This window comes from Peromyscus leucopus, chromosome 1, assembly GCF_004664715.2.
Source record: "Peromyscus leucopus breed LL Stock chromosome 1, UCI_PerLeu_2.1, whole genome shotgun sequence".
Taxonomy (NCBI): Eukaryota; Metazoa; Chordata; class Mammalia; order Rodentia; family Cricetidae; genus Peromyscus; species Peromyscus leucopus.
This window is the reverse complement of record NC_051063.1, coordinates 166,441,095-166,506,285: the sequence shown is the minus strand read 5'-3', so window position 1 is coordinate 166,506,285 and position 65,191 is coordinate 166,441,095. Positions and strand designations below refer to the sequence as shown.

General features: G+C 55.6%; 5 protein-coding genes across 17 annotated transcripts in view; 3 read left to right on the top strand and 2 right to left on the bottom strand.

Moving 5' to 3' along the window:
* Ap2a1 (adaptor related protein complex 2 subunit alpha 1) overlaps positions 1 to 18,911 on the top strand; it is a 25,260-nt gene extending 6,349 nt beyond the window's left edge. The window contains exons 2-24 of one of the 3 annotated variants that reach the window (XM_028858844.2): positions 3,570 to 3,638; positions 3,732 to 3,874; positions 4,073 to 4,266; positions 8,793 to 8,922; positions 9,422 to 9,523; positions 10,968 to 11,076; positions 12,118 to 12,268; positions 12,708 to 12,876; positions 12,976 to 13,113; positions 13,404 to 13,586; positions 14,429 to 14,526; positions 14,661 to 14,892; positions 14,969 to 15,136; positions 15,219 to 15,382; positions 15,695 to 15,760; positions 16,009 to 16,065; positions 16,165 to 16,247; positions 16,386 to 16,475; positions 17,577 to 17,700; positions 17,792 to 17,908; positions 17,991 to 18,060; positions 18,189 to 18,323; positions 18,482 to 18,911. In XM_028858844.2, the coding sequence (XP_028714677.1) occupies positions 3,570 to 3,638; positions 3,732 to 3,874; positions 4,073 to 4,266; positions 8,793 to 8,922; positions 9,422 to 9,523; positions 10,968 to 11,076; positions 12,118 to 12,268; positions 12,708 to 12,876; positions 12,976 to 13,113; positions 13,404 to 13,586; positions 14,429 to 14,526; positions 14,661 to 14,892; positions 14,969 to 15,136; positions 15,219 to 15,382; positions 15,695 to 15,760; positions 16,009 to 16,065; positions 16,165 to 16,247; positions 16,386 to 16,475; positions 17,577 to 17,700; positions 17,792 to 17,908; positions 17,991 to 18,060; positions 18,189 to 18,323; positions 18,482 to 18,559 (2,870 nt within the window). In that variant the 3' untranslated portion in view covers positions 18,560 to 18,911. Of the gene's footprint in view, positions 1 to 3,569; positions 3,639 to 3,731; positions 3,875 to 4,072; positions 4,267 to 4,490; positions 4,596 to 8,792; positions 8,923 to 9,421; positions 9,524 to 10,967; positions 11,077 to 12,117; positions 12,269 to 12,707; positions 12,877 to 12,975; positions 13,114 to 13,403; positions 13,587 to 14,428; positions 14,527 to 14,660; positions 14,893 to 14,968; positions 15,137 to 15,218; positions 15,383 to 15,694; positions 15,761 to 16,008; positions 16,066 to 16,164; positions 16,248 to 16,385; positions 16,476 to 17,576; positions 17,701 to 17,791; positions 17,909 to 17,990; positions 18,061 to 18,188; positions 18,324 to 18,481 lie in introns of those variants that run through there. The other 2 variants (XM_028858845.2, XM_037200540.1) reach the window with 2 other exon arrangements.
* On the bottom strand, positions 18,696 to 23,628 carry Fuz (fuzzy planar cell polarity protein). 2 transcript variants are annotated; one of them, XM_028858848.2, is made up of 11 exons: positions 23,104 to 23,628; positions 22,764 to 22,892; positions 22,459 to 22,543; positions 22,150 to 22,218; positions 21,866 to 21,970; positions 20,821 to 21,018; positions 20,642 to 20,737; positions 20,400 to 20,506; positions 20,253 to 20,317; positions 20,107 to 20,181; positions 18,696 to 19,153 (listed from the first exon to the last, which is right to left on the bottom strand). In XM_028858848.2, exons 1-11 carry the CDS (start codon positions 23,196 to 23,198, stop codon positions 18,945 to 18,947), a joined length of 1,233 nt encoding a protein of 410 aa, XP_028714681.1. In that variant the 5' UTR covers positions 23,199 to 23,628; the 3' UTR covers positions 18,696 to 18,944. The 2 variants fall into 2 exon arrangements, with proteins under 2 accessions (XP_028714681.1, XP_028714680.1); XM_028858847.2 differs by having other exon boundaries at positions 22,771 to 22,892; positions 23,104 to 23,625.
* A 5,657-nt stretch (positions 23,629 to 29,285) lies between these two features.
* On the top strand, positions 29,286 to 44,845 carry Med25 (mediator complex subunit 25). 6 transcript variants are annotated; one of them, XM_028858874.2, is made up of 18 exons: positions 29,286 to 29,483; positions 29,563 to 29,608; positions 29,731 to 29,855; positions 35,519 to 35,617; positions 35,940 to 36,060; positions 36,377 to 36,539; positions 36,643 to 36,773; positions 36,970 to 37,057; positions 37,152 to 37,345; positions 37,647 to 37,775; positions 38,444 to 38,529; positions 38,600 to 38,657; positions 38,760 to 38,867; positions 40,394 to 40,585; positions 40,905 to 40,976; positions 41,075 to 41,293; positions 41,425 to 41,602; positions 43,273 to 44,777. In XM_028858874.2, exons 1-18 carry the CDS (start codon positions 29,350 to 29,352, stop codon positions 43,536 to 43,538), a joined length of 2,409 nt encoding a protein of 802 aa, XP_028714707.1. In that variant the 5' UTR covers positions 29,286 to 29,349; the 3' UTR covers positions 43,539 to 44,777. The 6 variants fall into 6 exon arrangements, with proteins under 6 accessions (XP_028714707.1, XP_028714706.1, XP_028714710.1 ...); XM_028858873.2 differs by having other exon boundaries at positions 37,644 to 37,775; XM_028858877.2 differs by lacking the exon at positions 43,273 to 44,777 and adding an exon at positions 42,006 to 42,135.
* An 8,130-nt stretch (positions 44,846 to 52,975) lies between these two features.
* Ptov1 (PTOV1 extended AT-hook containing adaptor protein) lies at positions 52,976 to 59,703 on the top strand. 4 transcript variants are annotated; one of them, XR_005090286.1, is made up of 13 exons: positions 52,983 to 53,289; positions 55,244 to 55,381; positions 55,474 to 55,556; positions 55,630 to 55,687; positions 55,806 to 55,913; positions 57,195 to 57,350; positions 57,858 to 57,947; positions 58,024 to 58,097; positions 58,196 to 58,253; positions 58,373 to 58,477; positions 59,058 to 59,255; positions 59,339 to 59,403; positions 59,577 to 59,703. XR_005090286.1 is itself a non-coding variant. In XM_037200525.1 (12 exons), exons 1-12 carry the CDS (start codon positions 53,119 to 53,121, stop codon positions 59,348 to 59,350), a joined length of 1,251 nt encoding a protein of 416 aa, XP_037056420.1. In that variant the 5' UTR covers positions 52,976 to 53,118; the 3' UTR covers positions 59,351 to 59,703. The 4 variants fall into 4 exon arrangements, 1 of the variants encoding a protein (XP_037056420.1); XR_005090288.1 differs by lacking the exon at positions 52,983 to 53,289 and adding an exon at positions 53,518 to 53,759; XR_005090287.1 differs by lacking the exon at positions 52,983 to 53,289 and adding an exon at positions 53,817 to 54,736.
* A 335-nt stretch (positions 59,704 to 60,038) lies between these two features.
* LOC114684339 (polynucleotide kinase 3'-phosphatase) lies at positions 60,039 to 64,955 on the bottom strand. Of its 2 annotated transcripts, XM_028858870.2 has the most exons (16): positions 64,707 to 64,954; positions 64,114 to 64,160; positions 63,553 to 63,852; positions 62,584 to 62,663; positions 62,443 to 62,500; positions 62,187 to 62,294; positions 61,996 to 62,067; positions 61,427 to 61,475; positions 61,289 to 61,359; positions 61,096 to 61,188; positions 60,922 to 61,018; positions 60,777 to 60,838; positions 60,584 to 60,693; positions 60,410 to 60,497; positions 60,277 to 60,338; positions 60,039 to 60,197 (listed from the first exon to the last, which is right to left on the bottom strand). In XM_028858870.2, exons 1-16 carry the CDS (start codon positions 64,852 to 64,854, stop codon positions 60,074 to 60,076), a joined length of 1,569 nt encoding a protein of 522 aa, XP_028714703.1. In that variant the 5' UTR covers positions 64,855 to 64,954; the 3' UTR covers positions 60,039 to 60,073. The 2 variants fall into 2 exon arrangements, with proteins under 2 accessions (XP_028714703.1, XP_028714704.1); XM_028858871.2 differs by lacking the exon at positions 64,114 to 64,160 and having other exon boundaries at positions 63,553 to 63,848; positions 64,707 to 64,955.
* Between the last annotated feature and the right edge of the window lie 236 nt (positions 64,956 to 65,191).

Sequence of the window (65,191 nt, the reverse complement as noted above, 5' to 3'; positions counted from 1 at the left end):
GAGGTTCAGCAGTAAGGACACTTGCTGTGTAAACCTGGAGACCAGAGTTCAAGCCTGTTCCACATAAAGGTGATGGGGAGGAGAGAACTTTGTCCACACAATAGTCCACTGATACACACACACACACACACACACACACACACACACACACACACACACACGGCCATGCCTGCCCTGTTTCCAGTGCCTCACAGCCACATGGCACATGACCATGGAAGGATCAAAACCATGCGAGTTTTATGGCAATCCGGAGTCTGGAAGCATTGAATACCTGCTTGGCTTTGAGCAGGGTCCACAGGAGTCGGGGTCCAGGCTTTTGCATTTTCTCCGTGGAGGCACACAGGGTCCTCGGGGCAGGGCCAGGCTGGCCCAGATTCCTTTGAGGGTAATTACAGGTGCACTCTGTTGAGCTGTACCTCTGTTGAGCCATTTACAGAAGTCGTCACCCCACGCACCTCCAAGCTAGAAGCTCCAAGCTGGAGTAGACCTCCAGAAGGTCTATATGAAGGACAATAACCTCAGGCAGCGAGATGGCCCTGCTGCTCCGGACCCTCCTTTCTCCATACCCCAGCCCTCCGATGGCCTGAGCCCAGTTCCTGTCCTCCTAGCCGCCCGCCCGCCCGCCCGCCCGCCCCAAGCCTGCTGCTTCCGTCGCCTCATCTCCGACCCTGACCAGGAAGCCTTCCTCCGCTGTTGCCGTTCCAGCTCTCCGCAAGGCTTGTCCCTGCAAAACCACTCACCATCGTCCCTGGCTACAACGCCACCAAACCAAAACTCCAGGAGCAGGACAGGAGTGCTCATTCCCAAGCCCACTCAAGAGAGCCCTTCAGGCCAGGTGTGGTGGCCCCTGGGAGGGAGAGGCAGGCAGATCTTTGGGAGTGTGAGGCCAGCCTCCTTTACATAGTGAGCTGTTCCAGGACAGCCAAGACTACATAGCTGACTCCCTCCCATAGTCCATCTTAAAGAAAAACAAAGAAAGGAAGGAAGCTCTTTTTTTTTTTTCTTTTTGGTTTTTCGAGACAGAGTTTTCTCTGTGTAGCTCTGGAGCCTGTCCTAGAACTTACTTGGTAGCCCAGGCTGGGGGACTCACAGAGATCCGCCTGCCTCTGCCTCCCGAGTGCTGGGATTAAAGGCGTGCGCCACCACCGCCCGGCTCAGGAAGGAACCTCTTTATGGATGAGAGAATTGCTTTCCGACTCTGACATATCTGCATGCCAGCTATGATGGGCAGCTTACTGCCGTCTGCCCCGAGTGCTGCATAGTCCAGCTTGCCAGTGCGCAGTCTGTCTTGTGCCGCTGGCGCTGTTCCTCCTGTGGTTTGTCAGCAGTGGCAGAGCTGTCCTCAGCCCCCGAACTCTCTGTATGTTTGCCTTGGCCTCTTTTTGTTTTCCCTTAGTACTGGGAATGCAAACCAGGGCTTCCTCATGCAAGGGGTCTCTACTAAGCCAGGCCCCCAGTCCCACTCAGTTGCACGTGTTCTCTCTCTCTCTCTCTCTCTCTCTCTCTCAAGACAGGGTCTCATGTAGCCTAGACTTAGCCATGATGACCTTAAACTCCTGGCCCTCCTGTCTCCATTTGCAGTGTTAGGGATTTCAGGGATGCCGCACTGGTTTATGCAGTGCTAGGATGGAACCCGGGGTTTGTGTGTGCTAGGCAAGCATTCTACCAGTTGAGATACACTTCCAGCCTTCACTTTTTACTTTCTGAGATAGAGTTTCATTCTGTAGTTCTAGTTAGCCTAGAGCGTATACCTATCCTTCTGCCTCAGCCTCCAGAGTGCCTGGATTATAGGTTGGAGCTTTCACATTCAGCTTTAGCTCTTTTACTTCTCATTTTGAGATAGAGCATCACTAAGTAGCCCAGGCTAGCCTTGAACTCACTCTGGCCCAGGTTGGCCTTGATCTCCCAAGTAGCAAGGATGACATCTCCACCCATGCCTGACTTGTGCTTTCTCTTTTGGAGATGCCATACTTCGGTTTTTAAATTCAAAACAAAACATGTCTGGATGTTTTGCCTGCTTGTGTGTATGCAGCACTTATGTGCCTAGTGCCTTTGGTCTTCAGAAGAGGGCATCAGGACTAAAGTTACAGATGGTTGGGAGCCACCATGTGGGTGCTGGGCATTGAACCCAGGGCCTCTGGAAGAGCAGCCAGTGCTTGTAGAACAGCAAGAACTAGGAGTGTGGCATAGGCCTGTCGTACCAGCACTTGGGAGGCGAAGGCAGGAGGATCCCTAGTACAAAGCTAGCTTTAGCTACATAGCGAGACTCTCAGCATGTAATAATAGGACTGGAGAGATGGCTCAGGGGTTAAGAGCACTTGTTACTTTTCTAGAATATCTGGGTTTGATTCCCAGCACTCGTGTGGCTTATAGCCATATGTAACTCCAGTTCTAGGGGATTTGGTGCCCTCCTCTGGCCTCCATTCATCCGGATATGCCAGTGGTATATTATTGTACATGCAGGCAAAATACTCATAGACATGGAAAATATAGTAATTATAATAATGAGCTTCTTGTACAGAAGGGAATGGAAAGTGTCTCTCTGAGGAAGTTGCAGGAGCTGAGACCAAATGATAGACACAGGCGGTGGCTGGAGGCAGAGGCTAGTGTCCCACAGCCCAGAGTGTAGGGTAGATAGGAAGGAGGCGGAGAGAAGGCTGCCACAGGAGCCTGTGAGGTGCTGACGGTGTCGCAGTGCAGGGGCATGCTCTGGAGGTCCCTGTGTGGAACAGGGTCTGTTCAGAGGAGTTGAGTGTGCAGTGACATCTGGAGTGTGGCCCTGGGGGCTCTGTGGCAGTGAGGGTGGCCAGAAGACAGGCAGCACACAGAGCGGGGTGCATGGGACAGCAGACAGCCCTGGCCTGGTGTCACAAAGGGATCTTTGTGTCTTGGCAGAGGTTTAGGGACAGCATGGACCTAGGGGTTAAGAGGACACGAGGAAGGAGAGTCGTGTGGGAGACAGGTCATCATCAGGTGCTGCTGCTTAGGGAGGGGCAGGAGCCAGTCAGTGTAGCTTATCATGGAGCCGAGTGCTCAGGGACAGGACAGGGGAGATGGAGACCCCTCCAAACCCAACCCCAGCACCCTGTAGTTCATGGCCCACTAGGAAGAGGAGGAAGGAGGGCAGAAAACATACTGGTGGCTGCCTGCAGACAGACCAGCAAGCTCCCAGTGAGGACCCGTGTGCGGTGTGGGCAGTGGGCATTTGGAGCACTCCCAGTGGGGACCCGTGTGAGGTGTGGGCAGTGGGCATTTGGAGCACTCCCAGTGAGGACCCGTGTGAGGTGTGGGCAGTGGGCATTTGGAGCACTCCCAGTGAGGACCCATGTGCGGTGTGGGCAGTGGGCATTTGGAGCACTCCCAGTGAGGACCCGTGTGAGGTGTGGGCAGTGGGCATTTGGAGCACTCTCAGTGAGGACCCGTGTGCGGTGTGGGCAGTGGGCATTTGGAGCACTCCCAGTGGGGACCCGTGTGAGGTGTGGGCAGTGGGCATTTGAGCCCGGGCCCTGCAGGGGAAGTGAGGGCAGGTGGCTGAATATAGCCTCACATGCCTTGTCCTCTCTCCACAGGCAAGAGCAAAGAGGCTGAGATCAAGAGGATCAACAAGGAACTGGCCAACATCCGCTCCAAGTTCAAAGGCAGGCTGGTGGCCCAGAGCCTAGGGGAGGGTGCCGGGCTCAGAGTACTTGCAAGTCTTCCTCATGTGGCTCCTTTTCCCTCCTCTGCCTCAGGGGACAAGGCCTTGGATGGCTACAGTAAGAAGAAGTATGTGTGTAAGCTGCTTTTCATCTTCCTGCTTGGCCATGACATTGACTTTGGACACATGGAGGCTGTGAACCTTCTGAGCTCCAACAAGTACACAGAGAAGCAGATAGTGAGTGCTGGAAGAGACCAGGGTGGGTGGGTGCTGGGCCGAGGGAGGGGGACAGGGTGGGTGCTGGGCCGAGGGAGGGGGCTGGGGTCTGGATCCCTGGGTTTGAGGGAAGGAGGGTTAGGGCCTGCACTGCTGCATGTTAGATTAGTCCAGTGCCTTTAGCCACAGGCTCCCAGCTGTCCCCTCCCTACCCCCCAGGGGTACCTGTTCATCTCAGTCCTGGTGAACTCGAACTCAGAGCTGATCCGGCTCATCAACAACGCCATCAAGAATGACCTGGCCAGCCGCAACCCCACTTTCATGTGCCTGGCCTTGCACTGTATCGCCAACGTGGGCAGCCGTGAGATGGGCGAGGCCTTTGCCGCCGACATTCCCCGAATCCTGGTGGCTGGGTGAGGCACTGGGGACCACCGTTAAAGGGCAGAAACTAAACCAGAGCCAGCTTTGTTTGTGGTACTGCCTAAGTTCTCCTCCCTGGGCCTTAGACCGTGTCCCCAGGCTGCCTGGAAGGGAAGGGCCTGTCCCCACCTGGTGGCCATGTATCTGGTACACACCATTACTGTCTCCTGTGGAAGTGACGGTCTCATCCCTGTCTCATTCAAGAAACAGCATCTCCCCTGTGCCTGCAGCACTGATGGGTGACAATGGTGCCACCACCAGAGGTGGACAGTCTCAGTGGTCACAGCCGAGAAGGTTTTCCCATGGTTGCGGCTTCTGCTGGGTGAGAAGAGGCGGGGTTTTCAGGCTAGCTGGGTCAGCGGTGGCCCTGTGGGACCTGCCTGCTGCAGGAAGCTTCTGGGCTGTTGTTTCCTGAGTAGTCCACGTCGATTTGTGACATGGCTCTGACCCGAGGCAGCAATGGAAGTAACCTGTGTCCCCAGCTGCCAGGGACTGGAGAAGATGAGGCACAGGTGGCCGGGCTGGAGCTCTGCTGGTAGGGTGCTTGCCTGGCCTACCCAAGATCCCCAGCACTGTGCACTGGGTATGGAGGCAAGAGGAACAGAGGTCAAGGTCATCTTCTGACACTTAGGGAGTACAAAGCCAGCCTGGGCTATATGAGAACCTGTTCAAAACTAATTCTTTTTTTTTGGTTGGGGTGGGAGTGTTGAGACAGGGTTTCTCTCTTGCTATCCTGGAACTCGATTTGTAGACAAGACTGGTCTACACAGAGATCCGCCAGCCTCTGCCTCCTGAGTGCTAGGGTTAAAGGCAGGCGCCACCACCGCCCGGCTTGCAGCCAGTGCTCTTAACAGCTGAGCATCTCTCTAGCCCAAAACAGTTTTTTGCCTGTTAGTTTTTTTCCTAGTGAAATACACAGGGTAGTGAGCATGCCAGAGGGTGGGCGAAAAGTAGCTTTACCTTCTTTTTCTTTTCTTTTCTTTCTTTTTTAAGTAATTTATTTATTCTTACTTTATGAGTATTGATTTGTGTTTTGCCTGCATGTATGTCTGTGTGAGAGGGTCAGAGTCCCTGAAATTAGAGTTACAGACGGTTGTGAGCTGCTGCCATGTGGGTGCTAGGAATTGACCCTGGGTCCTCTGGAAGAGCAGCCAGTGTTATTTGAAATCATGTGTAGGTGTGTTTGTCTGTGTGTGGGTGTGTGCACATGAGTGCAGGTGCTCTTGGAGGCCAGAAGCATGGGGTCCTCTGGAGGTGGAGTCACAGGAGGTTGAGAGCCACTGCCATGGCTGCTGGGAACGGAAGCTGCCCTCTGGAAGAGCAGCCAGTGCTCTTAACTGCTGAGCCATCTCTCTGGCTCTGAAAAAGCCTTTAATTAACAAGTCAGGGATTCTCCAGGGCTGACGTGGAATGCACTAGAATGGAGTCAGTAATCATTGGAGGATGTGAGTGCCTTTCACAAAAGGCCCAGCAGGTACCAAGGCTCAGGGTGTAGGTGTGTGGACACCAGGGAGTCTCTGGATGGAGTGTAGTGAGCATGGAAGAGACTCTGGGGAGTCTGCCTTTGCTTCCCACGGAAGTGCAGGTGACTGGTGTGTGTCAGGCAGACGGACAGCAGAAGCAGAGTTACTCGGAGAAAGAGCACTGTGGTTGCTGTGCCAGAGGTGAGATTTCTATTTCCGGCAGCGTAGACAAGTGTGGCTGATCTGGGGGTAGTGGAGCCTGTGGGAAGCAAGAGGATGAACAAGCCTGAGGCCAGCCTGAAACCCTGCCTCAAAAAAAGGGAAGACTTTAGTGGGGACAAAGGAGCAAGAGACTATTGGTTAATGGTGTCCTGAGCTAGCCAGTTCATGAGGCACACACAGGCCAGCAGGAGCAGCCAACCCTGACGAACAGGGCTCAGACAGACTGGGCTTTGAAGGCTTCTGGGATCTGGGGAGCTTTGCAGCCTCTGGGAGTAAAGAAAAGCTTGTCCAGGTAGAAGCTGTGGGGAGCCACACATCAAAGTGTGGGTGACCTAAAAATAAACACCCCTGGGAACTGTGTACAAAATTACCTGTCTCTGGCACAGAGCAACCAAGGCTGGCTTCCAGCCTGTTTTTTTGTTTGTTTGTTTGAGGCAGGGCATCATGTAGCCCAGGCTGGCCGGGAACTGACTCTCTAGCTTCCGCCTCCTTAGTGCTGGGATTGCATGCATGCACCATTGCGCCTGTGTTACCCTGCCTGGGTCACCTTGGAAATGATTAAGCCAGGCAAGGCTGAGCACTCGCTGTCTCGTGTATGAGTGTTTTGCCTATGTGTATGTATGTATGTATCCCACATGTGTGCAGTACTCAAGGAATAGGGAAGAGAAGTAGCTTGAAGGCGGGTCCTGAGGTCTTGAGGTGGCCCAGTGTGCTCTGTTCAGGTAGGGCCAGAGTATGGGCTGACCTACAGTAGGAAAAGGATGAAAGTCCTGTTACGGTTGCAGACCTGTCATCCAGCACTGGGAAACTGAGGCAGGAGGATAGCTGGGCAGTGGCAAATGCCTTTAATCCTAGCACTCAGGAGGTAGAGGCAGGGTGATCTCTGTGAGTTTGAGGCCAGCCTGGTCTACAAAGCAAATTCCAGGACAGCCAGGACTGTTACACAGAGAAACTCTGTTGGGGGGTTGGTGAGAAGGGGGCGTTTCAAGGCCAGCTTGAGCAGCATTATAGTCAGATCCTGTCTCCTAATTGATTAGTTAATAATTTTAACCTCACTGGTCATGGTGGCACACGCCTTTAATCCTAGCACCAAAGAGGCAGAGGCAGGCGGATCTCTGTGAGTTGGAGGCCAGCCTGGTCTATAGAACAAGTTCCAGGACAGCCAGGGCTACACAAAGGAACCCTGTCTTGTAAAAAAAAAAGTTTGCAACAGGCTCTCACTAGGAACCCATTCTGATCGCTGTCTGCTTTTAGTTTGATTTGCTTGTTTTTTGACAAGTCCAGGTTGGCCTTGAACTCACTATGTAGCTGAGTATAGCCTTGAACTGCTGCTCCTCCTGCTACTTAGCCTCTAGAGTACAGAAGTGATAGTGTGCTACACTGTCGAGCAAAATTCAGTGTCTGCTTTGGTTAGTTTTTTGGTTTTTCAAGACAGTGTTTCTCTGTGTAACAGCCCTGGCTGTCCTGGAACACACTAGGTAGACCAGGCTGGCCTCGAACTCACAGAGATCCTCCTGCCTCTGCCTCCCAAGTGCTGGGATTAAAGGTGTGCACCACCACCACCACCACCGCCGCCAGGCAGGTGACACTGTCTTGTTGGCATGGTGGCGTGTGGCAGATTTATGTGAATCTGAGGCTACTCTAATACACATATTGAGTTCTAGGCTAGCCAGGGCTACATGGCGAGAGACTGTCTCAAAATGGGGAAAAGGTCCCGTTTAATTGCCAGCCTGACCTTGAACTCACTCTGTAGTCTAGACTGTCCTTGATTTTACTGTCATCCAGCCTCAGCCTCCTTAGGGCTAGAATGACAGGTATGTGTCTGTCACCAGCCCCAGCTTATCACTCCTTTAAAAATACTTATTCATTTTTATGTGCACGTGTGCTTTTGTGAATGTATGTGCACCAGATATGTGCAGCACACCACAGAAGCCAGCCCATGTCCTCTGGTTCCACTCTCTTCCTCCCCGTCCCCCTGAAGTCTTCTGGGTCTGGACTCAGTCTGTGTCCGTCTTCGCTGCCTGCTGCATCTGCATGTAGTGCAGTTTGCACCCACCCTGAGCGGCACCTTGGTCTGTCTGCTTCTGTCTAGTTTCAAAGTTACTGACCAGGAAACGGACACGACAAGGGAATCCTTCAGTCAAGAGTGGGTACATGGAAGCGGGCTGGGGCTGAGCCCCACTGGCAGAGTGCTCACCTAGTGTACCCAAAGCGCTATTCCATCCACGGTACCGTGAGAACCGTGTGTGGTGGTGTACACCTCTCATCAGTCAGGATGTAGAAACAAGCCCGGGGAGCTGAGATAGAGCTGGACGGGTGCCCTGTGATCCCAGCATTGGGCAGATGGGGCAAAGGAATCAGAACTTGAAGGCCAGCCTTGGCTCTTGAAGCCCTGATTAAAGTTTGAAGTTGTCTGCTTGGAATCCTGGATAGGCAGGGCAGGGCAGGGCTGGGCCTCTCTGGGCCTCTAGGACTCCCAAGGAGAACCGTTTCCTGCCTCTCCTCCTTTGGTTTGTTCTGTCTCTGCCTCAGCAGTTACCGGCGAGGTCTGTGAGCAAAGGTGTGTTCGCCAGTGTGTCTGCCGGTCTCCATAATCTACAGCAGTGCAGGCACACGCAGGCGCTCAGGATGCAGGCGCTCAGGATGCAGGGCAGAGCCAGCCTGCACATCCTGTCTGGTCTGCCAGTTGTTCTGTGGATGATGAGACAGAGTCCGTGGGACAGTCAGGGCAGTGGCCAGATGCTTTGGGGTCACCCTGGCTGCTGGTGTCCTATCCTGGGAAGTCGGGTGCACTGGGTGCAGGTAGCGCTGACTGTCCCGCACTGTCCCCACAGAGACAGCATGGACAGTGTGAAGCAAAGTGCAGCCCTGTGCCTGCTTCGACTCTACAAGGCTTCACCTGACCTGGTGCCCATGGGCGAGTGGACGGCACGTGTAGTTCACTTGCTCAATGACCAACACATGGTGAGGTGCCCAGATGCCCCCAAATGCCTGACCTCTTCCCTGAGGCTAGGAACCCCGTAACATTCCAACCCAGCTCCTATGTCCCCAGTGCCTATGAACTGCCCGATTTTTCTAGAAACTTTGCTACCTCTTTGACATCTCCTTGGCTGCCAGGGACTGTCCCCATCTCTGACCCAGATCCTTTAAAAAAAAAAAACCCTGCGTATTTCTGAGCCTAGAGATCCCCTAGCAAGTCCCATTACCTGCCTGTCTAAGAAAGAAAGACCTGACTCTTGCCCTGCCTAAGACTCCCAGTACCCCAACTGTGCTCCTTGCTACTGATTTACCCCATGCCAGGGCCTTCCCAGGTCCCCAGATGTCATCTGTGAGGTCTCTTTACCCTTCCCCGGGAGCACAATCACCCTTGCATGTATCTTGCCCCCCTACCGGGAATGTCCTTGCCCTTGCCCATCCCCATCCTGGCCACGAGCCTGGGCCTTCATGCCTGAGCTCCTTGCAGGGAGTGGTCACAGCGGCTGTCAGCCTTATCACCTGCCTCTGTAAGAAGAATCCAGATGACTTCAAGACCTGTATCTCACTGGCTGTGTCTCGCCTGAGCCGGGTGAGTATGCTGTCACACTAGTGTGTCTATAACACCTGTCACTCTCCCCCTGCCCTGAATGGCAAGCCAAGCCTCTCGGTGGCTTCATCCATGCTGTGCAGCTGCAGGCAAGTGGCTTCACTTCTCTGAGCTTCTTTTCCTTCATGCTTCAGGGGCTGACACCAATGCTGTGTGTAGCATGGCTGTTGTGGATAAGGAGTTGGGGTGTCACCAAGCACCCCAAAGCCGTCTTCCTGGCCCTTCTTCCCTCCTTGCTTGTTCTGCTCTTTCCTCTCTGCTTGTCCTGTCTTTCGCCTCTCACCGCTGGCGCTGTCCTCAAAGCACCCCGAGCCTCTGTGTGCCTGGCTCTGCATCTGCATCAGCCCTTAAGGAGCCCCTGTCCTGGGAAGGGAGAGAGTGACAGGGTGACTCAGTCACAGACTGCCAGGAAGAGCTGTGGGCATGTCGTGGAGGAGGTCGGCACCGTGGGCACCTAATGGAGAGCCTAGCCCTGTCTGGGAGCCAGGCCAGCTTCTCAGGGGTGCTAACCAAAGGGAAACTCGGGGAAATCAAACTGTTGTCTGGAGGTCAGAAGTGTCTCAGATCCTTGGGCCACAGGAACACCTATACCCACCATTCAGTCTGTCCCAGCCCCGTCATTTCCCACATCTGAAGGTGCCAGGTGCCAGGCCCAGGAGGGAACAAGGATGAGGAGACATGGTCATGCCACTGTCAGAGTGCTGTGGGGGGCTTCCTGGAGAAAGTGTGTGTTTGTTTGTCCCACCCTGGTGTCACCCCTCCTCCCCCAGACAGGGTCTCCGTGTAGCTCTGGCTGGAACTCAACTCTGTAGCCCAGGCTGGCCTTGAACTCACAGAGATCCGCCTGCCTCTGCCTCCCGAGTGCTGGGATCAAAGGTGTGCACCAAAGAAGGCTTTTCAAGGTGGAGAAGGGGGTTACCCTGAGAAGAGACAGTCGTGATCTTTTGATCTTCGACTGTGTCCCTTTCTGGCCTGTGTTGGACCTGGGACCTAGGATCAGACCCAGCTCCAGACTCTTTAGTAGTTTCCTGCGGGGCTCAAGACGCAGGAACCTGGGTAGTGAAGGCTAATGGAGGAGGCAGAGCCCAGGGGACTGCCACACGCAAGGACCTGGCGGAGACTGTTCCACCGTTAGCAGCATTACTTGGAACATTCAGAGCCAGGTGTTGGGGCACAGTGCAGGCCCTCAGGAGCCGAAGCAGGAGGGGCTTGTGTGCGGCCAGCTGGGCTCTCTGGCACTCTGTTCAGAAAGAAGGGAAGGTTCCACCATCCTCAGGCTTAGTTCTCATCCCGTGCTCAGGCCACGCTACCTTCAGGCCTTGGTTTCCCCTTCCGTGGCGCTGGCTCTCTCGGTGCAAGCCTGGTGTGAACATGTCTCTTCAGGGCCCAGGGCCCTCCTCGCGCCCATCACTCCCTCCTCCTGCAGATCGTCTCCTCTGCCTCCACCGACCTCCAGGACTACACCTATTACTTCGTTCCTGCCCCCTGGCTCTCCGTGAAGCTGCTGCGGCTGCTGCAGAGCTACCCACCACCAGGTGAGGCCTGTGGGCCGCCAGCGTGAGTCCACTCCAGAGTCCACTCCAGAGCCAGGCTAGGGCCAGGCTGCATGGGAGGCCGCGTGCGGGAGATGGGGCAGGCGGCCTCTCGCTCTGCTGCCCTGCTCCTCACCTGGGGTGATGCTCCTGTCTTGGGCCCCTTCCTTCTCGCAGCCCTCTCCTGTGGGGAGAGCTAGTTCCCTACTGTGCATGCTTTACCAGGAGAGGGCCGAGCCAGAGCAGGCTGTGGCCCAGGGCTGGTCTGACTGCTGCCTGCTACAGCGTGGGGCACCGCGGGACACTGAGGAGTTTGTTTCTGCTAAACTCACAATCCCTGAGCGGCGGCCGTAAAGGCGCACGCCTTTAATCCCAGCACTTGGGAGGCAGAGGCAGGTTGAACTCTGTGAGTTCAAGGCCAGCCTGGGCTACAGAGAAACCCTGTCTCAAAAATTAAAAAATAAAGTAAAATAAAAAACCTCCAGCCGGGCGGTGGTGGTGCACGCCTTTAATCCCAGCACTCGGGAGGCAGAGCCAGGTGGATCTCTGTGAGTTCGAGGCCAGCCTGGGCTACCGAGTTCCAGGAAAGGCGCAAAGCTACACAGAGAAACCCTGTCTCGGAAAAAAAAAAAAAAAAAAAAACCTCCAAACAAACAACAAACCCCTCATGATCCCTGGTGCCCAGATAGTGTGCAGTGGCCTTCAGGGCTGACAGTTGAGGGGCGGCTCCTTGATCTCTAGGGATAGCTCCTTGGGAATGCTTCAACTCCATGGTGGCTCTGGGGAAGACTCCTGGGCTTTCCATACTTGTGTGAGAAACTTAAGGAGCATCAGTGCAGCAGAGGAGGAAACTGAGGTTCATACGAGGGGAGTGAGTGGGAGCCCAGACCTGGAAATAATGCTCTGCCTCAGAAGGCAGAGGCCCAGCCTGGGACTGCCGGCCTTAAAGGTAGCTGGGCCCTCCATGTAAGGTGAAAGCTGGAAGAGGCTGCAGACCGCAGCGACCACGGGGGGGCGCTCAGCCACTTCCCTTCCCTTTCCCAGAGGACGCGGCTGTGAGAGGGCGGCTAGTGGAGTGTCTCGAGACCGTGCTCAACAAAGCCCAGGAGCCCCCCAAGTCCAAGAAGGTGCAGCACTCCAACGCCAAGAACGCCATCCTCTTTGAGACCATTAGCCTCATCATCCACTATGACAGGTGCTGCAGGCAGGGTGTGGAGAAGCGGGGCCGCTGGCCTGAGGGAGGACAGAGAACAGGACATGCCTGAGGAAGGATGCCTGGCCTCTGACACCTGCGTCTGAGGAAGGAAAGCAGGGCCCCACAGTCGAAGGGAGGAGTTTGGGGCCTGGGATCCTGGCTAGGAAGGGGACAGAGGTGTGAAATACTCCTCTGAGGTAGATGCAGAATTGCTGCATATCTTTGTGGGTTCAATTTTGCATACTGGGGATTGAAATCAAGGCGAGTTTCTGCTGGCTGTATTCCCCACTCCAGTGCATAGGAGCCCAGACGTCTGGGTTCCCGGAAGGGTCAGAACAGGATGTTGGGGTGAGCAGACGTGAGGACCTGGGTCCTCAGGGGCTATGAGATGGATCAGTTCATGTCCCATCTCCGTCTATACTTGACTTGTGCCTGGCAGTGAACCCAACCTCCTGGTCCGCGCTTGTAACCAGCTGGGCCAGTTCCTGCAGCACCGGGAGACGAACCTGCGCTACCTGGCTCTGGAGAGCATGTGCACGCTGGCCAGCTCCGAGTTCTCCCATGAGGCTGTCAAGACGCACATCGAGACCGTCATCAACGCCCTCAAGGTGCAGCCCTCGCCCCACTCAGAGTGGCCAGGTGCTTGGTGGCCTTCAGTGGCTCCAGTGCAGCTTAGAGCCCATCTTGGTCCTGCTCTTCTTCCTCAGACGGAGCGGGATGTCAGTGTGAGGCAGAGGGCAGCCGACCTCCTGTATGCCATGTGTGACCGGAGCAATGCCAAGCAAATTGTATCAGAGATGCTGCGGTACCTAGAGACTGCAGACTACGCCATCCGAGAGGAGATCGTGAGTCTAGGGGCCAGAGCTGGACACCTGCATGTGAGGGAGGATGGCCAGGACCTGGACCACAGAATCTAAGCGGGGAGGGCTGGGGTCTGACCCCTTAGGTTGGGAGGAGTGTGGGGTCTAAGGGAAGAAGAATAAAGTTAGGAATCCCGGGTCTAAGGGATGAGACTGGGGAGGGACCTTGGATGTTAGGATGGGGTCAACAGTGATCACAGATCCAGGAATGGCAGTAGTCACCCTCCTGTGGGAGGCATAATCGTCCACTCACACCTTACCACCTTCTGCCATAGGTGTTGAAGGTGGCCATCCTGGCTGAGAAGTATGCAGTAGACTATAGCTGGTATGTGGACACCATCCTCAACCTCATCCGCATCGCAGGCGACTATGTGAGCGAGGAGGTGTGGTACCGAGTGTTGCAGATTGTCACCAACCGTGACGATGTCCAGGGTTATGCTGCCAAGACAGTGTTTGAGGTTAGCATCCTTCACTCTGACTCCATGGTGGAACTTGGCTGTCAATCAAAAACATCTAAGCAATGATATACCCCACCAGCAGGGTCCAGCATCCTGAGTCACTCAAGGGACCTGCAACCTTGGGGCCTTCCTGGTGTGGAGAGTCCACAGCATGGGTGCCATCCCCATGTTTTGGTTCTTGTCCAGGAGAGCTGGCCACTCTATTCCCTATGCAATGCTCCACAGGTTCCATCATGGCAGGGAAGGCAGGTGTGGCAGCAGCAATGTGTGGCTAGGACTGGGAGTAGTTCAGTTGTATGAGCGCGAGAGTCTGCTTTTCAGTCCTGGCACTCATGCAGAAGCTGTGTGGCTCTGTGTGACTAATCCAGCACTGTGGGGCTTGCCGGCCAGCTAGTCTAGCCAAAATGGAACTCTAGGTTCAGTGAGAGATCATGTGTCAACGTGGAGAAAGATTGAGGAAGACACCTGACATCTTCTGGCCTTCGTAACTTTACATACGGGCATGCACTCCTGTGTGCACACTTGGGCATGCACAGAACGTGGGGTGGAGGCTACTCATGGCTGTCCAGGAAGTAATCAAGGATACCACATTCCCCAGTACCCTCATTTCTCCAGGTAGATCCCCCTCTCCCAGTTCTTAGGACCTTCCAAACATCCCGGCAGCTGGGGCTCCAGCACTGAAATCACAGTATGTGTAGATCCCAGAGTCCCCTGCACAGAGTCCAGCTAGTCACTTGACAACTTCCCCATGCCTCAGTCTCCCCATTTATGACTGTGTGCATTGCAGAGATCAGGGGACTCCTCTCCTTGTCCTCACACCGCTCTCCCTTGCTCCCTCACAGGCCCTCCAGGCCCCAGCCTGTCATGAGAACATGGTGAAGGTCGGTGGCTACATCCTTGGGGAGTTTGGGAACTTGATTGCTGGGGACCCACGCTCCAGGTGAGGGAGCCTCATTCTGGGGGACCTCTTAGGGGGTTGGGAACCCCCCCCCATCGGGCTGAGAAATGGTGGGGCTCCCAGAGAGCCTCTCAGCACGTTCCGGGGCATGTCTGCTGACCTCGCCTCCTCCACAGCCCGCCTGTCCAGTTCTCGCTGCTGCACTCCAAGTTCCACCTGTGCAGCGTGGCCACTCGCGCCCTGCTCTTGTCCACCTACATCAAGTTCATCAACCTCTTCCCCGAGACCAAGGCCACCATCCAGGGCGTTCTGCGTGCCGGGTCCCAGCTGCGCAATGCCGATGTGGAGCTCCAGCAGCGGGCAGTGGAGTACCTCACCCTCAGCTCTGTAGCCAGCACTGATGTTCTGGTCAGAGCCCATGCCCCAGGCTTTGGGACCACCCTCTCGGGTCGTAAGTGCCCCCTGACTCTTCTCCTGCCCACAGGCCACCGTGCTAGAAGAAATGCCTCCATTTCCCGAGCGCGAGTCATCTATCCTGGCCAAGCTGAAGCGCAAGAAGGGCCCTGGGGCAGCCAGTGCCCTGGATGACAGCCGTAGGGATACCAGCAACAATGACATCAATGGGGGTGTGGAGCCCACCCCCAGCACCGTGGTGAGCGCAGTTATGGGCCGGGAGGCCAGGCTGGGTCCTCTGTCCCTGGCCCTATCTCACCTATCCCCTCTCGTGGTTGCAGTCGACGCCCTCCCCCTCCGCGGACCTCCTGGGGCTGCGGGCAGCCCCTCCCCCTGCCGCACCTCCAGTTCCTGTCGGCGGCGGGAACCTCCTGGTGGATGTCTTCTCTGACGGCCCCAATGCACAGCCCAGCCTGGGGCCCACCCCTGAGGAGGCCTTCCTCAGGTACCCCTGTCCTTGTCCTTCCATCTCCCCCGTCCCTAGTCTCTGGCTGCCACTCTGGACTCTGCTGCCCTGGCCACCCCGTGCTGTCCTTTCCCACAGCTGTACCTCAGCCCGCTCTTCCTTCCTTCTGAACCCCCTTGCCTCTCTTGCCCTGGCCCTCTTGCTGCCTCTCTGGGATTGGCTGCCCGCCACACCTGTCTTCTCTGTCTCCTCTGGGATTGGCTGCCCGCCACACCTGTCTTCTCTGTCTCCTCTGGGATTGGCTGCCCGCCACACCTGTCTTCTCTGTCTCCTCTGGGATTGGCTGCCCAGCGAGCTGGAGCCCCCTGCCCCTGAGAGCCCCATGGCTTTGTTGGCTGACCCAGCTCCAGCTGCTGAGTAAGGGGCGGCCTCTGGCTGTGGGGTTGATGGATGTCCCCAGGGTGGGCGTCAGGGGGTTCTGATGACTGACAGGGTTAGAAAACAGTGGAAGTCGGGGTCCTTGGGAGATCCCTCTGCCAGGGTCCCACTCCCATTCCTGAGGGTCTGGGGAAACTTGGCCTGTGGGTCCTGGGGAATCTGCCTTCCTAGAGAGTGTTGCCTCTACCCCCCATCCCCCATGAATCTCACTTTTTCCTCTCCTCCAGCCCAGGCCCCGAGGACATAGGCCCTCCCATCCCAGAAGCAGATGAACTGCTGAATAAGTGAGTTCTGGAGAGGTGGGCAGGGGAGCGGGGACAGCTGGGGAGCATGAAGATGGGTGGTGAGGAGCCCTACCTTCCTGACTCCCACCACTCTGCCAGGTTCGTGTGTAAGAACAGTGGGGTCTTGTTTGAGAACCAGCTGCTGCAGATTGGAGTCAAGTCCGAGTTCCGGCAGAACCTGGGTGTGTCCTGGTGGCCTGGAGGTTGGGGGAGGCGGGTTACTGGAAGGGTGGGTCATGGGCAGCATCTCCTGGCTGGGCTGGTGGCAGGGATGGCATCAGAGGAGCTTGGATGGACCCTCCCCTGCCCACCCGCTGCAGGCCGAATGTATCTCTTCTATGGCAACAAGACTTCGGTGCAGTTCCAGAGCTTCTCGCCCACCGTGGTCCACCCTGGAGACCTCCAGACTCATATCCTCTGCTCTTGGCCCTGACAGTGCCCCAGCCCACCCCTGTAGGCCCCTGGGAAGCAGACATTCAGGTCCATACCTGTTCAGCCCTCACTATGAATTAGGCACATGTTACTTCTAAGACTATGCATAGTAGGTAGGCCTCTCCCCAGGGACAGATGACAGAGACCCAGTGTACGGGATGTCTGACTTCCAGCGCCCCAGCTGCCCCTCCTGGGCACTTGCCTTGGCTGCTGTGGTCTGTATGAGGCTCATGCTCTGGGGCTAGGGCTCCGCCGCTCAGGCTCACCAGGGATGCTGCATGCACTGCTAGCCTTGGAGCACACAGCTGAGCCACGTGCTTCCCAGCGCTCCAGAAAAGTAGCTCTCCCTCCCTCGTTCTGCTCTTGGGCCTTTTGTTGTTTCTGAAACTGCAGTGCAGCCTAGGCTGGCCTCCACTCACTCTACAGATTGGGCTGGCTTTGAGTTCAAGGTGAGCCGTCTGCGTCTGCCTGCCAAGTGCGGTACTAACAGGTGTGCACCAGTAGGCCCAGCTTCCTGGGACGTTCTGGAAGGTGTATGGCAGAGCCGGCCCCCTCCCCCTTATGTGGTCCTCAGTCCCCATGTGTGAGGCCAGAACAACGAGTCCCTCTGCTTCGTCCACCAGCTTTCCAGAGCCCAGGGCAGACTGCTCTGTCTGAAGTGGGGCAGGCCAGGTAGGGTATAGGAACCAGCCAGCCTGGCACATACATGTTCTTGACATGGGGTCAGGCCTGAGCACAGATGGTGACACTAATTACGTCCATCTGGGTGCACGGCCACTGCTCCTCAGACAGACATGTTCTGATGGTGGATGGCTTCAGTGACTCCCAGGACATTTTACATGGACCCAGTTTGTACTTGAGCCTAAGAAGATACTGTGTTGCCCATCATGGTCCATGAGGTGAGTTACCCATTGGAGCCAGGAGTGGAGTCCAGAAGGGGATTCCTAGGTGTCCCAGATGTCCCAGGACAAAGAGTGTGGGCCTTAGATGTAGGGGATCTGTGGTTGGCCCTCAGAACCCAAGACGCCCTCAGCTTGTGCCGCCTCTGTCCCTGGCCTGCTTCCTTGACTCCGGGCCACAGCTGGCCGTGCAGACGAAGCGTGTAGCTGCACAGGTGGACGGTGGTGCGCAGGTGCAGCAGGTGCTCAACATCGAGTGTCTGCGAGACTTCCTGACACCACCGCTGCTGTCCGTGCGCTTCCGGTGAGTGAGAGCCAAGTATGTGCATGGCTGTGGGCAGTGAGGCAGGGGCGTCAGGGATGGGACCTGGCTGAGCTGCTTCTCATCTGTTCAGGTACGGTGGCACCGCCCAGTCCCTCACCCTGAAGCTCCCGGTGACCATCAACAAGTTCTTCCAGCCCACAGAGATGGCCGCCCAGGACTTTTTCCAGCGCTGGAAGCAGCTGAGCCTGTGAGGGGCGGGGCTGAGGGTGGGGCGGGGCTGAGGGGCGGGGCGGGGCCTCCTGGGCCTGACCGTGCTTTCCTCCTCCCAGCCCCCTGCAGGAGGCACAGAAAATCTTCAAAGCCAACCACCCCATGGATGCTGAAGTTACTAAGGCCAAGGTGAGAGAGAGGCTGGGCAGTTACTGGGTGCTGGCCACTGGATGGACCAGTCCTCGCCCATGAGGGTTTGACCTGGGGTAGTCTGGAGGCTTCTCAGCTCTGCCTCTTCAATACCCACCCCTTTCTAGCTTCTGGGGTTTGGCTCTGCTCTTCTGGACAACGTGGACCCCAACCCTGAGAACTTTGTGGGTGCTGGAATCATCCAGACGAAAGCCCTGCAGGTGGGGTGTCTGCTTCGGCTGGAGCCCAATGCCCAGGCCCAGGTGAGTGCGGAGGGAGGGCCTGCCTGGGACCCCACATTTCCTGCACCCAGCCCTCCTCCGTCCTGTGCCTCTCACTGTTCTTCCTTCTTTACCTCCGTACCTCTCTGACCCTGTACCCCTTCCTGGGCTCTCGGCTCATGGCCGCCATCTCCGCACAGATGTACCGCCTGACCCTGCGCACCAGCAAAGAGCCTGTCTCTCGCCACCTGTGTGAGCTGCTGGCCCAGCAGTTCTGAGCCCCGGACTTGCCCTGGGACGTGGCCGGTGCCAGGCAGCCCTGGGATGGAGGCAGCTGTGGAGGAGGGGGCAGCGAGGAGACCCTCCGTGGTGACAGCAAAGACCCAGGGTGGGGGCATGCCTGGGAGCTTCCTCTGGCCTTTTGTACTTTTATTTTTGTTCATCTGCTGCTGTTTACATTCTGGGGGGGTCAAGGGAAGCACCCTCCCTCCCTTGTCCCCCAGAGCACAGAGGGAGAGGGGCTGGAGAAGTTGGTACCTCCTCCCCTCCCCTCCCCCATTGTCACCCTCCCTCCCTCTCCCCATCCGGTCCGTGTATTATTGTGAGCGAATAAACAGAGAAACGCTAATATTACCCGTCTGTTGACACCCCACCCCTAGGTGGTCAGAGGAACGGGGTAAGGGCCTGTAGAGTGTGGGTGGCGAGGCCTCGCAGCCCGTGGGCGGGGCTCTGAGGGGACAGCAGCAGCAGCAGCCGCCGGAGCCCTAGCTGCACCGCCACCAGCCGCCACCCCGCGCCCGGCCCTAGCACCAGGTAGCAAGCTCTGGGCCTCTGGGCCGGGCTGCCAGCCTCCTCTTCTTTCTCTGCAGGGCCTGGGAAAGGACAGGGAGGGCTGGTGAGCAGCACAGCTGTGGCTTGGAAGCCACAGTCCAGTCAGGGCCAGCACCTCCCACACCATCCTCTTCCCACCTAGCCTTGCTGTTTTCCTGTGACTGTGCGTGTGTGAGTGTGCGCGTGCGTGCGTGCGTGCGTGCGTGTGTGTGTGTGTGTGTGTGTGTGTGTGTGAGAGAGAGAGAGAGAGAGAGAGAGAGAGAGAGAGAGAGAGCGCTCAGACATCCCAGCACAGAGTTGACCTAAGTGCTGCTCCCTTCCTGGGGACCCCACCCCACTCTCTCTGGTACAGGCCTCTACTAGTGTGCACACCTGTGAGATCTTCATCCATCCCTGCCTGTGTCTCTTGGGACAACTTCCCGCTGTGGAGTCTGGGATCCTTACACCCCTCAGCTTGAGCAGAGCTCTACCATGTTGGGTGACAGGAAGGACGGATGAGCGCTGCCACTTAGGCTTGCTTGGCATTTGGATCCACATAACTGACCGTCATTGCCTTGGAGGATGGAGCAGTAACCCTTCTTTCTTTTGAGGCACTATAACACAGACTGGCCTCAAAGTCATGGTTCGTCTGCCTTGGCCCACAGTGGAGCTGGAATTCCATGTGTGGGGCAAAATGCCCAGGCCAGAACCAGTCCTTACTGAAAAGCCCTGGCTGGAGAAGGGGTCCAGAATGAAGTACTAAGATTGCCCAGGGCGGCCGGGCGGTGGTGGCGCACGCCTTTAATCCCAGCACTCAGGAGGCAGAGGCAGGCGGATCTCTGTGAGTTCGAGGCCAGCCTGGTCTACAGAGTGAGTTCCAGGAAAAGCGCAAAGCTACACAGAGAAACCCTGTCTCGAAAAACCAAAAAAAAAAAAAAAAAAAAAAAAGACTGCCCAGGGCAATTCAGGCATATGCTGGGTTCTCTGTTTCGGGGTGTTCAGGCCTGCCACTGACCTGCTGGGAAGTGTGTGGTGGCCACCAGCGTGTAGAAGTTTCTAAGGAGGCGCCGACGCTGCTCAGGGGAAGGCTCTGGAGAAAAATGAGCGGCGTGACTAGGTGGCCTCTGGCTCAGGTGCCCCCCACACCGCTTCCCTGTGCACCTTTATCCCGCGAAGGCTCCACCGTGAAGAGGCAGCGTCTCAGTTCCAAGTGCAGCAACAGCAGGCTGGGGAAGGGCACTGTCAGGCCATGGGGCGCTGACGGGGCCCATGGCCCGCCCCACCCTGGGCCCCACCACTGAGCCTCACCCGAGGATGTCGCTGTGCAGCGGGAACCCTTCGGGCAGCACCCTGGGGCCCAGGGGCAGGCAGGCGCGGAGGGGCTCCAGCAGCGGCTGCCACCAGCGTTCCAACAGCTGCAGGGGCATGACCGGCGTGAGGACAGGGCTGGGGCTCGGTGGATGCCTACTGTGGCTCGGTTGGCTAGGGACTGCAGCAGGTGGCGCTCTGAGGGGGTGTCCCGGGCGGTGGGGGGGGACAGTCCGCCTCACCTGCGGGTCCAGCTGGCCGAGAGGCGGGCGCGGCCCGCACAGCAGACACAACTCCAGGCCCCGCAGCAGCGTTAAGGTCAGCAGCCGGTGCGGGACCTGCAGCAGGGCGCAGGGTGGGCTAAGCACGGCGGCCCGCCCGCCCGCCCGCGGGACGCCCCACCCTGTCCCCGCCCACTCACCTTGGGGCTCCCGTGGGGCAGGTACACCGGGTAATCGCGAGCGGCCTGTGGTGGCAGGGACCCGACCAGCCAGGGGAGCAGCACGGCTTCAGGCATGCCCAGGCGCCACCAGCCCTCGGTCGCTGCCACCACTCGGCCCGAGACCAGCAGGCTGGCGAAGGCTGTGCCAGTGGCCTCCGCGAACCCCGAGAGGGTTTCCTGGGGCGGGGGTCAGACTAGGAGTCATAAAGCAGGGAGGGACCTCTCGGCCTGGGCCTGACGTGGAGGAGCAGCCACCGACCAGCGGAGACACTCCAGTATGTTCGGCTGCCATGCTCCCGTCACACCCACTCTGGACAGGAAGGCTTGAACGTGCCCATTCAGTGAGCATTCTCAGCTCACCATGCATCACTTTTTTTCCCTTCAGTAATGGGAATGTAACTCAAGGCCTTGGGCACGCTAGCTAAGCGGCTCTACCGCCAAGCCACACTGAACTTTTGAGTCAGGTGCTTGCTGAGTTGCCCCGCCCGCCAGCCAGCCTTAAACTTTTCATCCTCGTTCTCAGCCTCTAGAGTAGCCAGGATGACAGGCCTGCACTGTAGAGCCAATAATTTTAACAACGGCATCTACAGTTTGAGCTATGGAAGCTCTGATTGGTCAGGCCACACTGCCAAGAGGGACAGAACTTTAAGATAGGGAGACAGGGGTCTGCCCAGATAAGGCAGCGCTCGCTTCAAGGTTGGGACCTGGAAAGTTTTAGGCTGTTTGAGAGCCTCGAGGAAGTTAAAACTGACTTATGGATGTCAGCATAGGTTGGTGAGCACCAGAGGACACAGGCCTCGGGACATCGGGCAGAGAGGCGGGGCTGTCCTGGGGAAGAGGAGGCTGCCCCAGAGAAGGGGAGTGGTCAGGGTGGACTCTGGGGAAGAGAGTTCTTTTAGAAAGAGTTCCAGGTAAAACTCCATTCCAGAATGCTAAGAGGGTGCTCGGGTGATGTCCAGAGGGCGGAGAATGAAGGCTGGGCCAGAGCCATGGGGCACACCGATTTCTGTAGCTGCCCCAATACCTGCATGAGAGAGCCCTCTGGAGGGATGGCAGAGTCCACACACTGGGTCAGGTCCCCGATGAGCTCGGAGCTCCCCAGGAAGCTGTCAATGAGACAGTAGCTGGCCTGTGGAGAAAAAGGGAAAAGCTTGGACGCCAGTGGGCCCAGATCAGTCCAGAGAAAGAACACCAAGTTCCCCAAGAACCTATGGGCTCATGCTGTCCCAGGGCCTAGTGGGAATTATAGTCCCAGACAAACAGGTAAGGCTAAGGGACCCTAACTGCACTCACGTCCCACGGCCTCACCCTCAGCTCTTTCTTCAGGCGCTCTACATTCCGGATGTTGGTCAGCTCCTCAAGTCCCACAATGAGAACCTAGACAAAGAGTGGACACTTGACACAGGAGAATGGACTCTAGTCGAAGAGAAGACAGTACTTGGGTGGTGTGAGAGAGGAGGACCAGGCCTGGAATCCTGTGTATGAGGGAGGAGGGCTGAGGTTTGGATGCCTGGGTGTGAGAGAAAAAAAGAAAAAAATGCAGGGGTTTAGACTGAGGCCAAGGGGCTGAGAGTTGCAGATCTCTTGAGTTTCGGAGAAAAGAGGGCCCAGCCTCACCATGGCCCCGAACACCATGTGGAGCATCCTTTCCAGGCTCAGCTCCGAGGCACCCTCCTCGGACGACACAGCAATGAGTGTGATGCTGTGGGGACGAAATCGGAGAAGCAAGAAGGAGGTCAGGCCTGGGCAATGCCGCCAAGTTCCCTGGCGCCTGTCGGCTGTTTCTGCACTTCAGGCTGCGGGCAGGCTACATCCTGACGCGGGGAGAACCGGGGACCAGAGAGGGTGGGCAGCTACAGTAGATCATCTAAGCCGGGGATCGCTGAACAGGTGTTGTCTCTCGTTCCCTTGACCCCACCCACCAAGGACCTGTCATGGAAGCTCTTCCAAACCACGGTTGTGTCTTCCGTTCTTGCAGAGTCCAGCTGCACGTCCAGATTCTGCCCGAACATGTGGACTCCATTGAGGGAGCCGATGACAGAGAAAGGAAGCTGAGAAGGGTGGGGAAGCATAGTAACTCCGAAGACCTCCCCACTGAGACCCTGCCGCCTCTCCCGTGTTCCCCCAAAGCTCTTCGGGAAGCCAGGCTTAGTAGTAGTCCCCCGTATCAGCAAAAGGCACCCAGGCTCTACTCCCTGCGAGAGGTGCAGCCCCAGCTTCCCGAACCCCTGCTTATTTAGGTGCAGGAGTCCAGTGCCCCACCTGTTGACGGGAGGGGCCGCCGCCGCTGCTCCTGCAGAACAGGGGGACCCCGCTGGAGGCTGCGAGGCACAGCAGATGAACCCCTGGCCCCGCATCCCCCATCTGGAAGCCCGCACCCCGGAGAGTCGCCCTCCTGGGGACTCTCAGTGTAGGTCTGGAAGCACGGGTCGGTCTGCCGTCTGGAGCCGCCAGAGGGCGAGAAGCGAGATGACCAAATTCCCGCCTTCCTCCACTCAGACCCACCAACCGGATTAAATTCTCTTCCGCCGCAGTCGGAAGTCATCCTGACCCTAACAAAGATGGCGACAAGCAGCGCTTGCCAAGCGTTCATTGCTCCGGGACAGCTTCACGTCCTTTGCATAACGAGAGTGAAGATGCTGCTTGAAGGTGGTGAGGGTGCCAAGGTGTAGACTAGCAACCTTCCTGTGCGCTGTAGTAATTTACATGCTAATCTTTTTAAACAGCTGGTTGAAGATGGCGACAGTGCTAATGCATTGCCTGGCAACCGCATTCTGCGTGGCTTTTTCATTCCGTAGTGATAAATACCTTGCCCCACTCAAAGATGGCGGTATGTTCAGGCATTGCCTAGCAACCACCATTCACAATAATTTCCGTTCTGAAACTATAAACAGCTGTGCCACCATCTCCCTCTCACTTTTTCAGAGTGGTTTGATCCGGGCAGCGTTGCCTAGTAACCACCAAATGAGGGGGTTGTTTTGTTATTAGAAAAAGGCAAGAGAAAAGAAAACCTTCCTTCTCCAAATCATAAAAATCACATTATTTCTGTAATGAATTCATGCCTGCGATGGTGTATCGTGTAAAAAGTCAAAGTACTGGAAACTTCGTTCCATAAAACAATGGAAGTTAGCCCCGAGTCCCAGGACAGATTTCACAGCTATGACCATTGGACTATCATTCGCACAGTTTTCCTCATCAGGAGGATGGTGGGGCCAGTGATAGGGCTCCGTGGGTCACAGCGCTTGCCGTGAAGGCCTGTGGAGCATTCAGTCCCGGGAACCTTCCTGGAAGAAGGAAAGACCTCGAGACACACGCCATGGCACACTCCATATAATAATCGATGCTACTTTCTAAAACTATAATAATATGTCTACAGCTTTTTGTCTTTAGTCTTTTTTATTTTTCTTCTTTTCTTTGAGTGGTTCTGAGACAGGGCCTCATATAGCCCATGCAGGACTTGGTATGTGGCCAAAACTGGCCTCGAACTTCTGGGCCCTCTATGTCTTGTCGAAATCTTTTTTGTTTTGTTTTTTTGGTTTTTGGTTTTTCAAGACAGGGTTTCTCTGTGTAGCTTTTGGAGCCTGTCCTGGAACTCGCTCTGTAGACCAGGCTGGCCTCAAAACTCACAGAGATCCGCCTGGCTCTGCCTCCCGAGTGCTGGGTCTAAAGGTGTGCGCCACCACCGCCCGGCTTGTAATCAATTTTTATGGATGTAAGGAATCAAACATTCTTTCTTTGACAAATACTAGATTTCTTCTAGTGTGTTTCAAATGATACAATAAAATAATAGAATTTTTCTTTGAGACAGACTCTCCCTGGGTGACACAGACTTGCCTTGAACCAATGATCCTTCTGTCCCATCCCCCCAGGGCCTGTCACCTCCACACCCTCCTGATTATGTACATCTTCCGAGTTAGCACTTTTAGCAGCTTGGTTACTGTATGTTTGAAAGCAGTTGCTTTCATTTATTAAGCATATTACAAAACAATATTTTTATTTTGTTTTTGTTTTTGTTTTTTTTTTTTTTGGTTTTTCGAGACAGGGTTTCTCTGTGTAGCTTTGCGCCTTTCCTGGAGCTCACTTGGTAGCCCAGGCTGGCCTCGAACTCACAGAGATCCGCCTGGCTCTGCCTCCCGAGTGCTGGGATTAAAGGCGTGCGCCACCAACGCCCGGCAACAATATTTTTAATGATTTATTTATTTTTATTTCATGTGCATTGGTGTCTTGCCTGAATGTACGTCTGTATGAGGGTGTCAGATCCCCTGGAACAGGACTTGCAGACAGTTGTGAGCTGCCTTGTGGGTGCTGGGAATTGAACCGGGTCTTCTGGAAGAGTAGCCAGGGCTCTTAACTGCTGTTTTTCCAGACCCTATGAAACAATCTTTTAAAGTAACTTTTTTTGAATGCTGTTTCCATTCTGGATTTTATTTCCTATAGTTTGTAAGGCAGAGTTTCTCTGTGTCTCAACAGCCACTCCCAAATAACTATTCAGACTTATTACTAATTATAAATGCTCCACCAATAGCTCAGGTTTTTTTGTTTTTTTTGTTTTTTTGTTTTTTTGTTTTTTTGTTTTTGTTTTTCAAGACAGGGTTTCTCTGTTTAGTCCTGGCTGTCCTGGAACTCACTTTGTAGACCAGGCTGGCCTTGAACTCAGAGATTTGTCTGCCTCTGCCTCTGAGTGCTGGGATTAAAGGCATGTGCTGCCACTGCCCACCTCAGGCTTGTTACTAGTTAACTTTTTTTCCCCCAGAGCTGAGGACCGAACCCAGGGCCTTGTGCTTGCTAGGCAAGCACTCTGCCACTGAGCTAAATCCCCAACCCTCTTTTTTTTTTTTTTTTTTTTTTTTTTCTGAGACAGGGTTTCTCTGTGTAGCTTTGCACCTTTCCTGGAGCTCACTTTTTAGACCAGGCTTGCCTCAAACTCACAGAGATCCACCTGCCTCTGCCTCCCAAGTGCTGAGATTAAAGGCATGTGCCACCACTGCCTGGCTTAGTTAACTCTTACATTTTTTTTAAAGATTTATTTATTTATTATGTATACAGAAGAGGGTACCAGATCTCATTACAGATGGTTGTGAGCCACCATGTGGGTGCTGGGAATTGAACTCAGGACCTCTGGAAGAGCAATCAGTACTCTCAACCTCTGAGCCATCTCTCCAGCCCCAACTCTTATATTTTAAATTAACCCATATTTCTTATCTACTCTTTGCCACGTGGCCTGGTACCTTTTTTCAGTACATCAAGTTCACCTCCTTCTCTCCGAGTCTCCTTGTGATTCTCAGACTCCTTCTCTTCATCTTTGGGCTTTATTTTTGTCTGCAAGCTCCTCCTAACCTCTGCCTGTCCAGCTATTGGCCAGTAAGCTGCTGCTTCTTCTTCTTCTTCTTCTTCTTCTTCTTCTTCTTCTTCTTCTTCTTCTTCTTCTTCTTCTTCTTCTTCTTCTTCTTTGGTTTTCAAGACAGTGTTTCTCTGTGTAGCTTTCCACTTTTCCTGGAGCTCACTTGGTAGCCCAGGCTGGTCTCGAACTCACAGAGATTCGCCTGGCTCTGCCTCCCGAGTGCTGGGATTAAAGGCGTGTGCCACCAATGCCCGGCTACCAGGAAGCTTCTTTATTAACCCAACCACAGTGACATATATTCGCATAGTGTAAAGGAATATTCCACAAATAATTAGCAACAAATGTACTCTGTACATGATGAAATAAACAGATACATACAATAATTTGTTTTGTTTTTCAGAGAGGGTTTCTCTGTTTAATAGTCCTGGCTGTCCTGGAACTTGCTTTGTAAACCAGGCTGATCTAGAACTCACAGAGATCTGTCTGCCTGTCTGCCCAGTTCACAAAGTCAGTTCCAGAACAGTCAGGGCTGTTTACAGAGAGAAACCCTGTCTCTAAAAAACAAAAAACAAAAAAACTGCTCACTTTCTTCCCATTTTTTTTTTTTAAAGTGGGGCTGGAGATGGAGAGAAGGCTCAGTTGCTGAGAATACTTTCTGCTCTTTCAGAGGAACCAGGTTCAGTTTTCAGCACCGACGTGATGGCTCACAATCTCTTTTAACTCCAATTCTGTCTTCTGGTCTCCCTGGGTACTGCAAGCATATGCTACACATGTACATGCAGAGAGACACTCATACACATAGAACAAAAATAAATCTTCGAGCCAGGTGGTGGTGGCCAACGCCTTTAATGCCAGCACTCGGGAGGCAGAGGCAGGCGGATCTCTGTGAGTTCGAAGCCAGCCTGGTCTACAGAGCGAGGCCCCAAAGCTACAGAGAAACCCTGTCTCGAAAAACAAAAAACAAAAACAAAAACAAAACAAAACTTCAAAAACAAAAACAAAGCTGGGCGTGGTGGCATGCAAGTTTTAGGACAGCCCGAAACCCTGTTTTGGGGGTGGGGGGTGAGGTGAGGTAAATAAAGCAAGAACAAACAGAAAACCTACCAAACAAGTACAGGAGTTGGAAAGATGGCTCAGTGCACGCAAGAGGACCCGAGTTCAGATTCCCCACCACCCACAGTGAAAAATGTGTATTTCTTTTTCGGAGGGTCTGAGAGAAGTTCCATGAAAGACCACCAGTAAGGATGCAATCAACAGGAGCGTTTATTATTTCCGACATGTGATGGTGGGAAATGGCGACCCCAAGAACCGTTCACTGGCTCCCTTTAAGCAGGGAATTTAAGTTCAGGGAATTCCAGGGAGGAGGGATTAGTCTGAGGGCTGATTGGTGGAGCAAAGATTAGTCTAGGGGCAGATTGGTGGGAGGATCTAATGGTTAGGGACTTTCCAGCTGCAGGGTAGGGAAAGCTGCTTAGCCATCAGAAGACTGTGGGGAGCCTGCTGATTGTTTCCCGAGAACTGTGTGCTCAGCTCCAGCTAGTTCTAGTAAACCGAAAATGAGGCCTGGTCCCTGGCAGAGCTATTAGAAACCTGTCATGGCTCTGGTCTGGCTCCCTGGCCCTCCCACTTTTCTTTCTTTCTTTCTTCCTTTCTTTCTTTCTTCCTTCCTTCCTTCCTTTCTTTCTTTCTTTTTTTCTTCCTTCCTTCCTTCCTTTCTTTCTTTTTTGTTTGTTTTTGGTTATTTTGTTTTTTTTCAAGACGAGATTTCTCTGTGTAGCCTTGGCTGTTCTGGAACTCGCTTCATGCATAGACCTTGAAATCAGAGATCCACCTGCTTCTGCCTCCTGTGTACTGGGATTAAAGGCGTGCCCCACCACCGCTTGGCTCTTTTCTTTTTCCTGTTTTAGTTTTTCGAGACAAGATTTCTTTGTGTAGCCACGGCTGTCCTGGTACTCTGTAGACTGGGCTGGCCTCAAAGGTCCGCAGTGTGCTGGGACTCGAGGCATGCGCCATCACCCCTGCCCTCCTCCCGGCTTGCAGCTTTCTGTTAGTTAACTGTACTTATTACGTGTCTGTCCACAGATGGTACAGTAATTTTCCAGGTCATGTTATATTCATGCCGTTGGCTGCAATGCTCAGACTCAATTTCTCCGACTAGATCATGCATTCCTAGCACAGTTTTTATTTATTTATTACTTTTAATTACTTTATCTATGTTTTTTTTTTTTTTTCGAGACAGGGTTTCTCTGTGTAGCTTTGCGCCTTTCCTGGGACTCACTCTGTAGACCAGGCTGGCCTCGAACTCACAGAGATCCGCCTGGCTCTGCCTCCCAAGTGCTGGGATTAAAGGCGTGCGCCGCCACCGCCCGGCTTATCTATGTTTTTAAGAAATGTATTTGCTTTGAGCCAGTTACTGGCTTCTTTCCCAGAAAACGGGGTGTGTGTGTGTGTGTGTGTGTGTGTGTCGAGGGGGGGGGGGGAGGGAGAGAGAGAGAGAGAGAGAGAGAGAGAGAGAGAGAGAGAGAGAGAGAGAGAGAGAGAGAGAGAGAGAGAGAGAGAGAGAGAGAGAGAGAGAGAGAGAGAGAGAGAGAGAGAGATCAGGTGTTGCCTAGCAACCTCCACTTAAGTTGGAATTCGCGTCTTTTCGAGGGAAAACAACTGCCCTGGCTTCCAAGTCTGCAACTTTACGGTGTTGCCTGGCAACGTCGTTTCCCGAAGATGTGATTGGACCGCTCTCTGCGATCTGTTCCCGGTCAGAAAGAGGAGAATTTATTAATCTCTGTGAGAACACAACGGCTGGGGACGCGTTGCCTAGCAACCTGGTTCCCCACCCTCCCCTTTAGCTCCGAGTCGGAAACTCGAGACCGACTCCAAGATGGTGGCCGGATGTGCCGTTTTCCCATTTATTTCGTGCTTGATACTGTGGACAAAAGTTTGTTCGATCTCCAGAGGCCCCTAAACACTGTGCCAATTCTGTGCGTTTCATGGTGTGGGCAGCGCCAGGGTAGGGATAAAACCGCCACCCCCGGATGCCCAGCACAAACATGGCCGCCTTAGCATCAGCAGAGGCTGCCAGACGTCCGGCGCGGGTGCGCGCATCGCGCAGGCGCACTTCTGCCCGTCCCGGGACGGCAACAGCTACGGCGCTGGCGGCGGCGGCGCGGGGCATGGTCCCCGGATCCGAGGGCCCGTCTCGGGCCGGGGGCCTGGTGGCCGACGTGGTGTTCGTGATCGAGGGAACAGCAAACCTGGGGCCGTACTTCGAGGGACTCCGCAAGCATTACCTGCTGCCCGCCATAGAGTGAGTGAGGGCCCCCCCGCCCCCCGCCCCCCGCCCTAAGCCACGGCGCCTGCCGACGCCGCACCTCCTGTCTTTGCAGGTACTTCAACGGGGGACCGCCCGCAGAGACGGACTTCGGTGGAGACGTGAGTGTGCGGCCGCGCCACGGGGAGGAGGCCGGCCGTCCCGAGCAGGCGGGAGGGAGCGGGGAGGACCTGTCCCTCGCCGAAGAGCTCGGTTTTAAAGTTCTTTTGTCCTGCCCTCCCAGTATGGTGGAACCCAGTACAGCCTGGTGGTGTTCAACACCGTGGACTGCGCACCAGAGTCCTACGTGCAGTGCCACGCTCCAACCAGCAGCGCCTATGAGTTCGTCAGCTGGCTCGATGGCATCAAGTGAGCTTTCCCTCCGTTTTGGGCAGGTTGGGGACCCCCGGAGGGACCTCGTGATAGCCTGAGCTCTGCAGAGTGCGCCAGGGCCTGGAGTTCCTTCTGTGGGTGGGTCGTAGCTTACAATGTCGCTGAGGCTTGCCTTGAATTCCTGATCTTCCTGCCTCCTGGTTTCTGGTTCTGGGACTGCAGACGTGCCCCCATGGCCAGCGAGTGCAGCCGGGCTGCCTGGAGTAGTCACGGTGCCTTCGAACACAACTCTGACCGCAGGGTCCCGGCTGCTTGGTGTTCCCTGTTGCTTTCTGAGTTGGAGAAATCCGTAGGCCCTACATTTGTTCTTTATGCTATTGGGTGACCGTTGCCACATAATTTAGACTTCAGACTGAACAGTTGCTTCCTTATGAAGCCATCTGTGAGTCAGGGACTCAGGATAAGCTCAGCTGTGTGTTGGGTCTGGTTTCACAGGGCTGTGGTCATCCACTGCCTGGCGTGTCTGGAAGAGCCACATCCAAGATGGCTTGCTCTGTGACTGTCGACAGAGCCCAGACTGGAGCTGTCGCTGCTCAAAGTGAATGGTTGAACCCAGAGGGCAAAGAGGAAGCTACCAGGGTTTTTGATGACCAAGTGACACACCATCAACTTTTGTTACGCCTGTTTGGTAGGCGAGCCTGCCCTGTTCCAGGCAAGAATGGACAACCCAGGCAGTGGGATCCCTGGGGGCAGACAGACCACCGTAGCCTTGTATGTGAGTGGCTGCTTTACTGCTTGCCCTGTTCTTCTGCTTGGTTTAGAAATAAGCAACAGTGTAGACTGCTGGATGCTGGAAGGACCTCTGAAGCTGATCTTTCCATGTGGAATCCGCAGTCCGGCTGATCCAGGCCCCACTGGTTCTTAACCTTCCTGCTTTGGAGAAACGGGCGTGCTTTAAGTGTCTGCTGTGTTCTGGGTGTGTGTGTGCGTGTGCAAACACATAGTAGATGGCGTGGAAAGCTGGCCGTGCACTTCACTTGGAGGTGTCAGGATTAGCGGTTAAGCATGGCTTCCCATTCTAGGTGTTGTTGACACTTGGCACTCGAGTTTTTAAAAAAGACGGGTTTATTTTTGTTCGAGGTGTACAAGTGTTTTGCCTGCATATCTGTGCACCACTTGTGTGCCCGATGCTCTTAGAGGCCCAAAGAGGGTGTCAGATCCTTTGCAACTGGAGTTAAACAGCGTGAGCTGCCATGTGGGTGCTGGGAATCCACCCTGGGTCCTCTGGAAGAGCAGCCAGTGCTCTTAACACAAATCCGTTTCTCTAGCCCCCAGTCCATTTTTTAAATTGGAGACAGTGTCTTGTCAGGTTTTCCAGGCTAGCCACAAAGTCCCTGTGTAGCAAGAGCTGGCCTTTTCCTGCCTATCCTCCTTCCTCAGCTGCCTTAGTGTACCTGGCTTGGACTGGGTCTTTTTATATATATATATTTAAATTAATTAATTAATTTTTGTTTTGTATTTTGAGACAGGGTTTCTCTGTGTAGTTTTGGAGCCTGTTCTGGATCTCGCTCTGTAGACCAGGCTGGCCTCGAACTCACAGAGATCCGCCTGGCTCTGCCTCCCGAGTGCTGGGATTAAAGGCGTGCGCCACCACCGCCCGGCAAGATTTTTATTTATTTTATGTGCATTGATGTTTTGTCTGTATGTCTGTTCACGAGTGCCAGATCCTCTGGAACTGGTTACAGATAGTTCTAAGCTGCCATGCGGATGTTGGGATTGAATCCAGGTCCTCTGAAAGAGCAGCTGGTGCTCTTAACCACTGAGCTATCTTTCTAGCTCCTGAAACTAGATAATTCTTTGTTGTGAGGCCTGGCCTGGTTGCTCTGGGACGTTGGGGTTTTGTGTGTGCAGTGCGTGTGTTTGTGCTGCTGGGGATGGAAGCCAGGGCTTTGTCCACGCTAGGCAAGGGCTCTCTCTGCCTCTGAGCCATGTCCCAGCTCCTTGGAGAATGTTTCACAGTGTCCCTGGCCTTTACCTGCCAGCTGCCAGCGGCAGCCCTGGAAAGTTGTCTCCAGATGTTCGCAAGCATCTCCTAGAGGGCAGATGGCACCTTAGTTAGGAACTGCTGGGCTAGATTGAGGTAAGACTTGAGTAACAGCCATCTGGAGTTCTGTGACGCCCAGGGTCCACTCTGCTGCCTGTCAGGGTTAGTGCATATGAGGCCTCCATCACGTTTGGATGCCAGCCAGCCTGTTCTATTGAACTCCTACTTGGCTGGTAAGTCTCCTGGGTACGTTTCTGTGTGAGGAACTTCTGTGACTTTTCTTATCAGCCAGTTGTCCTCTGCTTCCTGTTACTGCCTCCAGTTCTGGACCTTGGTGGAAATCTAGGTACCTGCTGTTTCTCCTCTGGACTGCTCCCAAGTAGGGTCTGGCTCGGCAAGGCTTAAGGAGATAGCTGTGTGAACACAGTGACTGAGAGCTGCCGGGAAAGGCCCTCAGAGACACGGACCTCCCTTGTGAAGACTGTGGGGAGAGTGGGCGGGCCTCCCTTAGGGAAAAGGCTGGCCCGGGGCTCCTGAGGATAAGAGGGAGGTACTGTTTGGATGGTGCACTGTCTCCCACGGCTACACTGAGAACCCTGTGAACACGGGTCCCCGTTTTGGAAGCCTCTGCCCCCGCTAGGCATTTTAGCCTTGTTTAACTCTCCAGGGTCATTGTTTTGATCAAGACCTGTGACCCATGTTCTGGGCAGGGCTGGAATGGGGATGAGAGTCAGCAGGGCTTGTCCCTGTTTGAGAAATTTCACCTTCTGTTGATGATGATGCTGGAGACAAGGTGTGCAGTATGGTTAGGAAGCAGCCTTGCCCTGGGCTTTGTTGTTTGTTTTGTTTTCGAGACAGGGTTTCTCTGAGTAGTCCTGGCTGTTCTGGAACTCACTCTGTAGACCAGGCTGGCCTGGAAATCACAGAGATCCGCCTGCTTCTGCCTCCCGAATGCTGGGATTAAAGGTGTGTGTCACCACCGCCCGGCCCGAGTTCTTTTCTTTCTTTCTTTCTTTCTTTCTTTCTTTTCTTTCTTTCTTTCTTTCTTTCTTTCTTTCTTTTTTCCCGGTTTTTCGAGACAGGGTTTCTCTGTGTAGCTTTGCTCCTTTCCTGGAACTCATTCTGTATTCCAGGCTGGCCTCGAACTCACAGAGATCCGCCTGCCTCTGCCTCCCAAGTGCTGGGATTAAAGGCGTGCGCCACCACCGCCCGGCCTGAGTTATTTTCTTAATTAAAATAAAGTTGGCAGCACTGAGCAGCGGTGTTCAGTAGACAGCTCCAGTGTGCAGCCTCCAGCACCCTCACAGTGCCAGGCAGGTGCACCCCTCCATTATATCTCAGCATGTTCCTGTCACCCCCTATTCCCCCTGCCTCAGGCAGGTCTCAGAGAAGCTGATCAGCTTGTGGTTTGGTTTCTTCAGTAGCAGGAATCGAGGTGGCAGGACTGGACATAGGGCTGTCTTGGTGTGGCTCCGCTCCACCTCTGGCCTTGCATTTTTGCTGCAGCCGGACGTGGTAGTTTATGCCTTTACTCAGGAGGAGCAGTTCCAAGCCAGCCTAAGCTATATAGTTCAAGGCCAGTTTGGGCTACCCAAACCCAGTCTCAGAACCCAAAAAGTAACAATGAAAATTCTTGCTGCTGCAGAAGAAGAGGTGAGGGCGTGGGTGGTGAAGGACCAGAGCAGGGCAAGGTCCCTGTGGGAGAAGGACGGGATGGGCTTCACGCCCCGGGGTGCTTGGGCCTGAGGACACAGTGTGGAAATGCCCGGAGATGTCAAGCACATCTCTTCATCAAGCCATGCCCCAAGCTTTGTGTGACCTCTACAAATTGTAGAGCTGTAGCCGGAGACTGGGACTCCTGAGTGAAGTCCACAGAGGTAGTCATGAAGGGTGGGGGTGGCGGGGCGATAGGCGTGGCTTCTCCAGGGTCCGCAGGGCCTCTACCCTGATGGTGGTGTCAGGTGGTTGGGCTTCCTGGAGGAGGGCATGCTGGGCACATATGAGGATAGATATTTGGGGTTCCAGAGAGGAGTCTGGACAAAGGCATGTGCATCAGCCACTCCGTGAGCCTGGCAGACAGAAGACACAGCAAGAATGTAGGCCCAGCTCAAGGCTTTACTGGCTGGACAGCCATTTATTCATTTGCCAACTGTTTCTGCTGTCGGCCTCTTATGGGCCAGGCGGGTAGGCCAGTCTGGTGACAAGGAATGAGAGGGCTGAGCCCTGTCCCTGTGGGAGGACATGGCGGGTGGACTCCTAGGTGGTGGCCATGGGAAGTGCCAGAAGCCGTGTGTGAAGACAGTGTGGAGGCTGAAAGTCCAAGGCCACAGTACGGGCAGGGTGGAAAGCCCCTGAAACTCGGGAAGGAAGGCCCCTTCCTGACCTCTCTGGCTGCTGGTGGCCCCTTGGTCTCCCATGGCCTGTTCACATCTGTCCCATCCTCCTCTTTTGCTTTTCTTTTCAAGATTTATTTATTTATTATGTATACAGAAGAGGGCGCCAGATCTCATTACTGATGACTGTGAGCTTCCATGTGGTTGCTGGGAATTGAACTCAGGACCTCTGGAAGAGCAGTCAGTGCTCTTAACCCCTGAGCCATCTCTCCAGCCCGTCTTCCCCCCTTTTTTTTTTTTTTTTTTTTTTTTTTTTTTTTTTGGTTTTTCGAGACAGGGTTTCTCTGTGTAGCTTTGCGCCTTTCCTGGATCTCACTCTGTAGCCCAGGCTGGCCTCGAACTCACAGAGATCCATCTGCCTCTGCCTCCCGAGTGCTGGGATTAAAGGCGTGCGCCACCACCACCCGGCCCCCCTTTTTCATAGGGATGGAAGTGTCTCTGAATTGGGGTTCTGTGACTACTTCTGTCTCTCTCATTACTGGTCTAGAGACTGTTTCCAGGAAGGTAACACGGAGTTACTGTGGTTGACCTGACCGTTATCACTGCGAGTACATTTCACCCGTAGCAGTTCAGGGGTGGGGCGCTGTCCTAGGATAGATAGTGTTCCTCCCTCCTCTGGGAGGCTGAGGGAGGAGGATGGGCTGCAGAGATGGAAGGCTCAGGAGTTAAGAGCACTGGCTGCTTTTCCAGAGGACCCGGGTTTGATTCCCAGCACCCATTTGGTAGTTCACAACCACCTGTAACTCTGGTTTCTGGGGACCTGATGCTCTCTCCTGGCCTCTAAGGTCACCAGGCATGTGTGTGGTGTACAGACATCCAGGCAAAACACCATGCACATAAAATATTAGGAAAATCCAGCAAAGGCAGAGTAACGCACACCTTTAACCCCAGCGCTTGGGAGGCAGAGGCAGGGTGATCTCTGAGTTCAAAGTCACCCTGGTTTAGTTCTTCTAAGTGAGTTGCAGGACAGCCAGAGCTACATAGTGAGAGGAAGAAAAGGAAGAAAGAAACCAGAGCAGTGGGTGGCCCCTTGGGAAAGGACAGCAGTGGGTGGTCAGGGCGTTGGGCACACCAGGACTGAGGCGCAGGGCCGGCTCGGTGTCCTGGGTCCTTCTCCTCCCTCTCTGATACCCTCTCCTATCTTTTTCTCCCTACCCAGCCGTGCTTTGTCACCCAGTAAATCTCGGGGATGGTCCCCATGACAAGGCGCGGTGCGGTGTGGGATGGGAGGGGAGGGGGTGCCGACTGCCTGTGTCCCTCAGGTTCATGGGCGGTGGAGGTGAGAGCTGCAGCCTCATCGCCGAGGGCCTGAGCACCGCCCTGCAGCTGTTTGATGACTTCAAGAAGATGCGGGAGCAGATGTGAGTGCACCCCCCTGGGGAGTCCTCCTCGACCCCCCCCAGTCCTCCTCGACCCCACCCTGGGGAGTCCTCCTCGACCCCCCCGGGAGTCCTCCTCGACCCCCCCCCCGGGGAGTCCTCCTCGACCCCCCCCAGTCCTCCTCGACCCCACCCTGGGGGGGCAGGAACAGGGGCCCTGCGCAGGCCAGGCCAGGCCATGCCCCCGACCAGCTGGGCCCTCCTGTGCCCTTGTCCAGTAGTGACTTCAAGCTGTCACTAACCCCAGAGGCTCAGTGTTGTCAGCTGCTGTTGGCTTGAGTGCCTGCTCCTTGTCCCCCGGCAGTGGCCAGACACACCGAGTCTGTCTCCTCATCTGCAACTCGCCCCCCTACCTGCTGCCTGCTGTGGAGAGCACCACCTACTCAGGCTGCACGACCGAGAGCCTGGTGCAGAAGATCGGCGAGGTGAGCTGCGGTGCTGAGTGGGGGGGCCCCGGGACCCGGCTTGTGAGGGGGGAGGGAGGGGAGGGAGGGCCCGTGCCCCGGTTTGTGAGGTCGGGTTCGCCTCTGGACCGCAGGCTGGGGTCTGAAATCCAGAGTCTTCTTAAGATTGTCTAAACTCGGAATCCTCTGCAAACCAGGGCCAGCTTTGCCATCCCCTGCCCACCAGTCTGATGAAGGCTGTGGTTTTAGGGCCAGACTGTCCCACCGGGAAGTGGGGGCAGAGGCTGGCCCCAACCCAATGATGGAGGCCCCGTTCTTACACCGTCCCTTCCTGCAGCGCGGTATCCACTTCTCCATTGTTTCTCCAAGAAAGCTGCCAGCCCTTCGGCTCCTGTTCGAGAAGGCAGCTCCTCCTGCCCTGCTGGAACCATTGCAGGCGCCAGCAGATGTGAGCCAGGACCCGCGGCACATGGTGCTGGTGCGCGGCCTCGTCCTGCCTGGTGAGGCTTGGGTCTGCACACGGAGGGCTCCTCTCTTAGCACGGACTGGGTCCCCCTTCCCACCCTGACCCTGTCTCCGCCCTGGTTGTCTTTCCCGTCTCAGTTGGTGGCAGCTCAGCCCCAGGCCCTCTGCAGCCCAAGCAGCCGGTTCCTCTGCCACCAGCTCCATCCTCAGCGGCCACACTCTCAGCAGCGCCCCCACAGGCTCTGCCCCCTGTCCCACCACAGTACCAGGTGAGGTTGTTATCGGGGACCCAGCTCCTGGAGCCCAGCAGAGCCATGGCCTCGGGGAGGACCTAATGAAACATTGGGGTTACAGTGTGAGGGGCCCCACAGGCCGGGGAAGGGCCCCTGTGGTGATGGAGTCCAGAGCCCCTGGGTCATGGAGCTGTGCGTAGTTGTAGGGTGCACGGTCTTCTCCCTTGGGCAGGTCCCCGGAAACCTCAGTGCTGCTCAGGTGGCTGCACAGAACGCCGTGGAGGCTGCCAAGAACCAGAAGGCCGGGCTGGGCCCCCGCTGTGAGTCCTGGAAGAGATGGGGTGGGGCTGGGGGGCAGGGGGTGTTGACTGGCTTTCTGACCCTGCTGCCCACTCATGCTTGTCTTTCCCACAGTCTCACCCATCAACCCTCTCCAGCAAGCAGCTTCAGGAGTGGGGCCCCCCTTCAGCCAAGCCCCAGCACCCTCGTTGGCTCCTGGGCCTCCTGGAGGCCCGAAGCCACCTCCTGCTTCCCAGCCTAGCCTAGTCTCCACCGTGGCCCCTGGACCAGGCCTGGCACCCACTGCGCAGTCTGGGGCTCCATCTATGGTAGGCGTCCTCACAGCACCCAGCCCTATCCCCTACCCCAGGGACGCATGGTAGGTGGGAAGGGTGCGGCCTTCTGCAAGGGGCCTGGGAACAACGTCTCGAAGCTCACAGATGTGCTTTGCAGCTCTGGGGCAGGAATGTGGGCCTTGAACTGTTCTGAGGTGCCCTGTAGTTCTTGGGGTCTGGTTCTTCATGATGGGTATGCCTGGTGGTGGAGTAAGGGAGGGACCTTTGTCCTGCCCCTGTTAGGGCGGCCACTCCTTGAGATGGCGTGTCCCTCATTGCCGTCTGTCCTCAGCAGGCAGGCACTGTAGCCCCAGGGGGCGTCAGTGGTCCTTCACCAGCCCAGCTTGGGGCTCCTGCACTTGGTGGGCAACAGTCCGTGTCCAACAAGCTCCTGGCCTGGAGTGGGGTCCTCGAGTGGCAAGAGGTGAGCGGGTTTGAGAGCTTGTTGGGAGTGTGGAAAGTGGGTAGCTCCCAGAGGCATGAGCACTTGCAGATGGAGGTTAGTCCAGAGGAAATCGAGGATCTATGGACCAGATATCACAGTTGGCCTTCAAGAGTTATGTCGAGCCAGGCGGTGGTGGCGCACACCTTTAATCCCAGCACTTGGGAGGCAGAGGCAGGTGGATATCTATGAGTTCGAGGCCAGTCTGGTCTACAGAACAAGTTCCAGGACAGGCAGGGCTACACAGAGAAACCTACACGCCTTAATCCTAGCACTTGGGAGGCAGAGGCAGGTGGATCTCTGTGAGTTCAAGGCCAGCCTGGTCTACAGAGTGAGTTCCAGGACAGCCACAGCCAGAAAAAAAACCAAAAAAAAAAAAAAAAAGAAAAAAGAAATTTATGTTGAAGCTCAGTAGTTGAACAATTGCCTACCAGGCACAGGGCCTCCATTTCCATCTCTCTCACACACACACAGCAAAACCTAGAATTTGGGCTTCCAGCAGGGCCCTAGAGATTACGGCTTCTGGAAATAAGATTTTGGGCCCAGAGAAGGGGCCCAAAATTTGTGGACTTTGGGAGCCTGAGTGTGAGGTTGCTGGGAAGGTAGAGGTTGAGTCAGGAGGCCCTGGCTGATTCACCCTTTCTCTTTAGAAACCAAAGCCTGCGTCTGTGGATGCCAACACCAAGCTGACGAGGTCTCTGCCTTGCCAGGTCTATGTGAACCACGGAGAAAACCTGTAGGTATTCCGTCAGGGGAGGGCCAGGTTCAGCCTGTCCCCTCTCCTCATTCTCCTCTGTCTCTCCCAGGAAGACTGAGCAGTGGCCCCAGAAACTGATCATGCAGCTCATCCCTCAGCAACTGCTGGTGAGTCCTGCCAGGCCAAGGCCTGCCTCACCCTTATCCCCTGTTCCCCACACAATGCTTCCCTACCACGTGTTGCCCCATGTGATGCCTGCCTGTTTCCAGACCACCCTGGGCCCGCTGTTCCGGAACTCAAGAATGGTTCAGTTCCACTTCACCAACAAGGACCTGGAGTCCCTCAAAGGCCTCTACCGCATCATGGGCAATGGCTTTGTGAGTGAGGGCAGTGGGTGGGCGCTAATGTCTGCCCCACTCTGCTGGCTGTGGGAGGACCCCAGGGACCTGAGCCCAGGGGCTGCCGTCTTCCCTTGTGGTTTATTTATGGTGCCACAGATTGGACCTGGGCCTTGTCTAACCACATGCCTGGCTCCTGCTGCATCCCTGTCCCATGGGGCTGTTTTTTTTGTTGATTTGAGACAAGTCTTGCCATGTAGTAAGACCTCCACCTGGACGTCCTGCCTCAGGTCCTGAGGGCTGGATTTGTAGCCATGTGCAGTCAGGCCTGGCTTCTCTGGCCCTGTTCTTCTCTGTGTCCCCAGGTTGTTGCGTAGGGCCTGCCCTCATGACTCATAGAACCTGTTGTATCAGTGGAGGCGCCTTCCACGTCCGCTCACCTTCCTGGGTGCTAGCGGGCTGGCACTTGTGTCAGGGAAGACACAAGTGCCCGTGTGCATGGGGTTAGACACAGTGACTTCTGCCTAGCTGCTTCCCCAGGCAGAGAGAGAGAGTACCGGTGATCATCAGCCTCTCAGCCCTTTGCACCTCAGCTGAGGTGGTTGCCTGCTGCATTTGTTTCCTGTCTGTGGGATTCTGCTGGGGCTGTTGGCGGGAAGCTCAGCTGGGCCCAGAACCCTCGATGGTGTGGCCCATCTGCTGGCTTCCTCCTGCAAACACTGAATTCTGGGGGAATGTTCCAAGACTGAGTAGCAGGAACTGGTGTTTTTTGCTGTAGAACAGGACCCGAGGGGGAGCTCAGTGTTATCACTGCCTAGGCCTCTCACAGGCCCAAGATAGTTACCTCAGCTTCTCAGTACCCTTTCAGCATTCGGGAAGAGGCGATGACTGTAATCTCCTTTAGGAAATGAGAAATGTCCAAAACTTCCAACCAGGCCCCCTTTTATCTGGGCCAGAGCTGGGTCCCTACGCTGCAGCCCTGTGGGGAGGACAGTCACCAGGGCCCTGGCCTGGCTGGCGCTGCCTCTTCTGTGCTGGTCTGTGAAAAGGAGAGGGGTGTGTGGTGGTGGGCACCGGTTACAGGTCCTGAGAAGTAAACCCAGGTAGACAAAGCCAGTTCCCTGGAGCCTGTGGGGAGACTCCCAAAGTGGCTGTCTTGTGATGTTGCTCTTCTCTGGTCCATGCCGGTAGGCACTGGTGGAGAGACAGAGCCACCCTCAAGGGTCTAGCCCCGACTTCTGGCATCCTCCCCAGCAGAGCCCTTTCCAGCTTGAGTTGGGGAGGCAGCCCAGTGCTGTGCAGAGTGAGCCATGACTGGAGACAGTCAGGGTCGCCGTGGGCCTCTCCCGAGTGGTCAGCAGGTGCTCGGGCTTCCTCTGCCCTTGGAGTACCTGCCACTCTCAGTGTTCTGGTTCCAGGGCAGCTGCCAAGCTGACCCGCTCTCCCTGGCCTTGTGTGGTGGACCTCCCTGCCTCTTGCCCATAGGGCTTGTAGACGTTTATGGAATGCGGTGGGGCATCCTGTGCGGCTCTGGTAGGCTGCCTCTGAAGAGTCTCTGTCCGCAGGCGGGCTGCGTGCACTTCCCACACACAGCCCCGTGCGAGGTGCGGGTGCTGATGCTCCTGTACTCGTCTAAGAAGAAGATCTTCATGGGCCTCATCCCCTACGACCAGAGCGGCTTTGTCAACGGCATCCGCCAGGTCATCACCAACCACAAGCAGGTCCAGCAGCAGAAGCTGGAGCAGCAGCAGCGAGGGGTGAGTGTGGAGATGGCAAGGCAGAGTCCTCTCAGCTCCCCGGAGCCCGCTCAGCCAGTCACCACGGCCTCCTGTCTCTCTGCCAAGACAGCTTACCCGAGTCCCATGTCCCCTGAGTGTCCTAGCGAAGCAGCTTTTGTCCCTTCTCGCGTCCACTTCAGTCCCTGACGCAGGCCTGCCCTGATGCCCAGGCAGGGTGTGACGCACCTCCTCGATGGTGTATCCCCAGAGAAAAGCACCCTGCTCCTGCACACCAGGTCCTCCAGCAGGTTCAGACCGCCTTCCCTCACACTGACCTGTCCTCTCTGTCCCCGTGCAGATGGGGGCACAGCAGGCGCCTCCAGGCCTGGGCCCCATTCTGGAGGACCAAGCGAGGCCCCCGCAGAATCTAGTGAGGACTCGGGTGGGGACTGGTGGGGGTGGGGTGGGGGCCGGGTGGAGTCGGGGCAGCTACCCTACCGCCTGTCCTTCATGTTGTCTCTTCCCCAGCTCCAGCTCCGTGCGCCCCAGCCCCAGCCTCAGGGCGCAGTGGGGGCCTCTGTGGCTACAGGGCAGCCCCAGCCCCAAGGGACGACCCAGGCCCCGACAGGGGCACCCCAGGGTCCTCCAGGAGCAGCCCCCGGCCCACCTCCTTCCGGACCCATCCTTCGGCCCCAGAACCCTGGGGCCAACCCCCAGTTGCGGAGCCTCCTTCTCAACCCCCCACCGGTGAGACTTGGGACTAGACCAGCAGGCCTGCGGGTTCCTCCCCGGGGTTCTGGAGGAAGAGGTGGGCTGTACCAGCAGGGCCTTCCCGGAGCACAGGCCGGGTCCGCTGAGCCCGTCTTTGTCTTTCTCAGCCCCAGACCGGGGTGCCCCCACCCCAGGCCTCCCTGCACCATCTGCAGCCTCCAGGGGCCCCCGCACTGCTGCCGCCACATCAGGGCCTGGGCCAGCCCCAGCTGGGGCCGCAGCTCCTGCACCCTCCGCCTGCCCAGTCTTGGCCCACCCAGCTTCCCCAGCGGGCTCCACTGCCAGGTAAGGGTGTCCAGGGGAGGGCGGGGCTTTAGGCTGGGAGTTCCTGCAGCCACCGGCAAGGAACCCATTAGCCCATAGCTCTAGGGGGCTCACAGGGCCGCGGGAAGTTCAGCCATAGGAGCAAGGCCTCAGAGAGAACCTGCCACAACCTTCTCCACTGTCCTGGGCTGCTAGGAGCTGTCTTAGGGTCAGTGCAGCTGCTGGGGAAGGGGTCCCAAAGGGACAGAGGAAAGTGTCTGCATCTAGCTGGGCTTACAAGGATCTTGGCTCTGGCGGTCCCTGGAGCTTCCTAGAAACTTGACTGCCTTGTGTGCCCTGAAGAGGTGGGATGAGAGGCCCAGGGTCCTCAACGGCCCCAGGCAGGGACCACTGGGAGATGCAGTCCCTTCCCACTGCCCCCCAGGTCAGATGCTGCTGAGCGGGGGTCCCCGGGGCCCGGTCCCCCAGCCGGGCCTGCAGCCCAGCGTCATGGAGGACGACATCCTCATGGACCTCATCTGAACCCAACACCCAATAAAGTTCCTTTTAACAATGCCCGGCTCCCGTCACTGACGCCCCCAGGGCTGTCTTTGCTCTCGCCTTGCAGACTCCCCAGGCCCCGGCTGGGTGGTGCTGGGCCGGGGTGAGTTGGAGGCAGCATGGTGTGGCCTGGGTCTGGGAGGCTCAGAGGCAGGCGGGCAGGTAGTGTACAGCTCCTGTGTGCTCGGGGTTCCAGGGCCCAGAATGCCTCTGACCCAGCCAGGGTTCGAGGAGCCTGGAAGGAGAAGCAGCAGTTGGGAGCCAGGAGGGACCTAGGTGCAGAGAGCGAAAGCCACAGAAAAGGGACCTAGGTGCAGGGTTAGGAAGTGGAGGCTCCTGGGACATGAGCGGTACAGGGAGGAGCCAAGGCTGGAGAGTCCAGACTGCAATGCTTGAGATTTGTCCTGGGGATGCAGGACCACGGAGACCGCCAGTGGGCCCGTGTCCGGAAGGCTCCATGGCATGTAAGAGCAGGGCAGGCAAGAGGCAGGTTACGGGACTGTTGAGGTGACATGCCACACCAGGAACTCAGGATGTCCCCATGGGACAGCGTGTGCTGTGCTTGAAGCCGTAATAGTCAAGGATGCACACAGAGCAGGCACTGGGTTCCAGGGGAGGTGTGGGGAGGCGGGGAAGCCCCTGTCCGCAGGTGGTCTCCCCTGGAGATGGAGTGAGATGTCTGTCACACAGGCACATGTTAACTGTGAGTGGGGTCTGTCCCTGGACTCCCACCGCCTGGGTTTGGGACACTGGTTAAAGTGCAGGTCCCCCACCCGTCCCAGGAGAGCGGCTGCAGTCTGTGGCCCGTGGGCCACCACAGATGAGTTTTGTTTGGCCTTCCCTGTGTCTGCATGCGTCACTTCCTTCCAGTCAGCTGAACTCGAGTGAAATTCACACACACGCACAATTACTCCTCTCGAATGCCCGAAGCCTGGCAGCCCGGGCCCACCCTTCTGCCTGGCAGTGCTCGCTGGCTCCGCCCCGTCAGTGGGCGCCTGCTCTTGGGTTCGCCACAGTCCTCACCGCTCTCTCTTGCTCTTCCACGGTGAGGCCGGGGCCCTGCCTCCGTCACGGGGCTGGCACCGTGGTGGTTCTGTGGTAGCATTCAGAGAAAAGTGAAATCTTTCTTGTACCCATGTCTCCTTCAAAAGTGGCCAAACGAAAGAAAGAAGGAGAGGGCCGCGTGTTTCGAGAAAAGTGGGAGCGAGACTATTTCTTTGTGGAAGTGAAGAGCATGCCTACGTGCTTAATATGCAAAAAAAACGTGTCAGTGCTGAAAGAGTACAACCTGAAGCGTCACTATGAGTCCCAGCACAGTAAGAGCTACGACCAGTACACCGCGCAGAGCCGCGACCTGCTCCTGCAGGAGCTGAAAAGGGCCCTCAGAGCCAGCGAGGCTTTGGAGAGCCAGGAGTAGGAGCCGTGGAGCGATGTGGAAAGAGCTCCCGTGTCCTGACCAGAACTCCATCCTCAAGGCTGTCCTGTGAGTCTGACCAGCGTCTGCAGGCTGAGGCACACAGGAAGGAGTCAGCGGCCTCATGGGGTCCAGTTGCCAGACCCACAGCTGTGGCCTTTTGATGGCTGTGCAGAAACTCCGACCACATGGCTAGCTTTATTTATTTGTGGTGGTGGTTATCTCCATGCAGCTGAAGAAGTCTGAGGCGGCACCAGGCCAGCCCCTCACTTTGGAGTGGCTCGCTCTTGTGTATGCACACACATCAGAATTCATAAGCACAACTGCAGCCCTGTAATGGTGATCAGGCCATCCATCAGAGGGGGGCCATCCCGTACCTCGATCCCAAGTGGCACTGTTTGTCAAGGACCCAGGTCAGGTCCTAGCCTCAATCACCAGGAATTCAGATGCACCACGACGCCTTGACTCTGGCCTTCCTGTGCTTGAACTGAGCCAACCATCTGAGACCAGGAAGTGCAGGAAATCCAAATTGTCACACTTGGTTCATCTCCAAGTGTGCAGAGCCATGCCCTGGTTCCCTGGAGGTCACTTAGAAACTTGTGGTTGAGGTTCCCACCCTCTGAACACTGAATCTGTCTCAGCAGGGATATTCACAAACAGCTCCTGAATGTATGACTGTGGTGTGGTCCTGGCAGACGGATGCCACTGGCCTGGAACAGTGGACTGCTAACCCTTGCTACAGCTGGTTTCTGGAAATGAGGTGTCCAGAACCAGGCACCCACACTGTGAGACCCAAGACCAAGCCCCCCGAGGGCCGTACTCTACTTGAACCTGAGCTAACGCTGGCTAGCTCGCTCGCTCTTCCTGATTGTGTGAACGCAGCCCGCAGTGCAAGCTGCCGTGCGTGCCTCAGGGTGCTTGCAGTTCTGCCGTATGGCGAGGTTCCTCCGCCTCTGCCCAGCAGTGTCCCAAGTGTCTGGCTGCCCACACTTGGGACAGTCACTGTTTTCGTTACAGACCTAAATACAAACTCCGTTTTAAGGATCAAGGTTGAATTCTCATCTGCCCATCTGTGTCCCATGCAAGACCCAGCATTGACATCTGGGTGTAGAAGGGCAGGTGTTAACCTTCCAGCCTCTGCTCAAAGGCACAAGAGAACTACAAGAGAGAAATTTTAATAACTAAATATTTCTATTTTTCAATTTGTATTTTTTCAACTTTGAATTTAAAGTATGGACTCTAGTATCATACGTGTTTGTGTTGTGTTCCATGCGTTCACCATAGCTCAGTAAAGATCCAATTTGATTATCCTTCTGGCCGTGGGCTTTCCTTCTCCCTGACAATCCACCCACTCGTGTGGCAGCATGGCCCCTGCCAGCTGGTGAGCTGCTGCACCTGCCCTGGGGTCTGGCTGGGAGGGGCTGGGAGTCCTCTTGTCCTTCGAGGCCCCTCCCCTGGGTGATTCTCACAAATGAAAGACAGAATAGGGGACCCAGGTGGCAGCTGAAGACGTGAAGGTGGTGACTTGGCCATGCAGCCAGTGTGTGCCCGTGGCTCTGAGACATGGGATGCTAGGGACTGTGGCGAACCTGGAGAACACTTGCCCCACCTGACGGCCTTCAAACCAAAACCACACACACTGAGGACCAAACAAAATCTGCTGTGGGTCTCGTGAGACCACCAGGCCACCCTTTTGCGACCTCTGGAAGAACGGCTCCAGAACCAGGACAGCCTCCATGGAGACCTGTGTGTGAGGGGTGGGCAGGGAGCGGGAGGTTGGGAGAAGCAGGCGGGTTTTCTGAAGGTGGACCGAGTGATCAATAAGAGGAGAACAGGGAGGCACCAGGCCGAAGATCTAGGGAACGGGGTTTGCCCTCCAAACGATCGGGAATGGCTGTGGGACCTGGCAGTGAAGCGTGGGTGCTGCTCTTGCAGAGGATCCGGGTTCAGTTCCCAGCACCCACATCGTGCGACTCTTGGGGTTCATGTCAGGTTAGTGGTGCCAAATTGGACCAAGATCGTTCAGTTCCAGGAGGAACTGACTCCTCTGGCCTCCAAGGACACCTGCGCACATGCATACACACAGAAGTAAAAATAGATCTCACAAGAAAAGAAGGGTTGAGACACAGACTTGTCCTGCCATCTACTCACCAGGCCGCCTTTGGGCCTCACCCCCATGTATCAGTATTGCCCTGCCCAGGACTGGAGGCAGAAAGGCTGTGCTTCAGCACACAGGAAGGAGAGCTGGGGACCAGAACACACTCAAAGCAAAATGTGACACAAACCAACCAGTTCACACGGGCAGTCAGCCTGGGAAGGGGAGTCACATAAGCTTTGCAGTTGGGTTGGGTTGGAGGTGGTCTCATTTGTATGTAGACCAGACTGATCTGCCTTCAGTGCCTCCTAAGTGCTGGAATTAAAAGTGTGCCACAGGCCAGGCATGAGGGTCTGAGGCAGAGACAGGTGGATCTCCGTAAGTTCAAAGCCAGCCTGGTCTAAAGAGAATTCCAGATCAGCCGGAGCTACATAGAGAAACCCTGTCTCAAAAAACCAACTAAAACAAAACGTGTGCCACCATGCCCAGAAAGAAGCATTTCGGTTTTGACCAGGCCTCAGCCTGGAGGGGACAGGAATTCAGATTTCCAAAGGAGCTAGCCAGGCACAAGCAGAGGACAGAAAAATTTGGAGAAAAGAGAGCAGCCATTTTGCTTGTTTTTACCTGGAGGGGGGCCCTCAGGAGGATGAGGCAGGGGCAACAGCAGTTGAAAGCAGCCCAGTCTTCTCAGTTCCAACACAGACAGGGATCCATAGCAAGGCCAAGGTCAAAACCAAAACAACAGCAGGGTGTAGTTAGCGTGCAGAGCGCTTGTCCAGCTTCCAGGAGGCCCCAGCTTCCATCCCCAGCACCACAAACACCCACAGCTGCAAAACTGTCCTGAGTGGAGCTTTCAAGAGTGGCCACTCAGCATATCTGAGGGAAAGCCAGGAGGAAGAAAGTCTGAGAAGGAATGTTCCATCAGCGGTGTGTACAAGCTTCAGGAAGCAGCCTGGCGGAGAGTCCAGGCCAGTCTCAGAAACAAGGGAAAAGGGACATTTGAGGAATGTTTGTGTCAACAGACAACTCTAAACATGTTTTCCTGCCATCAGAAAGTCCTGAACTGCATAAAGTGCTGGGCATGGGTGTAGGATGGAGAGAATATGGAGGCACCTGCCCTGAGCGCTTGCCCTGAGGAGGCTGAGATAAGAGGACCGAGGATTTCAGGCTCACCTGGGCTGCAGAGTTTCAAAAACAGAAAGGACAGCGTGGTCTACAGAGGGGTCAGAGGTGAGGGGCAGAAGACGGGGTTCATTCCCCAGCACCCATGTCAGCCAGCTTACTGCTCCCTCTCCTGGCTTCCAAGAGCACCCACACGTACCTGCAGAGATGCGTTCAGTCACATAAATACAAAACAAACCCTTTTTAGGGGAAAAAAAAGACAAAAAAGTGACAGCCTCTCCAAGCGGTGGTGGCGCACGCCTTTTTATCCCAGCACTTGAGGCAGTGACAGGCGGATCTCTGTGAGTTCGAGGCCAGCCTGGTCTACAGAGTGAGTTCCAGGACAGCCAGGGCTACACAGAGAAACCCTGTCTCAAAACCCCACCCCCACCCCCCAAAAATAGTGACAGCCTCTTTACACCTTGCTTCCTCTTACCCAAAAGGCCAATCATGTCTCAGGCTAGGGGTGTGACTCAGTGTAGAGCTCCTGTCTAGAATCCCCCGTGAGGGTCTGAAGGCATGGTTCAGTGTAGTTTTGAACTGCCTGTACAAGGCCTCAGTGTCCATCTCCAGCCCACATCAAGATGTGGGGAAATGCATAACAACACTGCCATGACTCTTGGACTGATTGTGAGGATTCAGTAAGTTTAGGTCATGGGGTGTTTGGGGGGTATTATTCCATCTATATATGTATATAATGTGTGTGTGTATGTATGTATGTATGTAATGTGTGTATATATGTATATAATGTGTATGTATGTATATACTGTGTATGTATGTAATGTGTGTATATGTATATAATGTGTATATATGTAATGTGTGCATGTATGTATATAATGTGTGTATATATGTATATAATGTGTATATGTATATGCTGTGTGTATGTATGCATATAATGTATATATGTATATAATGTGTGTATATATGTATATAATTGTATATTTGTATATATGTATATGTGTATGTATGTATATAATGTATATATGTAATGTGTATGTATGTATATAATGTGTGTATGTATATAATGTATGTATATAATGTGTGTATGTATGTATATAATGTGTGTATGTGTATAATGTGTGTATGTATGTATATAATGTGTATATGTGTATAATGTGTATGTATGTATATAATGTGTGTATATATGTATATAATGTGTGTATGTATGTATATGATGTGTATGTATGTAATTGTGTATGTATGTATATAATGTATGTATGTAATACGTGTGTATGTATAGATGTGTATGTATGTAATGTATGTATAATGTTGTATGTATGTATGTATATAATGTGTGTATGTGTATAATGTGTGTATGTGTGTATATGTGTGTGTATATGTATATAATGTATGTATGTATGTATATAATGTGTATGTATGTATATGTGTGTATGTATACGATGTGTGTATGTATATGATGTGTATGTATGTATATAATGTGTGTATATATGTATATAATTGTGTATGTATATGTGTGTGTATAATGTGTGTATGTGTATGTGTGTATGTATGTATATAATGTGTGTATATATGTATATAATTATGTATGTATATAATGTGTGTATATGTATATAATTGTGTATATATGTATATAATGTGTGTATGTGTATGATGTGTATGTATGTATATAATGTGTGTATATATGTATATAATTGTGTATGTATGTATATGTGTGTGTATAATGTGTGTATGTGTGTATGTATGTATATAATGTGTGTATGTGTATGATGTGTATGTATGTATATAATGTGTGTATATATGTATATAATTGTGTATGTATGTATATGTGTGTGTATAATGTGTGTATGTGTGTATGTATGTATATAATGTGTGTATATATGTATATAATTGTGTATGTATATAATGTGTGTATATGTATATAATTATGTATATATGTATATAATGTGTGTATACATACATACATACAAAAGCTAGTGCTGACCAGCTCCAGCTCCCCCAGTAGTCAAGCCAGCTCCAGGGCATACAGCTTTGTTCTCGTTCCCAGGGTCTAGGGTAGGCGGGAGGGATGGTGCATTTCTTCCATTAGGGCGTGTCATACACCTGACCACCAGGGCTTCAGAAGGGGCAGAGTGGCCGGAAGCAGCAGTTGGCTCATGTCGCTGTCAGCTGCAAGGTGGGACTCAGCTAGGCTGAGGTTGTCGTCTTTTGTTTACTGTTGTTTATTGTGTGCCCCCGTACTTGTGTGTGTGGAGGTCAGAGGGCTCCAGGGAATCAAACTCAGGTCCTCAGGCTTGGCACAGCCCTGACCAGCTGAGCCATACTGCTAGCCCCTGAAGAGCCCTTTAGGAGTTAAAGGAGAAGTCAAAGTTTCATGTTAATAAGGGACACTAAACGGGGCATGGTGATGCTGGCTGGCTTACACTTGGAGAGATGAGACAGGAAGATGAGGTCTTGTCTCAGCAGGAGTTCTGAGGGCTAGGGCAAGGGAACCTGAGGAGATGGAGGCCAGGCTTCTTTTCTCTTCACTGCTGCTGGACACAGGTTAGGGACGGGGTCGGGAGTGTCTGCAACTGCTGAACTTCTGCTGGGGTCTCTGAACACCGATTGGCCATCTGACCTTAATCCAGGCTGTATTCTGCTGCAAGCTGCGCTTGCCTGTCCTTGCCTCTTGTTCCTCAGAGCCATCGGGGCAGATGACCCAGTTTCTGCTCACACACAATGCGTGTTTTTGTTTTTGTTTTTTCTCTCTATTTTACTTAATGCCGAATGCTGTTTATTGAAGGAGGGAAGAGGTCTTAAATACAGGCTTACAGCGCAATGGGAGAACCCCGGAGGGCAGAAGTTCACTACCGATGTTTTACAATCTTGCATCTAACAATCTTGCTGTTAACGCCCATTATGCAGGCTACACAGACAAGGAACTTCCCTTAAGCATTTAGGAGAGCACAACACATTTTGTGTGATCTTATTTACTCTTTTTTTTTTTTTTTTTTTTTTTTTTTGAGCTGAGGATCGAACCCAGGGCCTTGCGCTTGCTAGACAAGCACTCTACCACTGAGCTAAATCCTCAATCCCCAATCTTATTTACTCTTGTCCATCCAGAACTTCACAGTTTCCATGGTAAGACCCCCCTTTTTCTGTTGAGACAGGCTAATGTAGTCCAGGTAGTTTTCAACACTCTTGAAGTATCGGAGGATGACCTTGAACTAATCTTCCGGCCTCCACTCCTCAAGTGCTGGGATTACTGACCTTCATAACCACATCTGATTCATGTGATGCTCGAATTGAACCAAGGGCTCCCTGCATGCTAGTTAAGCACCCTGTCACCTGATTTCCAGCCCCTGCCCTACCCTGCTTGTGTGTGTGTGTGTGTGTGTGTGTGTGTGTGTGTGTGTGTGTGTGGTCATTGCATGTCCTTTGTTTTGTTTTTGAGACAGGGTTTTTCTGTGTAGCTCTAGCTGTCTTGGAACTCTCTATCTAGTCCAGGCCTGCCTCTGCCTCTCAAGTGATGAAAGGCATGTGCTACCATCATGCCGGGTTTCTCCTTGCTTTTTTAATTTCAATTTGAATTTTTATTATCTGTTTTAAATGTTTCCTTTATTTACTTTATGTTTATGGGTGCTTTGTCTGAATGTGTATGTATATGTACTTGCCTGGTGCCTATAGAGGCCAGAAGAGGGCACAAGATCCCCTGGAACTGGAGTTACAGATATTCGTGAGTTGCCAGGTGGATGGTAGGTCATGACTAACCCCTGCCAGCACTCAGGAAGCAGAGGCAGGTGAATTTCTGTCAGTTGGAGGCTAGCCTGGTCTATATAGTGAATTTCAGGATAGCTAGAGCTACATTGTGAGACTCTGTCTAAACAAACAAAACCATCCCCACAAAAAAAAAATTAAAACACATCCACACACACACACCCAAAAAACCAAAATACAAAAACTCTTGCCAGTGACCTGCCATAGCCTTGAAGTGTGGTGCCATGTTTCCTGCGTCCCTCTATCTATGTAATGATTGTTTTCTCTTCTTTTTTTCTTCTTCTTCTTTTTTTTTTTTTTTTTTTTTTTTTTTTTTTTTTTGAGACAGGGTTTCTCTGTGTAGTTTTGGTGCCTGTCCTGGATCTCGCTCTGTAGCCCAGGCTGGCCTCGAATTCACATAGATCCACCTGGCTCTGCCTCCTGAGTGCGCACCGCCGACCACCGGCGAGTAACCTCATAGAGAAACCTCAAAGCTAGGGCATGCTGGCAATGCCTGCGACCCCAGCACTGACGCAGCTAAGGCAGGAGGATTTAGCTGTGCGTGCGTGCATGTGTGTGTGTGTGTGGTGCATACACACACACACACACACACACACAAATAAATGCCAAATAAAGAGGCTGGAGAGATGGCAGAGGAGGTGAGAGCAATAGTTGCTCTCCCAGAGGACCCAGGTTCGAGTCCCAGCACCTACGTGAGCTCACAACCCTCTGTAACTCCAGTCCCAGGGGATCCTAAGCCCTTTTCCAGCCTGTACAGGCACCAGGCAAGCACAAGGTATATAGACACACATGCAGGCCAAGTACCCACGCACACATACACTTATAAAACTTCAATTGTTCCTCCAGGCAGTTGTGGCCCACCTGTTCTTCAGCCTGGCCTCCTGCTTCAGTGAGAGCGACCTTGGCTTTGTCCTCCACCCTTTGTCCCACTCTCCCGCAAACGTGGGCTCTGCTTCCAGACCAGCTCTTGCCACTGGGTGACATCAGCTCCGTTTCAGCCATCTGCCCGCCACCACTCAGCCCCGGGCTCTGCCTGGAATAGTTATTGCTGTTCTGTTGAGGCAGTCTTGTGTAGTCCAGGCTGGCTTTGATCTCACTAGGTTGCTGAGGATGGCCTTGAACTCCTGATGCTTCCTCCTTCACCTCTTGATTACAGCTGTGTGTCACTATTCCTGGCTCTCCAATCTTTTTTTTGGGGGGGTGGGGTGGGGTGGGGACAAGGCCATTCTAAGTTAGTTGCCCAATTAGGTTTTGAACTCATTTTATAGTCCAAGCAGGCTCTGAATTGCTATCTGTGTGCATATGTGCCATATGTGGGGCTCAGGGAGCACTTACACCACGTGGGTTAGGGAGACCGAACCCAGGTTGTCCTGCTTGATGGCAGGCAAGGACCTTTACCAGCTCAACCCTCTAGCTGCTCCCCTCCAGCTTTTTTTTTTTTTTTTTTTTTTAAATGTGCATTGGTGTTTTGCCTGCATGTATGACTGTGTGAAGGTGTCAGATCTCGGAGTTCAGACAGTTGTGAGCTGCCATGTGGGTGCGGGAATTGAACTCAGGACCTCTGGAAGAGGTCTTAACTGCTGAGCCATCTCTCCAGCCCCCCCCCCCCCTTTAAATCAACTAGAAAACAGGAGACTAAATAAAGCCAACCCACTGCCCAGGGCATTTGTCCCAGTTGACAGACGTCATAACTAAGGGTAAGGGCCGTGAGGGGCCAGATAAACGGCAGGTTTTCTTGTTTAAAAGAAGGGAGAGCTTCTCCTAGCACGCAAGAGGCTCCGAATTCAGATCTCAGTACCCTACAGGTAGCTGACAGCCGTGTGTGGTGTGTACACTCCCAAGAAGGGTGCAGACAGAAAGCTCCGGAGTTCCAGGTCAGCTTGGGCTGCATCAGCTAACATTTGAGTAAACGGCGCCATGCACTTGTCAGTCAGTCAGTTCGAGCTGTACTAGGTGATATCACTGGTGAAAACCGAAGCAAGAGATGCCGCTGCGCAGTCCTTTCACATCAGGGAACCGCCGGCACAGTTAACTGCTGGAGACACTAGGGACAGGGGGCGTGCCCAGGCCGGATGGGCACGCGGCGAGGCCGGGTCTCTAGGTCGCACGGCCCGCTGGGAGTTGTAGTCCTTTATGCACCTTGCCACGTCACCGTCCTTTCATCCACCCCTCGCTCTATTGGTAGGTTCCGTCGCGCCGCCCATTAGCCTGTCTACGGCGGACTTGGTACGGCCCTACCAACCCGAACTCTGTTGCAGTTTCTTGTCCTTTCCAAGTCTGAAATCCTCCCTCTGACCTTGGTACGCTCCGGCCACACCCCCTCGCGGCCCTCCATCAGTGTCTCAGCGCAGGCTCCCCTGGTCCACAGTCCGTTAGTTTGCGCCGGCTCCCCCTCTTCTGCTGCGTTGGTAGGCGCCGGCCCCCCCTCTCGCTGCGCGTTGGTCGGCGCCGGGCTCCCCCGCTCGCTGCAGTGGTTCGGCCGCGGCGACCCCTCAGCGGCGCGTCCCCCGCCGCCGCGGTCCCGCTCCGCGTCTTCCCGAAGCCGCGCTCCCGCGCCTATCGGTCGGCGGACCTGCAGCCCCCCGAGAGGCCCGTGGCCTCCCGCTCGCCATGGTCCGCCCGCGCCGCGCCCCGCACCGCTCCGGTGCCGGGGGCCCCCTCGGAGGTCGCGGCCGGCCACCGCGGCCCCTGGTCGTGCGCGCCGTGCGCTCGCGTTCCTGGCCCTCTGGTCCTCGAGGCCCGCAGCCCCCGCGGATCCGGGCCCGCTCGGCCCCTCCCATGGTGAGTCCCCGAGTGTGCTTCCAGAGCCTTCCACGCACGCCCCGCCCTGCCGCCCCTCCCCTGGCGGGCGCCTTTGTCCGCAGCGCCCACGGGTCTCCCGCGGGAGGGCGCCCCGGGGTCCGGGATCAGCCCTCGGTCGGCTCCCGGCGCTCCCCTTTGTTGCGCGGCGGCCTGGGCGGGGGGCGGGGTACGGGGGCGGGGCGGGTTCGAATTACTGCTGACCGCGCGGCCGGCCGGCTGCACACGCGCGGGGGGCGCCTGGCGTGCGCGCTTGTTTTTCCAATGGCAAAGTTGGTCCTCGGGCTTCGGGTCTGGAACTAGGCGAGGCGGCCGGCGGAGAAGCCCGGCGTATACACTCGCGCCCAGCTGTTGCTCGCGGGGGCGTTGTCCCCCGGGGCCAGATGGCGGCTGTGGACAGTCCCTCCGTTTGCGCGCCCGCCCCGCGGCGAGCCCAGACCTTAAGCCTTAAGGTATGGCTTAAGGTAAAACATTCAGCTCTGTAGGTTCGTGCGGCTGTCACCTCTGCCCATACTAGAACGTGCGCGCACTTTCTAGAAACATTGAGGCTTTCTTGGGGAAACAAAACTGCCTATTGTGATGGTTGACTCGTGGCCACACCTGCGCATGCTTGGCCAGCGGTGCGCTCGCCCCTGGCTTGGCTCTGACCACTCGAGTGCTCTGTGACGACGTTGCCCTCGTCGGAGCCGAGGCGAGTGTGCCGCTCGATCACCTGCGGAACGCAGACACACCCCTCGCTGTAATGCCGCTGAGGCCTGAAGCTTGCTTTCCCTTGGTGTTGAGTCTGCTCCCTGGTCCTCAGATGCCTCCCTTCCCCACAGATGTGGCTTGGCTTGGCCATGCAGTGCGCAGCAAGTCAGGCATGCGTGGACGCCAGCTGAACTTGGGAGCCGCGCTTAGCGGAGTCCCTAACTGTGCTCTTGGCTCCCAGTGTGTTCCCCTGATGTTGTGGGCATGTGGGCATACAGGTGTTCTTGGGGTGCAGGCAAAAACACATCATAAGCATCTCATGGGTCACACACACACACACACACTCTCTCTTTCTCACACACGGTCTGGGGTTTCGTTTGGGTCCTTACGCATGTCTGCCTGGTTTTCTTTTAGCCCGACTGTGTCGTGGCGCACACACTGACTGACACATGTGGCCGCTTGTAGTGTTGTCTCTAAGCACGTGTGCAGGCCAGGCAGCCCAGGTGCCCGGTGGGTGGCTGTAATCCCGAGAGCGTGGTGCCGCAGGGCTGGCCTCCTCATGAAGGCCCTTCAGCAGTGTTCACTGAAGACCTAGGCCGTCCGGTCTGCTGCTTAGGCCGCCGGGAGAACACTTTCTGGTCTGTCATCACGCAGGGTATAAAGGCCTCATGAGCTTAGACATGAGCCGCGGATGCATTCGCCATTATCAGAAGGGTCTTCGGCCTGGAGGCACGCACGGGTCTGTCTGTCCAGAGGCTGGTCCAGGAGCCCGCTTGGTTTTTGGAAATGTTTTGGCTGAAAAGAGTTTAGCTTGTACTCTGGGGGTTGTGGGAGGGGTGTGTGTGTCTTCACTTAGCACCATCATTCAGTATTCCTCCAGGTCAGACGTTTTGGTGCAAGGGAGTCTCCCCATTTTTCTCCAGGATGGTCATTTTGGTTTTTGGTCGATGCCTCCTGGGGGTCCTCAGGGAAGGCTATCATTTGTGGGAGTCTCTTCTTGGGGGTGACAGTGGCCTTAGGGTGGCTCTGAGCACTGGGGCCCGGATGCAGTCCACAGCTTTCTGACAGATAGGTCTAAGGGTGAGGATGCCAGGATGGTTGCTTTGAGGTCTTGACTTCAGGGGAAGGGATTGGGGGACCTGGAGTGGTGTGTGCCAGGGACTGAGTCTGGACCTGAGGATGTCCCTCTGGGAAGTGTGGAATGGTCTAGCCTTGAATGACCTCAGAATTCTCCCTTCTGCCGCAGGAAGGTGCTCGAGTCTTTGGGGCCCTGGGCCCCATTGGGCCCTCGTCACCTGGGCTCTCTCTGGGGGGACTTGCAGTGAATGAGCACCGGCTCAGCAACAAACTGCTGGCCTGGAGTGGCGTGCTGGAGTGGCAGGAGGTGAGCCTGGCTGGGCCCAGATCCCGGGGCCAGTGGAGGGTGTGGACAGCCTGGGCACGTTGCTGAGTCCTCAACCACCCTCCCACCTGCAGAAGCGTAGACCCTTTTCGGACTCCACAGCCAAGCTGAAGCGCACCCTGCCCTGCCAGGCCTACGTGAACCAGGGCGAGAACCTGTGAGTGTGGGAGTGGGCAGAGCCCGGGGCGGCCTAGGATGCGGGGAACGGTTCTGACGTACTCCTCCTGCAGGGAGACGGACCAGTGGCCCCAGAAGCTGATCATGCAGCTCATCCCACAGCAGCTGCTGGTGAGACCGGGGCACTGTGCCCGCATAGCCCAAGCCCTGCCCCCAGAGCCAAACTTTGACCCCAGGATCTCCCCACACTTGCCCCACCATGATCAGCGGCTCCCCTTATCACCCACAGACCACACTGGGCCCCCTGTTCCGAAACTCTCAGCTGGCCCAGTTCCACTTCACGAACAGAGACTGTGACTCGCTTAAGGGCCTCTGCCGCATCATGGGCAACGGCTTCGTGAGTGGGGATGGGGGGCAGTGGGGTGGGACCTAGTTCTGTCCTGTGATGGGAGTCTTCCTGTACCTCTTAAATGGTCATCCCAGGACCTTGGTGAGGTGGTACTGTGAAGCAGCAGGTACATGAGCCTATGAGTTGGCCAGAGTGTACGGTGCTCCTCATCTCCTGCCTGTGTGTGGAGTCCAGCATGCCTTGCTACTCAGGGGTGTGTGTGTGTGTGTGTGTGTGTACGGTGCTCCTCATCTCCTGCCTGTGTGTGGAGTCCAGCATGCCTTGCTACTCAGGGGTGTGTGTGTGTGTGTGTGTGTGTGTGTGTATGGGGTGGTGGTGGTGGTCATGTCATCTGGTGGCCAGCCCCTACTGTTGTGGACCCAGTCTGAGGTCACTGGACTGTAGCAGGTGGCGGGACAGGGTCGGAGGAAGTCACCAGGCCATGCATGCAGAGGATTAGACTCCAGGCTCTTCCCCGGCTCGGCCTTAGGCTGCTCTGCCCCTCCTACTTGGCCACCTCCAAGGATGTGTCCTTTTTCTGGGACCCACAGACTGGGACATGTGAGGCCACAACCTGTACCAGCAGCAGCTCTGGGATAGTATCCTGGAGCTGGGCCCAGGATCTGGAGAATTGGTCCAGAAGGCTGGCTGGTGAGGTACAGGTTCTCCATCCTGGCACAGGATGGGGTGGCCTACAGGTGGCCGTCCTCCCATTGAAGAGGACCTGGCACCTCAGTGTTGTGTGGCCAGAGCTGTGTGTGCTGTTGCTGTGCCCTACAGATGGGGTGCTGGGGTCCTAAGAGGAGGTGGGGCCTGCCCTGGGTGGTACAGCAGCCTGCCCACTACCTGTTCTTTAAAAATGTAAGGGTTTTGTTTTGTTGTTTGTTTAATGGTATGTGTGTGTCGTGTGTACGCCTGGTGCCGCAGAGACCAGCAGAGGGCGTCAGACCCCATGGGACTGTGGAAGATGGCCAACTGGGAGCCAAACCTCAGTCCAGACCAGAACAGCTGGTTCTCAGTGCTGAGTCTTCTCTCCAGCACCCTGCCGCCTGCTGCTAACCCAGCCGCAAGGCTGGGGTCTGGAGAGAAGCGGGACATGGCCCTACAGGTCCTTGGCCCCCACTGTCCCTGCCTGTCAGTCGTCAGGGCTGAGGAGGTAGCCAAGAGGGATTCACCTGCTCTTGGGAAGGCTCGACTGAGCTGTTTTAGTGACTCTGGCCTGTCCAGGCAGGCAGGTCAGATGTTGAACGTGGAGGGCCAGGCCCCTGATCTGCAGCCCTGTCCCCACAGGCGGGCTGCATGCTCTTCCCCCACATTTCCCCGTGCGAGGTGCGGGTGCTGATGCTCCTGTACTCGTCTAAGAAGAAGATCTTCATGGGCCTCATCCCCTACGACCAGAGCGGCTTTGTCAACGCCATACGGCAGGTCATCACCACTCGCAAACAGGTGTGCCTGCTGAGTGCAGCCTGGTCCTGGCTCCACAGTTGGCTCACCATCTACATTTGACTGGTGTGGAGTGTGATGTGAAGGCAGAAGTAGGGAGCATCCGGGGAGCTGTGGAAAGGCAGTGGCCAGGCATCCAGACAGGGCTTGACTTGGTGGGAAAAGTAGCTTTATAGGCCTTGAAGGGTACAGGAGACCACTGGGGTGGGTCCTGGGTGTAGAATCCTTTGCAGAGCAGGAGGCCCAAAGTCTCTGGAGGGTGACAATGTGTCCTGGCACCTGGCTGCCAGATAGATTTTCATGGTGTCCACCTGCTAGCTGCTAAAGGTAGCTGTGGGCCTCCACACCACCCAGGGCCTGAGACTTGTCTTAGGTCACTTGGGAGCACAGAATGTTGGCAGTGAGCACAGAACCAGTCTGCGGCCTGCTGGAATTGCGGTCAGGGCTGCAGCCAGCTAGTGGGGGAATAGAGCCGGAGCTGCTGGCAGCAGACTGGTGTCCTGTCCACAGGCCGTGGGTCCTGGAGGCGTGCACTCGGGACCTGTTCAGATCGTCAACAACAAATTCTTGGCATGGAGTGGTGTCATGGAGTGGCAGGAGGTGAGCTGCGGGGGCTGTGTGGGCTGTTGGTCCTCCTCTGCCCTCCCCTGAAGTGCCCTCTCGCTCTGCCCCAAAGCCCAGGCCTGAGCCCAATAGCCGGTCCAAGCGGTGGCTGCCATCCCACGTCTACGTGAACCAAGGGGAGATCCTGTGAGTGGGGAGAGGCGGGGGGGGGGGGGGTGGGCACATGGCAGTGCAGGCCGCTGTGGGAGGACCTCGGGGTTGACACCTGCTGTCTGCTGTGGCAGGAGGACAGATCAGTGGCCACGGAAGCTCTTTATGCAGCTCATCCCACAGCAGTTGCTGGTGAGGTGCAGGGGACGCCAGGCTGGGGGTGGGCGGAAGTCCCCGTGGCGGGCTGGCGCGGTGCTGCCCGGCTTCCACAGAGAGGGGGGTTTCACCAAGTGGGCCTTGGCTTCCCACAGACCACTCTCGTGCCACTGTTCCGGAACTCGCGCCTGGTACAGTTCCACTTCACTAAGGACATGGAGACTCTGAAGAGCCTTTGCCGGATCATGGACAATGGCTTTGTGAGTGGAGGGCAGCAGCCAAGGAGACAGGCTAATGCAGCTGCCTGTGGGAGCTGTGTTAGGTTAGGGCCTGCAGCCCGGAACCGCACCAGGGCCACCTGTTGGCATGTGCGGTCCCCGCAGCCCTCAGGCTCTGACTGGTGGCTTCTACTGAAGGCCCAGGCTTGTCATTACAGAGAGACACGGTATCAGCAGGCCCCTCGCGAGAGGGCTGCCTAGACCACTGCCTGTCCCCATATAGCACAGGGCTGCCAACCACCACATGCTCTCAGCTTGGCACACAATTCCCGGGGAACTTGAGGTTCCCACTGTGAGCTGGACCTCGTGAGCCGGCTCCTCTGTGGGGAGCCCGTGGTTATTGGCACTGTTAACAGCCAGGGTCTGTAGGAGTCTCGTGGGCCTTTTCTCCAGTGTAAAGGAACAGGACTTGCCCACGGTGGGGCTACATGCCTGGCAGCCTTGAACCCCCTGGGACCTGTTTTTAGGGACCCATTAGTCTTGGGTCCAGCTGTTCCCAGATGGGCCAGCTTGTGGCTGGGGGAGTGGGCAAATGAGCATGCTGACTTGGGCCTGCCGTCAGGCGGGCTGCGTGCACTTCTCCTATAAGGCTTCCTGTGAGGTGCGTGTGCTGATGCTCCTGTACTCCTCGGAGAAAAAGATCTTCATTGGCCTCATCCCGCACGACCAGAGCAACTTTGTCAACGGCATCCGTCGGGTCATTGCCAACCAGCAGCAGGTCCTGCAGCGGAGCCTGGAGCAGGAGCAGCAGCAGCGAGGGGTGAGGTGCTCTGCCGGGCATGCACCCCTGGGCCCTGCCCCTGGGTGCCCCCTCTGAACCTCTCCTGGCTTCTGTCTCTGCAGATGGGTGGCTAGTGGACTCCCAGGCTGGGCAGGCCACAGTCCCAGACGAGGCCCGACGGAGACTGGTGAGCAGCACTTGGTTTTTCAGGAAGCAGCGGGGTGGCCCTGGCTTTAGGGAAGCTGCTGCCATGAGGCACTGCCTTCTGGGACCTGTGTCCCTGGCAAGGTATGGGTGCCAGGGCCTTAGGGGTAGGGAGCATCTCACGAGTAGAAGCCGCCCCTTCCTACTGCCTCCCAGGTCAGATGCTTCTGAGCAGGGGCTTCTGGGGACTGTGCCTGCCCAGCAGCCTGGAGGACAGCGTCCTGAGGTCTCCAAGGATGGTCCTTGCCCTGTATGTTTCCCTAATAAAGCCTTTTAACCCACACGCTGTCTCTCCCTGCTAATTGTATGCTCAGTGCAAGATGGATGGATGCAGAGGTCACCCAGTGTGGGTGGGAAGGTAGCCTGTCAGGCTAATTACCCGCATGACAGCCTTCCTCTGATGCATTTAATCTACCGTACCTGATCAAACGCCCATCAGGTCAGTGTCCCACAACTGGCTTCTGACACCTGTTGCTGAGTCCTCCACCCCAAAATAGCCCTGGCTGCTCCAGTCCCCAGGCCAGGTGTGGTAGGTGCACAGGAGCCCACGTGAAAGCCTGAGTTGAGTGTGGAGTGCCGTGGCCGGTGCCTCCCACATCCCAGCAAGGCGGCCGTGAACAGAGTAGCAGCAGCAGTGTTTATTTATTGCGGGCTCAGCCCTCCAAGAACTGGCAGTACAGCCGCTGCAGCGCTGGGTCCGGATGTGGCCGGAGTCGGAGCGGGATCTGAAGGATCTCTAGGAAGCCCTCGGCCAGGGTGGGGGGCTCAAACTGCTTCCTGTGGGACGTGTGTGGGTGAGGCTCTGCACCCCCCACCCCCACCCCACGCACCCTCCAGTCCCCTGGAGTCCCTGAACCTGTAGCTGAACATGACCATGTCTGACACCGGTGCATGCGAGGGGTCGGTCATCTCTCGGAACTGCAAAAAGAGGCGCAGAGGTCAGGGGCCGTGGGGCTTAGGTGAGGGGCGCGGCCTGGAGCGGGGCTCACCCTGTTGTTGTGGCGAGCCTGCTCCAGCGTAGCACAGAAGTTGAAGCAGCGGCAGGGCACGCCCGCATCTCTGGCACACTGGATGTACCTGTGGAGGAGCCGGCGCTGGGTCGGTCCCTGCAGCCAGCACTCCGCCCGCCCGCCCCGCCCCCTCCGCCCCGCGGGGTCCAGTACCTGGCCCGACTGGGGGCATCCGGGTTGGTGTTGTCAATCACAACTTGCCTCCCCTGCCTCAGTGCCGCCTGGCAGGAGCTCACACAGCGCTGCCACGACCCCAGTGTGTCCTGTGGGACCCGGACAGGTCACAAGCCAGTTTGGGGAGCCCCGCCCCCAGGCCAGTGCTCAGGGAGGGTGGGTGCAGCCTCACCCTGTTGATATAGACATATCCAGCTGGCACCAGGTGCTCCTGGACGAAGGTGGACTTGCCGGCTGTGGGGGCAGTGTGGCCATCAGCTAGTGTCTAGGGCCCAAATGACTGAAAGGGGGCCAGAGGTCGGGCTGTGGCCGCTCACCCCCAGGGTATCCGACTGTGACCACCACCTCTGCGTTGGGGCTGAGAAGGAAGCTGGACTCTGGTGTGTAGAGGGGCCCAGCGCTGGAGACGGTTCTCTGGCAGGGGAACAAAAAGCATAAGCTGGGGGAGCCGAACAGGGGCCTCTCACCCTTGACCTTTGTGCCTCACTCACCGGGTCGAAAGCTGGAAGCTCAAAGGCAGCTGCTGGCCACTTGAGGAAGAACTCCTCTGGAGTGGCAAAGGGCAGGCCGATGTTAAGGGCGAACTAGGAGGAAAGATGGCCAGAAGGGTCAGAGGTGCAGCAGGGGTGGGCGTGAGCGAGGTCACGGGCAGGGATAATGGGGGACGGGTGCCGGCAGGCTCACCAGGCGGTCTGCGCAGGAGAAGTCCTTCTTCTTTCTCCCTGGGGCCCAGTTGGCCGGGCGCCCTGCTGCGTCTGTAAGGAAGTCCCCCACTGAGCTCAGAAGAGGTGCCCGACGCCCCCAGAAGCCTGCTCCTCTTACCTCCCACGAAGATGCTGTCATCGACGGAAATGGGCATGCCCTCGTTGGCCTGCAGAGAGACGCAGCGAGAAGCCCCTCTATAAGGGAAAGCAGGGGGGCTGGTTGGACCCCCTATACACAAGGGCCTAGCTGCTGAGTGTCTCGTCTGCTCCCCCAGTGGCCTGCAGAGGGCGTACGTCCCACAGCAGCCCTGACCCCCTGCTCTTCTGCTTGGGTTATGCCCTTAATCAGGGTCTGCCTTTCTGGATCCCTGTGCTCTGATCCTTGGGCCACTTTCTCATGTCCCTGATACCTGCCAAGCTCTCCCTTCAGCCATGAGCATCTCTGCTCACCTAACTGCTTCAGACCTCTCAGGAGGCTGGAGTTGGTCCCCTGCACCTCACGGCATGTACAGTCTTTCCCTGTGTGCAGACCCCTGACCTGCAACTTCTCAGCAGTTCTGCTCTTTAGAGAGATTGAGAGCCCGTCTCCCAAGTCCAAAGCAGGGATTGACAGATGGCAAGGAGGGCAGAGGAGCAAAGGCAGCAGAGCCTGAGGGCCGGGGACAGCCACACAGGGAGGATGCTCACCTGCTCTTGAAGGTGCTCCCACATGCCGCTCACTGGCTTCCGGTTTAGACCTGCATGCGTTGCCACCAGCACCTGTGGAGGCGGCCAGGACACACTGTCGTCAGTGCTGGGGTCTCCAAGCACTCCTGTCAGCATAACCCCAGCAAAGGCCTCCACTCCACGCCTTCCCTCTGGGTCCCTTCTGGCTGTACCTGAAACGGGACCCCCAGCTTCTCCAACACAGCCTCCACCTTGGCCTTGAACACCTCTGCTGACAGCTTCCCTCGTCCAATGCCCATTTGATTGGTGAAGATTACCAGCTGGGGATAGACAGGGACACACTGGAGCCCTTGCCACAGCTCAGCCTGGACTCGCTACACAAACATGCATGTATCCGTGCATACACACACTAGCCCTCATGCCTCATCTCTCGGCATCCAGAAACTATCCATACATACACCTACATACCTTGTAGCCCTCAGCATCCAGCTCCTGTAGCTTCTTTGGAATCTCTGGGTACAGAATCCTAAGGTCCAGGGGAAGTAGCAAGTGTCTTGTAGCCTAGAGAACTCGGCTCCCGTCCCAGCCTCTTCCCCTGTCCCACCTCACCTCCAGTCACTAGGGCTAGTGGGGAAGACCTTTCCAGAGCGGGTGGTGATGAGAGTCCCATCTAGGTCAAAGGCAGCCACCTGGTATCACCAAAAACAGGGACAGGAGTACTGTTATCTCTGACCTTCCTCACAGGCTGACTGACACCAGCCCTTTGATACTGGGGTCACCCTTAGGAGCAGGGAACCCAAGTCCCAGAGCGCATGACTGAGGTAAAGACAGCACTGACTTCCTGCTCCTGTGTCCTCTGCTCCCCCTTCAGCCCTTAACAGAGACCCATCCTGAGCCCCTTTCCCTGAGCATCTCCTTGGAGCATTACAGCTCAGAAAGAGCAAAGGTCTTTGTTGGAAGAGCTGGAGAGATGACTCAGTGGTTAGAGCACACACATGAGGTGGCTCTCCACTGCTTGTGACTCCAGCTCCAGAGAACCCAATGCTCTCTGGCCTCTGCAGGCACCTGTACACATGTGATACACATAAAGTCATTCAGGCTCACATGAAAAAAAATGAGTAAATTTTTAAAACAAAACACACTGTTGGTTGGGTGCCCAGCCAGGGACTACACTCCACATTTTCAGCGGCCTCGTCATTTCAGAGTGGTCCATAAACACATCCAAAAAAGGTCTGGTCATCACTGATCACAGGGCCTGATCGGTATCCTGCACCTTAGTGGTGGCGGCCACCACTGGGGTCTCAACAATCTGAGCTGAGGCTCAGAGACTTATTTATTATGTATACAGTGTTGTGCCTGCATGTGTGCCTGTGAGTCAGAAGAGGGCGCCAGATCTCATCACAGATGGCTGTGAGCCACCATGTGGGTGCTGGGAATTGAACTCAGGACCTCTGGAAGAGCAGCCAGTGCTCTTAACCTCTGAGCCATCTCTCCAGCCCGAGGCTCAGAGACTTTGATAAGATCATCCCAGGTCTGCTCAGCAAACCTTGGGATTAAATGGCACGACAGTGAACTCACCTTGCCCCGGGGCTTCACCCCAGATGCTGTGAACACCAGTAACTTGTTGAAGCTCTCCCAGCCAGGGGACGATTTCCGCACCCGCTTTTTCTGAGGCTCAGCATCCTCCTGGTCCACTGGATCCACAGGAGGAGTGCCCGGTGGAGTATCTGGCTGGGATCCCGATGTGCTGATCTCTTCCCAACGCAGGGTCAGGGGGTGTAGGCCATTGACCAAATACAGGATGTCCCCCAAACTCAGAGTACCCGACAACCCTGGTTTCAACTCCTGGACCCCAACAGTTGATGGGTTAACGCCTAGCTGTGGAGAAAGGAGGAGCTAGGGTTGGCTCCACCCCCTCAGGGAACACCCACCTCCCCACCAAGTCCAATACCCCATTTCCCAATTAGATCCTTAATCTTTCCACCTAGTCACTTCGTGCTACCAATCAGAACTTTGAGAGGTGACAGGCGTCCAGTCTGGCACGATGGGAAAGGAAATAGCTAACTAGCCTTGTGAAGGGCTGCAATCCACCCGGCCCCTCCCCCAAGTCCTTGCTGCCCGTTGCTGAGACACTGGTACCTGTTTCACTGCCACTGTCCGGGTCTCAGGGTCTGCAATCAGCTCCACTGAGGGTAAGGGGATGGAGTCAGGCTTTATATCACGTAGGGGGCGTGGCCAGCTACAGACTACACTTCGGAGGAAGAGGCACTTTCCTCCCTCCCCCAACACAGGGCCTCAAGTAACCCAAAGTAGCCTAGAACTCGCCACATCCTGGTGGCTGGCCTGAAACTGATTCGCATGTCTTTCCCACCCAAGTGTCTGGATGACAGGTGTGTGTCACCCTCGGCCCGAGGCAGTTCGTTCATTCCTCAATAGGGCCGAGACCTACACTTGGAGAGACCAGAGTCCCTAGGATCGCCAGAGACCCGGGACTGCCCAGAGAGGTATTTTGTATCTGCAGGGTCGGCTTGCTCTAATGAGACACACTGAGTAGACCCAGGTCTTGGGCACGGCCCGATACATCCTGCTCAGAAACCGTCTCTGCTGGAGCACCTCCGCCCGGTGACAGTCGCCCGGATCCGCCCCGTCCCTCCCCGAAAGCCCCGTCTAGCTCCTGGTTAGCACGAGCTCCCCTGCAGCTCTTGCGGCCGCAGTTTCACTCCCGCGCCCACCTTGATTTCGGGAGCACTTCCGGTCCGTCACCCGGGTCAGGGGCCCCCGACCGAGGACCAGGGCTTGGCCCTCCGGCAGGAAGATAGCGGGTGGTCCCCCAGCGGGGCTCTGCAGCCACAGGCGGCCCCGGGATCCCAGCTGTGACATCCCGGGATGCGGCGAAGGAGAGGAGTTCCCGCTGTGCTCGCCGCAGCTAGCGTCGGTCCGCCACCGGAAGTCCTGCCTTCCCGCTAGAGCCGCCCCGGAAATACCGCCCCTCACCCATGGGCGGGCTCAACGTTTCCCAAGCGACCAGTGTCCTACGTAGCTAGCGAGGATGGCGTGGTTGGGGTCACCCGAATTCATTCCAAAACTCACCACTGTTGTGGGAAAGAAGTGGCGGAAGGCTTGGCTCCTCCCACAGCGCGTGCGCCGCCGCTGACCCGCACGCGGCTTTAGGAGCCGGTGCGGATGGGGGCGTCTGGGTCGGTTTGCACTCGATCCC

Bases quoted from the DNA above. Each gene is read 5' to 3' on its own strand.
- Fuz (XM_028858848.2), bottom strand. From the start codon at position 23,198: ATGCGGGGCCAGGGGTTCATCTGCTGTGCCTCGCAGCCTCCAGCGGGG. The intron at 22,893-23,103 runs GTGGGGCACTGG...CACCCTTCTCAG, and splicing joins GCGGCCCCTCCCGTCAACAG to CTTCCTTTCTCTGTCATCGG. The intron at 20,738-20,820 runs GTGAGTGGGCGG...GCCCTGCTGCAG, and splicing joins TGCCCCACGGGAGCCCCAAG to GTCCCGCACCGGCTGCTGAC.
- LOC114684339 (XM_028858870.2), bottom strand. From the start codon at position 64,854: ATGTCACAGCTGGGATCCCGGGGCCGCCTGTGGCTGCAGAGCCCCGCT. The intron at 62,664-63,552 runs GTGAGTTCACTG...TGGTGATACCAG, and splicing joins GGGTGAAGCCCCGGGGCAAG to GTGGCTGCCTTTGACCTAGA. The intron at 60,498-60,583 runs GTACTGGACCCC...GCTCCTCCACAG, and splicing joins GATGCCCCCAGTCGGGCCAG to GTACATCCAGTGTGCCAGAG.
- Med25 (XM_028858873.2), top strand. From the start codon at position 29,350: ATGGTCCCCGGATCCGAGGGCCCGTCTCGGGCCGGGGGCCTGGTGGCC. The intron at 37,346-37,643 runs GTAGGCGTCCTC...GTCTGTCCTCAG, and splicing joins AGTCTGGGGCTCCATCTATG to CAGGCAGGCACTGTAGCCCC. The intron at 41,603-43,272 runs GTAAGGGTGTCC...CTCCTTCAAAAG, and splicing joins CCAGCGGGCTCCACTGCCAG to TGGCCAAACGAAAGAAAGAA.
- Ptov1 (XM_037200525.1), top strand. From the start codon at position 53,119: ATGGTCCGCCCGCGCCGCGCCCCGCACCGCTCCGGTGCCGGGGGCCCC. The intron at 53,290-55,243 runs GTGAGTCCCCGA...CTTCTGCCGCAG, and splicing joins CCCGCTCGGCCCCTCCCATG to GAAGGTGCTCGAGTCTTTGG. The intron at 58,098-58,195 runs GTGAGTGGGGAG...CTGCTGTGGCAG, and splicing joins GTGAACCAAGGGGAGATCCT to GAGGACAGATCAGTGGCCAC.